This window comes from Zalophus californianus, chromosome 12, assembly GCF_009762305.2.
Source record: "Zalophus californianus isolate mZalCal1 chromosome 12, mZalCal1.pri.v2, whole genome shotgun sequence".
NCBI classification, from domain to species: domain Eukaryota; kingdom Metazoa; phylum Chordata; class Mammalia; order Carnivora; family Otariidae; genus Zalophus; species Zalophus californianus.
In genome coordinates this window covers 8,460,689-8,532,777 of record NC_045606.1, presented here as the reverse complement: position 1 = coordinate 8,532,777, position 72,089 = coordinate 8,460,689, and the positions used below count along the sequence as shown (strand labels likewise).

The following is a 72,089-nucleotide window of genomic DNA, read 5'->3' as shown; positions in this document are numbered from 1 at the left end:
CAGAGAAAAACGTACCATGATAATAATGGGCCTTACATTAAACATGACCAGTACACTTAAAAGAGACTTTGGTGCTTCCTGCCATCAGATCACATTTCCCTTATCTTTTCATTCTTCTACTCACTCAGAAGTCTCCTAAAATTTCCAAAACGCCCTTTCCTCTATCCATTCTCCAGTGATGACTTTCTGTCTTATTTCTGTTTCTATGAGGGAATACAAACTTTAAATGAGAACTTTCACAATCCCCACCCTGATCTACCTGCATTTGTATGTAAATGTTCTGTCTTGCCTTTTATTACATTGAATGAATGTGCTCCTAAAACTAGTTCCTCCATTTCCATAGTTACTTCGGTTCCCTCTTTCCAATCCAAGGGTGCACTTGAATCATCTCTGTTCTGTATCACTAAATTTCCCTTCTACTGGACCATTTCCATCATCATACATGTATGCCTAAAGAACTCTTAAAATAAATAACGCCTTTGACCCCAGCAATGTCCCACTTATCTGTCATCAATTTAAAAGAAAAATTGGAAAACATTTCCTGTACTTCCTTTTTCCATTTCATATTTTCTCACTCTCTCTTAAACCCACACTGATAAATTTCCACTTCGACTATTCCAGAAGAACCTCACTTGACAAAGTCATCCATGATCCAAGTTGCCCATTCCAATGATAGTGTCTCATTGCTCAACTTTCTACATGACAGCAATATGTAACACAACTTGCTGTTCTGTGCTGGTTTAAATGGCATAAACTTCTGGTTATAAAAGGAACAAGTTCCAGGGATCTAATATACAGCATAGTAATTATAGTTAATAATACTCTATTGTGTACTTGAAAGTGGTTAAGAGAGTAGATCTTAAATGTTCTCAACACACACACACACACACACACACACACACACACGGTAACTATGTAAGGTGACAGATGTGTTACCTTATTACGGTAATCATTTTGAAACATTTGTGTATATCAAATCATCACATTGTATGCCTTAAAATTAACACAATTTTACATGCCAATTATATCTCAATAAAGCTTGAGGAGAAAAAGTTTCTTCACTTGGCTTCTGGAAATGATTTAAATTTATCCCCCATCTCAAAGTGTTTTTAATGCAAAATCTCTTGAAAAAAAATTCCCTAGTAGTCATGTACCTCTAGGGAATTATTAAAGAGAGGCCATTTTTCATAAATAGAAATTATTTTATTCATTTAAATGGAGGAGGTAAATACACATCGGTCATTTTTCTCTCTTTACACCTCTTTCTCTCATTTGCCCATTTTTAGCTCAGGAATAAAGCATTTTGTGGCCAGCAAAGTTTCCTCTTGTTTGGTCAACCCAGTGTCTTTTTTCTTGTTTTAATAATAGTTTAAAGCACACAGTCCATGGTAGATAGTGGTTGCTAATTTGTTTATTGAGAAGAAGGTGTCGTAAAGTGTCAATAGCTTCAGGTGGCCAGAGTGGTCTTCCTGAGGGCAGTCATTTGTCCTTATTATTCAGACACATGCTGCATCTTCTCCCATTAAAGATTTATGTCACCTTCAAAGAATACAAGAATCCTAGAAAATGATAAATATTAAAAGTGAAGTTGACAAACAGAAAATAAACTAAAATGGGAACATAAAGTGGTGCCAAGAGTGAGGCAAAATTGAATGAACTGGATCAACCATAGCATGTTTTCAACATGTCATGCTTTCAACAGACAAAGCAAAAAAAAAAAAATGCATTAATTATATGATGCAGTTTCCTGAAGATAAACTAAATTTTCAGAAGATGTACAACTAGTCTGCCCTAAGCACCAACCAGGACTTCCTTTGTATATAAAATGATTTTGACAGCCATCATTTACATAAGCTCTATTAATGTGTTTATAGCTTCTTTATTTTTATACCGATGCTTGTTAGATATATATGCTATTGTGCTAAAGTGAACTAGAATAACAGCAAGAATTCTCATGGCCAGTGTGGTCCAGGAATCCAGCTCTCAGATTTCCTTTGACTTAGAGATGAAGAGCAAATATCTTCAGAGGAAGATGGCAATCCTTCCTCTGAAGGGTGGATTATTTTAGTGAGGCTTTTGATACCTACTGGGCAGTGACAACCTCAAGGTTGTGTGCCCTCGACAAGAAGCATGGGTATACCTATCTATGTTTCCTAATGAGGACCAATCTTCATGACTTCACAGACAATAACTTGTGGATATAGTTGATATTCTCTTTTGAAAGCTTGAGGTTAACAAGGCTTCTGCCTAAATAGAAATATGCTTTCATCCATTTCAATGAGATTGTCTCTTACCAGTGAGCAAAGTAATCAAGGAACACAGAATGACACCAAAGAGGCTGGCTCATTGAATAAGAGCAGAAAATCACAGTTGTGTTAGGACACAGGACATCAGTCAAGGAGTTTAACACCTGCTCATGTCCACACAGAATAATCAATCCTTAGGTAAATTAAATATTTGCTAGAAAAGGGCAAGATTTTACTATTATTTTGGAAATTGAAGATGTTTTGAGGAGTTCTAGATGGCTCCAGATTAAAATTGGGTGCCTTTTTTGCTCATGAGTTTAAAAGTGCCCCAATGTTTCCATTGTCTCAGGTCCCATTTCTGTTTTCAGATATGTGTTCAGCAGTTGTTGCTGATGTATATTTGTAATACTGGAGTCTTCTAGATTGTGTTCAATTAAACAAATCACCAGCGCATAACAAATAGCCTCCAATCACATAAAATCACTCCTGCCTTGTTAAAGTCTCATTTGTTATAGGAAGTCTTAAAAACATAAGATGCCTCCAAGGAAAAATTATTACTACTCATATTGCAAGAGGAAATAACGCTCCCTATAAATCAATACCAGCAGGAATGTTCTTATTAGAAAGGGACCCACAGGTCAATTGCTAATTTCCAGTTGACAGCATAATTTAGTAAGGTATACTGTGCCCTTATGGTGGCCAGTGATCATTTTCAGAAAGAGCAGGGGTTATTTCAGTCAGGTTCTGATAGAAGCAATTTGCAACAGAAATAAAATAGAATTAAAGTTTCATATATCATCCTGTTTTGGATATTTCCTTTTTTTAAAAACAGCTTTAGTGAGGTATAATTGATATACAAAGAACAACACATATGTAATATGTATAATTTGTTGTTTGGACATAGGCAAACACCCATGATACCATCATTACAATCAAGGTAATAAACATATCCAATACTTTCTACAGTTTTCTTGTGTCCCTTTGTGTTTTTGTTTTTGTGTGTGTGTGTGTTTTTTGTTTGTTTGTTTGTTTTATGTGTGTGCTAAGAATGCTTAACATGAAATCTACTTTGTTAACAAACTTTGAAGTTAACAATACTATGTTAACTATAGACCTTGTGCTGTACAGGAGATCTCCAGAACTTATTCATCTTAGATAACTGTAACTTTATACCCATTAAACAACAACTCCCAATTTCCCCCACTTCCCAACCTCTGGCAACCACCACTGTTTCCTCTGCTTCTATGAATTTGATGATTTTAGCTTCCTCACATTAGTGGCATCATGTAGTATTTGTCCTTCTGCACCTGGTTTATTTCACTTAGCATAATGTCCTCCAGGTTCATCCATGTTGTTGCCAATGGCAGGAATTCCTTCCATTTTAATGCTAAGTAATATTCCATCCTATGTGTGTGTGTGTGTGTGTGTGAGAGAGAGATTTTCTTTATCCAGTCATCTGCTGATGGAAATTTAAGGTATTGTGAATGAGGCTGCAATGAACATGGGAGGACAGATATCTCCTTAAGGTCCTGATTTCATTTTTTGTTTTTGGATATATACCAAGAAGTGGGATTGCTGAATTATGTGGTAGTTCTATTTTTAACTTTTTGAGGAATCTACATACTGTTTCCCATACCTGCCACACCATTTCACATTTCCACTAATAGTGAGTTCCCATTTCTCCACAACCTTGTGTGTATGTATGGATGTATGGATGGATGTATCATCTAATAGCCATCCTAACAGCTGTGAGATCATATTTCCCTGTAGTTTTGATTTATAGTTTCCTGATGATTAGTTAGGTATGTTGAGCATCCTTTCATATACCTACTGGCCATTTGTATGTCTTCCTTTGAGAAATGTTCATTCAAGTCCTTTGCCCATTGTTTAATTGGGTTATTTATGTACTTCTGAAATGTATGAGTTTCATATATATTTTGGATATTAACCTCTTACCAGATAATGGTTTGCAGATATTTTCTCCCATTTTGTAGGTTGTCTTTTCACTCTGTTGATTGTTTTTTTGTTGTTGTTTTGGTTTGGTTTTTGTTTTTCTTTCTGTGCAGAAGCTTTTAGTTTGATGTATCACTTGCCTATCTTTGCTTTTATTGCATGTGCTTTTGATGTCATATCCAAGAAATCATTGCCAAGACCAGTGTCAAAAAGACTTTTCCATATGTTTCCTTGTAAGAGTTTTACAGTTTTAGGTCTTACATCCATTTTAAGTGAACAGTGTGTATAGATTAACATGGGAGTCCAATTTCATTTCTTTTGCATGTGGATATTTAGTTTGCCAACACCATTTGTTGAAAACACTATTTTCCCCCATGGTGTGTTCTTGGCATTTTTGTCCAAGATCAGTTGACCATATGTGTGTGGGTTTATTTCTGGGCTCTCTATTCTGTTACATTGGTCTATATGTCTCTCTGGCAGATATTTTCTTCAGCATTTGAATCGAAATTTAACTATGAAAGAAGTTGTGAGAGGTGATTGTCTTAGGCAGGCATGCTTCACCAAATTAAGCTGGGATTCCTGAAGTCAGAGAGGTCTAGGGAAGAATACAGGGAAGGAAGAGAGGCATGTGGTCTGAGTCTCTGACCTCAGGTATTTAGAACAAGGTACATACTAAGCAAGACACCTCTTCTGTACAGTGCTACTCATATTCATTCAAATCTCCTGAGAGGTCTTGTTAAAATGCAGATTTTGATTCAAATGGGAGGGAAGAGAACATACTCAGATTCTGCATTTCTAAGAGATTCTTAAGTGATGAAGATGCTGCTTATCTAAAGGAAAACAGTTTGAGTAGCAAGGCTCTAGTCTTTTAATTTTCATCTATGACAGTCTTATCCTCTCCACAAGAGTTAGTGTTTTGTAGGAGAATATTGTTAAGAAAATATGATGCTGCCTGTTTTAATTGTCTGTTACTTTATTTTCTAAATAGGAACAATAGCTAACAGATCTTGAACATTTACTGAACACAAGTGCTGTTCTAATTAAGAACTTTACATGAACATCACATTTATTAAGTCTCAACAACTCTATGAGGTAAGTGCTATCATTATCCCTAGTTTGTGTGTGAGGAAATTGAGACACTGGGGTTAAGAAACATCACTAAGCCAAGTGACTTTGGACTGACACCAAAATGTGGATGCCTGAACCTATGCTCGTAAAATTTATTCTTTGTTAAAACTACCTAAGAGAGAAAATCCAGAAATAAACCTACAACTATGTGGTCAGTTAATCTTTGACAAAGCAGGAAATAATATCTGATGCAAAAGAGACAGTCTCTTCAAAAAATGGTTTTGGGAAAACTGGATAGCAACATGCAGAAGAATTAAACTGGACCACTTTCTTACACCATACATAAAAATAAATTCAAAATGGATGAAAAACCTAAATGTGAGACAGGAAACCATCAAAATCCTAGAGGAGAACACAGGCAGTATCCTCTTTGACCTTGGCCACAGCAACTTCTTACTAGGTATGTATTCTGAGGCAAGGGAAACAAAAGCAAAAAATAAATGAAACAATCAACAAAACTAAAAGACAACCTATGGAATGGGAGAAGATATTTACAAATGACATATCTGATCAAGGGTTAGTATCCAAAATCTATAAAGAACTTAGCAAATTCAACACCCCAAAAATGAATAATCCAATTACAAGATGGGCAGAAGACTCGAATACACACTTTTCCAAGGAAGACATCCAGATGGACAACAGACACATGAAAAGATGCTCAACATCACTCATCATCAGGGAAATACACTTCAAAACCACAGTGAGATATCACCTCACACCAATCAGAATGGCTGAAATTAACAACACAGGAAATAACAGGTATTGGCGAGGGTGCAGAGAAAGGGGAACCCTCCCACACCACTGGTGGGACTGCAAACTGGAGCAGTCACTCTGGAAAACAGTATGGAGGTTCCTCGAAGTGTTAAAAATAGAACTACCCTATGATTCAGCAATTGCACTACCAGGTATTTAACCAAAGGATACAAAAATATTAATTCAAAGGGATACATTCAACCTGATGTTTATAGCAGCATTATCTACAACAGCCAAATTATGGAACCAGCCTGTGTCCGTCAACTGACGAATGGATAAAGAAGTTGTGGTATATACATATACAGTGAAATATTACTCAGCCATTAAAGAATGAAATCTTCCCATTTGCAATGATGGGGACAGAGTTAGAGAATATTATGCTAAGCAAAATAAGTCAGTCAGAGAAAGACAAATACCATATGATTTCACTCTTAGGTGGAATTTGAGAAACAAAACAAACAAACATGGAGCAGGGGGAAAGAGAGACAAACCAAGAAACAGACTCTTAACTATACAGAACAAACTGAGGATTACCAGAGGGGAGATCGTTGTGGGGGATGGGTTAAATAGGTGATAGGAATTAAGGAGTGCATTTGTTGTGATGAGCACCGGGTGTTGTATGTAAATATTGAATCACTAAATTGTACACCTGAAATTAATATTACATTGTATGTTAACTGGAATTTAAATAGAAACTTTAAAAAAATACCTAAGGGATGAGAAGTTCAAACTCACATTAATTGTATACTCATGAGTAAATTTTGCATAGTTCACGTGTAGGTTTTACCGGTTTCATTTTTTCTGAATATTATTACCTTTTCACCCTATCTGGTTTAAAAGCATTGTTTACTGTTATTTCCTTGATACTTAAGACTATATAAATATGTATTTATTTTAGATCATTTTAAAAATACAAGTAAAGGAATGAAGAAGCCCTAAATAAAAAGAATAGGAAGGTGAGTCCCCTAAGTTGAGACACCTTGGTGACAGCTCAATGCTGAACCAACACAGTCCTTTAACATACATAAAATCCATTTTGATCTGACCACACAACTGTACAGATGGTGTCTTTTACATTGTATATGTTAATTCTTCCACCTACATTGGTGTAGGAGTATGGTAACATTTTTTTTTTTTTAACAAAATGACTTCACTTTCACATTTTAGAAGTAGTAGGTTGTTTCTTTTTATAAGTAAAAATTACTAAGTTGAAAAGAAGGTCTATAAATATCCTTGATTATTATAGTTCAAAACAATGACCAATAATATTTTGCTTTACATCATGTCAGCATTAATTATGCAATATATGTATATTCATATATATGTTATTGATGTTAATATAGCATAGTCATTATAAGAATTTGAAACCAGAATAACTTGCTTTAAATCCTGATTCTGCCATATCATCTTTCTGTGACATTATAAGTTATTTAACCTCTTTGAAACTAAGTTTCCTCATCCAAGAAAGGGGAAGGAAAAAGTGCCTGCACCATATGTTTATGAGAATGAAAGAAGTTAATAATATGTAAATATCTTACAAATGTGTCTGCCACATTGTGATTACCTGGTAATATTAGTCATCAACATCGTCATATTTTTCATAAAATTTCAGGTTTTTATGTTTTTCAATAATTTTCTATGATGTTACAAACTCTTAAATGTCTTTTACACATTAAAATACTAGTTCAATTATAGAGATGCCTGGGCAGCTTAGTCAGTTGAGTGTCTGCCTTCGGCCCAGGTCATGATCCCAGAGTTCTGGGATCGAGTCCCGCATTGGGCTCCCTGCTCAGTGGGGAGCCTGCTTCTCCCTCCCCCTCTGCCCCTCTCCCTTGCCCGTGGCCCTGCTCGTGCTCTCTCTCTCTCTGACAAGTAAATAAATAAAATCTTTATAAAAAATAAAAAATAATGAAATAATAGTTCAATTATAAAACAATTGAACTGATACATAGATTATTTTTCCCATGTTCGAGGCCATTTTTTGAGAGCATACTTTTAGAATTGGTTACCAATAGTTGGACTTCATATGTTACAACTTTTATTTTTAAAAGACTGGTAACATATGTGTCTAATTGATTTTTGTAACCAACATGAACCCTCTTTAATAAATGTCACTATTGTTGGTTCATTTGTTTTATTAATTTATTTGTACTTGAGTTTTCTATTTGTAAAATTTGAACTAATAAAGCTCTGTCAAGGGCTTCTTTTGCTCTCAGGGTACTTGGAATAGTCTCAGCCCTTCTGACTCTCACCCTGGTCCTTTATGAATTCTCATCTCCATTTTGCAGATGCTGGACAGGCAAAGCCCCTACCTAAATGTCCAGGGATTGATTTAGTGGGTTCTGCTGGGTGGAAGTGAGATCATCCTTCACTGACACCAGGCTTATTGATTAACACTGAAGAGAAGGTGGCAGAGATGAAAACCCACAGTTCCCAGGTTGCTGGGACATCAGGACCCTGCCTATCTTCTCCAGGTCAAGTCCTCCGTGAGTATGGCAGACCTCTGAGGGCAGTTCTAGATCCAGAGTCGTTGTTGTTATGGTTAATATGAAATGCTTGCAAATTCTGGCAATGCACTAACTGTCAATCTTAGCCTCTAGAAATAGAATTTGTTTTCATCAGTGTTCATAGATGTTATTTTGGAACTTTCTAATAAGACTTCAGTTTAATCTAGGCACAACTGGTTTTCTGACTCAAACTGTAAGCTATTATAGTCTTAGGAGAAATGTTTCTAAGAATTTTTAAACATTCTTGATCTTTTGCAAGTTTGATACTTCTTTTGATACCTTAAAGGCCATTTTATTTTAATTGGGAGGTGGGAAATCACAAATCAGACATCAGTTTAATGCAAACCTTGATTCAGTCTCTAGTAAGGACCTGTATAGTAAGAGATTAAATCTGGTAGTTTTGATTCCAGTGCTCTTCAGCTGTCTTCCATGTCAAGATAATAAAGTGACACTTTTAATTTTTTATTAGCACTTCAGAAACTCCTTCACATGCATTGTCTTATTTGCTCCTTGCAGCCACCGTGTAGGAGATGCAGGGCAGGACACATAATTCCCACTGACAGATGAGGAAATTGGGGATCAGGGAGGTCAAGTAGCTCATCACCAGCATGTTACTTCTCTGGTGAAAGGCATCATTTTTATAGAAAGGAACATGGTGTGGGAGAAAAGACACCAGCTTAGGAAACACAGTGTCTTAGAGTCCTGTCTTTTCCCATCTTCTGTACTGTCTTGGTCTTGTCATTTAAATTCCCTGAAGTCTGTGTCTTGAAATGAGACACCTAAAATGAAACACACCCAAAAACAATAACACCTTACATACAAACCCAGAGGAATAATTTGAAGTGTAAGATAATGAGTATGATTAGCGGAGAGTGGGGAAGACAGGCAAAGGTTGGAGTAGGCCAACAAACAGGGAAAAGTGACAAGTAGGGGAGAAAGAGGCTGAAGATTGAGTGGAAAGTCAATTTTCAGTATTATTATTTGTATTTATTTTAATAGTGAGGAATGTGCAGACATTACTGTCCTGGACATTACAGTATAATTCTCATAGCACCTGCTGCTTCTTCAAAATAACAGGATGGGCAGGTGTCATTTAGAGAGAAGATATTCTTTAGAAATAGCCTGAGATGTGTAGCCCCAGGCTTGAGAGATGTGTTTATGGAGTGTTGTGTAGGAGGGTGTGATGAATAAGGCTTTGGCTGGACCAGAGGGTATCTGGGAAGAATCCCTGTGGAATGATAGTGAGATGGGTGGCTGAATCCAGACCTCAGAGACCTCTGACTGCCAGTTTATGTAATTTCTGCTGTACTGGCAAATGAGAGACATTGACAGGTTTTAATGAAAATCGTTCTGTCCATTCATTGGATGCATTTACTGGTTTCCAACTGGATTAAAGAAATTAAGTGACTTTTTGAAATTCCAAATCATTTATAATATATGGTTTGTATATAATTATAATTGTGTACACATTTCTTAATTTATTAGATGTTGTCTATACATTTTATAATGTCTACATGTATAGACATGCTAATGCCTTATAGCGATAGATCATGAAGCTATGCACTCTTTACATCCTCTACTGTATATTATGGAGAAAACAGCACTGGACCTGGAATGAATAGTAGTGCATCAGTATGTATTTCAGAGCCTAATTTTGCTGATAATTCGTTCTGGCATCAGTAATGTTATCTCTCCTAATTCTCATACTATCAATGTAATTAGTATTTAGTTTGTAGAGATTTTTTATTGAATTTCTTCCTATAATGCTTTAAGATAGGTCTCCCAGGGCTATCTTCATTGTTGTCCAATGCCAAGAGCATCGTGGAAACTTATTTCCCAGTGCTCAGACACATTCTTTTCAAATTTATGAACTCCCTTTTTCCATTCCTTACTCCCCGAAAGAGTAAGGAAAGAAAGGATGGTCAAATTAATATATAACGGAAAGATGTGTGTCACTCTCAGCTGAGAGCACATTAATGTCTTTACAGTTGTAATTTTAGAAGCTTATGTAAATCACTTTCATTCACTACTCTCCAATCACAGATAATAAAATGCAAGGATGCATCACAACAAACAATTAAATGCTGTGCCAATGCTGACCATTCCAACCATGCTAGAAATAGGTATGTGTTTGTGCTGAGGAATATGAGAAAATATATTTTTGCTGCCAATTTAAAAATGAAGCGAAGCTGTCATGGGAAAAAAAAAGGCATTCCTGTCTTAGTATACAAACTATTTTTTTTATTATGTTATGTTAATCACCATACATTACATCATTAGTTTTTGAGGTAGTGTTCCATGATTCATTGTTTGCGTATAACACTCAGTGCTCCATGCAGAATGTGCCCCATCACCAGGCTAACCCATGCCTCCACCGCCCTCCCCTCTAGAACCCTCAGTTTGTTTCTGAGCATCCACAGTCCCTCATGGTTCGTCTCACCCTCCAATATTCCCCCCTTCATTCTTCCCTTCCTGCTATCTTCTTCTTCTTCTTTTTTTCCCCTAACATATATTGTATTATTTGTTTCAGAGGTACAGGTCTGTGATTCAACAGTCTTACACAATTCACAGCGCTCACCATAGCACATACGCTCCCCAATGTCTATCACCCAGCCACCCGTCCCTCCCACCCCCCCCACTCCAGCAACCCTCAGTTTGTTTCCTGAGATTAAGAATTCCTCATATCAGTGAGGTCATATGATACCTGTCTTTCTCTGATTGACTTATTTCCCTCAGCATAATACCCTCCAGTTCCAGCCATGTCATTGCAAATGGCAAGATTTCATTCCCTTTGATGGCTGCATAATATTCCATTGTATGTATACACCACATCTACTTTATCCATTCATCTGCTGATGGACATCTTGGCTCTTTCCACAGTTTGGCTATTGTGGACATTGCTGCTATAAACATTGGGGTGCACGTACCCCTTCAGATCCCTACCTTTGTATCTTTGGGGTAAATACCCAGTACTGCAATTGCTGGATCATATGGTAGCTCTATTTTTAACTTTTTGAGGAACCGCCATACTGTTTTCCAGAGTGGCTGCACCAGCTTGAATTCCCACCAACAGTGTAGGAGGGTTCCCCTTTCTCCGCATCCCCGCCAACATCTGTCGTTTCCTGACTTGTTAATTTTCGCCATTCTGACTGGTGTGAGGTGGTATCTCATTGAGGTTTTGATTTGGATTTCCCTGTTGCCTAGTGATGTTGAGCACTTTTTCATGTGTTTGCTGGCCGTTTGGATGTCTTCTTTGGAAAAATGTCTGTTCATGTCTTCTCACCATTTCTTGATTGGGTCATTTGTTCTTTGGGTGTTGAGTTTAAGAAGTTCTTTATGAATTTTGGATACTAGCCCTTTATCTGATATGTCACTTGCAAATATCTTCTCCCATTCTGTAGGTTGTCTTTTGGTTTTGTGGACTGTTTCTTTTGCTGTGCAACAGCTTTTTATCTTGATGAAATCCCAATAGTACATTTTTGCCCTTGCTTCCCTTGCCTTTGGTGATATTTCTAGGAAGAAGTTGCTGCGGCTGAGGTCGAAGAGGTTGCTGCCTGTGTTCTCCTTTAGGATTTGGATGGACTCCTGTCTCACGTTTAGGTCTTTCAATCATTTGGAGTCTATTTTTGTGTGTGGTGTAAGGAAATGGTCCAGTTTCATTCTTCTGCATGGGGCTGTCCAATTTTCCCAACACCATTTGTTGAAGAGACTGTCTTTTTGCCATTGGACAGTCTTTCCTGCTTTGTCGAAGATGGGTTGACTGTAGAGTTGAAGGTCCATTTCTGGGCTCTCAATTCTGTTACATTGATCGATGTGTCTGTTGTTGTGCCAGTACCATACTGTCTTGATGATGACAGCTTTGTAATAGAGCTGGAAGTCCGGAATTGTGATGCCGCCAGCTTTGCTTTTCTTTTTCAACATTCCTCTGGCTATTTGGGTCTTTTCTGGTTCCATACAAATTTTAGGATTATTTGTTCCATTTCTTTGAAAAAAGTGGATGGTATTTTGATGGGGATTGCATTGAATGTGTAGATTGCTCTAGGTAGCATTGACATCTTCACAATATTTGTTCTTCCAGTCCACGAGCATGGAACGTTTTTCTGTTTCTTTGTGTCTTCCTCAATTTCTTTCATGAGTATTTTATAGTTTTCTGAGTACAGATCCTTTGCCTCTTTAGTTAATTTATTCCTAGTATCTTATGGTTTTGGGTGCAATTGTAAATGGGATCGACTCCTTGATTTGTCTCTTCTGTCTTGGTGTTGGTGTATAGGAATGCCACTGATTTCTGTGCATTGATTTTATATCCTGCCACTTGACTGAATTCCTGTATGACTTCTAGCAGTTTTGGGGTGGAGTCTTTTGGGTTTTCCACATAAAGTATCATATCATCTGCAAACAGTGAGAGTTTGACTTCTTCTTTGCCAATTCGGGTGCCTTTTATTTTTTTTTGTTGTCTGATTGCTGTGGCTAGGACTTCTAATACTATGTTGAATAGCAGTGGTGAGAGTGGACATCCCTGCCACATTCCTGACCTTAGGGGGAAAGCTCTGTTTTTCCCCATTGAGAATGATCTTTGCTGTAGGTTTTTCATAGATGGCTTTTATGATATTGAGGTATGTACCCTCTATCCCTATACTCTGAAGAGTTTTGATCAAGAAAGGATGCTGTACTTTGTCAAATGCTTTTTTCTGCATCTATTGAGAGGATCACATGGTTCTTGTTCTTTCCTTTATTAATGTATTGTATCACGTTGATTGGTTTGCGGATGTTGAACCATCCTTGCAGCCCAGGGATAAATCCCACTTGGTCGTGGTGAATAATCCTTTTAATGTACTGTTGTATTTTGGTGAGAATTTTTGCATCCATGCTCATCAAGGATATTGGTCTATCATTTTCCTTTTTGACGGGGTCTTTGTCTGGTTTTGGGATCAAGGTAATGGTGGCCTCCTAAAAGGAGTTTGGAAGTTTTCCTTCCATTTCTATTTTTTGGAATACTTTCAGAAGAATAGGTATTAATTCTTCTTTAAATGTTTAGTAGAATTCCCCTGGGAAGCCATCTGGCCCTGGGGTTTTGTTCGTTGGGACATTTTTGATGACTGCTTCAATTTCATGAGTGGTCATAGGTCTGGTCAGGTTTTCTATTTCTTCCTGGTTCAGTTTTGGTAGTTGATACATCTCTAGGAATGCGTCCATTTCTTCCAGGTTATCTAATTTGCTGGCATATAGTTGCTCATAATATGTTCTTAGAATTGTTTTTTTTTTTTAAGATTTTATTTTTTTATTTGAGAGAGAGAGAGACACAGTGAGAGAGGGAACACAACCAGCGGGAGTGGGAGAGGGAAAAGAAGGCTCCCCGCTGAGCAGGGAGCCCGATGTGGGACTCGATCCCAGGACTCTGGGATCATGACCTGAGCCAAAGGGAGACACTTAACGACTGAGCCACCCAGACGCCCTGTTCTTATAATTGTATTTCTTTGGTGTTGGTTGTGATCTCTCCTCTTTCATTCATGATTTTGTTGATTTGGGTCATTTCTCTTTTCTTTTTGATAAGTCTGTCCAGAGGTTTATCAATCTTGTTCATTCTTTCAAAGAACCACCTCCTAATTTCGTTGATCTGTTCTACTGTTCTTTTGGTTTCTATTTCATTGATTTCTGCTCTGATCTTTATTATTTCCCTTCTTCTACTGGGTTTAGGCTTTATTTGCTGTTTTTTCTCCAGCTCCTTTAGGTGTTGGGTTAGGTTGTGTATTTGAGACCTTTCTTGTTTCTTGAGAAAGGCTTGTATTGCTACATACTTTCCTCTCAGGACTGCCTTTGCTGCATCCCAAAGATTTTGAACAGTTGTGTTTTCATTTTCATTGGTTTCCATGAGTTTTTTTAATTCTTCTTTAATTTCCTGGTTCACCCATTCATTCTTCAGTAGGATGCTCTTTAGCTTCCATGTATTTGAGTTCTTTCCAAATTTCCTTTTGTCATTCAGTTCTAGTTTCAAAGCATTGTGGTCTGAAAATATGCAGGGAATGATCCCAATCTTTTGGTACCGGTTGAGACCTGATTTGTGTCCTAGGATGTGATCAATTCTGGTGAATGTTCCATGGGCACTAGAGAAGAATGTGTATTCTGTTGCTTTGGGATGGAATGTTCTGAATATGTCTGTGAAGTCCATTTGGTCCAGTGTGTCATTTAAAGTCTTTATTTCCTTGTTGATCTTTTGCTCAGATGATCTGTCCATTTCAGTGAGGGGGGTGTTAAAGTCCCTCACTATTATTGTATTGTTTCAATGTGTTTCTTTGCTTTTGTTATTAATTGCCTTATATAATTGGCTGCTCCCATGTTAGGGGCATAGATATTTATAATTGTTAGATCTTCTTGTTGGATAGATCCTTTATGTAGGATAGAGTTTCCTTCCTCATCTCTTATTACAGTCTTTGCTTAAGATCTAATTTGTCTAATATAAGGATTGCCACCCTAGCTTTCTTTTGGTGTCCATTAGCATGGTAAATGGTTTTCCACCCCCTCACTTTCAATCTGGTGATGTCTTTGGATCTAAAATGAGTCTCTTGCAGAGAGCATATCCGTGGGTCTTGTTTTTTTATCCAATATGGTACCCTATATCTTTTGATTGGGGCATTTAACCCATACACATTCAGGGTAACTATTGAAAGATAAGAATTTAGTGCCAATGTATTGCCTGTAAGGTGACTGTTACTGTATATTGTCTGTCTTCCTTTTTGGTCTATGTTGTTTTTAGGCTCTCTCTTTGCTTAGAGGACTCCTTTCAATATTTCTTGGAGGGCTGGTTTTGTGTTTACAAATTCCTTTATTTTTTGTTTGTCCTGGAAGCTTTTTCTCTCTCCTTCTATTTTCAATGACAGCCTAGTTGGATATAGTATTCTTGGCTGCATATTTTCTCATTTAGCGCTCTGAATATATCATGGCAGTCCTTTCTGGCCTGCCAGGTCTCTGTGGATAGGTCTGTTGCTAATCTAATGTTTCTACCATTGTAGGTTACAGATCTCTTCTCCCGAGCTGCTTTCAGGATTTTCTCTTTGTCTCTGAGCCTCGTAAGTTTTACTATTAAATGTTGGGGTGTTGACCTATTTTTATTGATTTTGAGAGGAGTTCTCTGTGCGTCCTGGATTTTGATGCCTCTTTTCCTCCCGACATTAGGAAAGTTCTCTGCTATATTTTGCTCCGATATACCTTCGGCCCCTCTTTCTTCTTCTTCTGGGATCCCAATTATTCTAATGTTGTTTCATCTTATGGTATTGTTTTTCTCTCTAATTCTACCCTTGTGATCCAGTAGTTGTTTATATCTCTTTTCCTCAGCTTCTTTATTTTCAATCATTTGGTCTTCTATATCGCTGATTCTCTCTTTTGCCTCATTTATCCTAGCAGTTAGTGCCCCCACTTTTGACTGTACCTCATTAATAGCCTTTTTGATTTCGACTTGGTTAGATTTTAGTTCTTTTATTTCTCCAGAAAGGTTCCTCTAATAACTTCCATGCTTTTTTCAAGCCCAGCTAGTATCTTTAAAATCATGATTCTGTACTCTAGGTGTGACATCGTACTAATGTCCATATTGAGTCGTTCCCTGGCAGTTTGTACTATCTCTTGTTCTTTTTGTTGATGTGTTTTTTTCTGTCTTGTCATTTTGTCCAGAGGAGTAGAGATGCATGAGAGAACTAAATGCTAACAGGGTACCAACATCCCCAGAGAATATATGCTAAACAAATCAGAAAAGACCTGAAACCGGGGGAATAGAAAGGGAAAGAATGAAAAAAGAAGAAGAAAAAGAAAAGATAAAAACAAACAAAAACAGAACAAAACAAACAAAAAAAAAACAGAATATGATCAGGCTGGTGCATAGATCAGTGCCACACACTAGATTTGGGGTGTATTTTGGTCTGTTAGAAGAAAGTGCCTCCCAAAATTTTAAAGAAAGAAAAATTATATATGTACAAAATTAAGGGTTGATATAATGAAGGGATGGAATATGACTATAAAGATGAAAATTATAAAAAAAAATATAAAAGGAATTGATAAGATAAAATGTTGTTTGAAAAAAGAAAGAAGAGGATTTTAAAAAAAAGAGGGAGAGAATGTGATCAGGCAGGAGACTAGAACAAAGCCACACACTAGAGATTTAGGGTATATTTTGATCTGTTAGAAGAAAATTTATCTCAAAATTTTAAGGAAAGAACTATATATATGTATATGCCAAAAATAAGGGTAACTACTATGAAGGGATAGAATATGACTCTAAAAATGAAAAATAAAAATGGTTTTTAAAAAAGGGATTGATAAGATATTGGTTGAAATAGGAAAAAAGAAAAATTCAAAAAAACAATTAGCTTTGAAAGACTAACGAATCATGGTAAAAAAGCCATGGATTCTATGTGCAGTATTCCCCTTTCTCTGGAGTCCTGCCCTTCTCATTGTTCGGTAAACTTGGTCTTGGCTGGCTGTTCTTGCTGATCTTCTGGGGCAGGGGCCTGTTGCCATGGTTCCCAAATGTCTTTGCTGTAGGTGGAATTGTCCCGCCCTTGCTGGGTCCGGGCTAAGACATCTGCTCAGATTTGCTCTCGGGAGCTTTCGTTCCCTGCAAGCTCTCAGTATAGCTTTGGAGGACGAGAGTGGAAATGGCGGCCTCCCAAAATCCACCCCGGAGGAGCCGAGAACTTGGGGCCCCGTTCCTCAGTGTGCCCCCAGAGAAAAGAAGTCAATTACTCCCATCTCTCCGGTCTCTGGCTGCACTCTGTCCTCACCAGGCCTGTGACCAAGCGTTTGTATCTCTGGCTCCTGACCCCATGTGGAGTCTCCAAACCCAGCAGATCCCTGCGGTGCTCCTGTGCCACTCCTCCCAGGGGAGGACATAGAGTCTCCCCGGATCTGCCACTTGTTTGGTCCCTGCTGGAAGAGCAGTGGCCCGACTGGCCCCGGATCACAGTTTATGGCCACCCCGAGCTGAGAGCCCGCGCCTCGGCTCCGTCTCTGCAGCCGGTTTCCCCACTCCAATACCTGGGAGCTCTGCTGCACTCAGGCACCCCCGGTCTTTCTGTGACCCCGAGGATCCTGAGACCACACTGTCCCGCGAGGGTTCCACTCCCCGCTTAGCCACTGGAGTGACAACCCTCAGCAGAGCCAACTTCTTAAAATTTCCGATTTTGTGCTCCGTGGCTCTATCACTTGCCAGAATTGGCCTAGGCCCCCTCCCCCACCATCTATCCTCCTGAATATCGCCTCGGATTCACTTCTCTGCACGTCCTACCTTCCAGAAACTGGTTGCTTTTCTGTTCAGAGACTTGTTGCTATTCTTTTCTTTGATCTCCTGTTGAGTTCGTAGGTGTTCAGAATGGTTTGATCCCTATCTAGCTGATTTCCTGGGGCCAGACGAAATCCAGGTCTCCTACTCCTCTGCCATCTTGCTCTGCCCCGAATTCATTACTCTTAAAAATTTTTTTCCTTGGCTATTTTCCCTCACTTCTTTTCCAAGACCAAGTTTAAAGTGATTTGGCAAAATTCCAAAAAAAAAAAAAAATTCCTAGCTAGAATGTTTGGAAATATGTGACTTTGGGAAGGATTGTCATTTTTTAAAATACTTTTTCTGGAATATGGTATGGTTTCCAATGGTTAATTTTCTTTTGTGTCCTCAATATTTTTGTTTATTTTCTTCATTTAGGTCTGACATCTTTCTTCATATTGTTATTCTTATTTAATCTGGTGTGTGTGTTGTCAGCGTGAATGCATTTCTTTTTTCATTATGCTTTTCTAACTGGCATGAAGAAAATGTTTTTATGTATTAATATTTATATTTTGTCATATTATAGTCAATTACTAGCCTTAATATATGCCAGTTTCCCTTCTTGTGCTTTTCAGGAGATAATCATTTAACTTCAAATTATGATGATTACTTTCTTTTAAGTTTTTATTTCTTATTTTTACATTTTACACTGGCTCAGCTAGATTATCAAATCACTGTTATCAAACAACAAATATCAAAAACAATAACAGGGATCCTGGTTATGTTTCTTAGCTTGATGAAAGTGTTTACAATGTTTAAATTCTAATAGTATGTTTGTTGTTGGTTTAAGATAGATTTTATTCATTTTATTGAACAAATTTCAAAATTCAAATTCAAGTTTACAAAGTTTTTTTTTTAAGATTTTATTTATTTGAGAGAGAGGAAGGGAGAGAAAGAAAGAGAGAGAGCAAGCAAGAGCAGGGGGGAGGGGTAGAGGGAGGGGTAGAGGGAGAAGCAGACTCCCCAATGATTAGAGAGCCCAATGTGGGGCTCGAAACCAGGACTCTGGGTTCATGACCTGGGTGAAGGCTGATGCTTAACCAACTGAGCCACCCAGGCACCCCTACAAAGAGTTTTTAAAACAATTTTGAACTTCATCAAGTATCATTTATCAGCTATAGAAGTGATCATTACTTTCTTAGCCATATTACAATCTTGTATTATCCTATGTCATCTTACTTAATACATTTGCCTGGGCTCCATGACTGGGGCTTCCTCATACAAAGGCTGCTTGGTGCTGCCACAGTGTTGAGTATCCACCTTGCTTATAGTAAAAACCAGTGCTGAGCTCCTGACAAGGCATCATTCCTGGGAAGACCTGGTAGGTAGTAGGTTGATTACACTAGATTCTTTCCATCATAAAAGGGATGACCATTTGTTATGTCAGGAACATACAAGAATTCTGTATATGAATTTCCTTCCCTTAGGTAATAGTTTTGCCACCACTATCATCCCAACATTACCTCTGATCAAGGAATCATTCCGCAGCAGAAGTGCTAAAGGATGCATGTCCATAGAATACACTGGTGTTACCACATACCCCATCACCCAGAAGCAGCTGGCCTGATAAAACAAAGACATGGCCCACTGAGAGTCAGTTACACCCTAGCTGGTATCAACACGCAGAAAGATAATATATGATTTGAATCAGCATCTGATATGTGGTGCTGATTTTTCCAAAGTCAGCATATAGGTGTCAAGAAAACAAGACTGGAAGTGGGAGTGGTTCCTCATACTCTACATAATTACCCACTCACATAAGGTTTGATTTCTGTCCCTTTCAAATTTTGCTCTTTTGGAGATTTTGGTTCTCAAGGGACGTATGCCTCCATCAGCATACCTGTGGCTCCACTGAATTGGAAGTTGAGATCGTCACTTGCCATTCAGAGCTTTTCATGCCACTGAACTTACTATAGATTATCAAACATGTACTTTATATTCTTTTGTTGGTTTTTTTAAGGATTTTATTTAATTTTTGTGTGTGAGAGAGAGAAGGAGCATGAGCAGGGGAAGGGGCAGAAGGAGAAGCAGACTGCCTGCTGAACAGGGACCCCTCCCCCCAATGCAGGCCTCAATCCCAGGACTCTGAGATCATGACCTGAGCCGAAGGCAGATGCTTAACTGACTGAGCCACCCAGGCACCCTTTTATATTCTTTTGTAACTTTTAGTGTCTTGTCTTTTGTTTTGTCTTACCATTTTATTTTCTTCCATTGTTTTCTGAGTCTATCACCCAGAATTTTGCTTATTTTATCATTTGTTCAAACAACTTTCCCTTCTATCTGCTCTTTAAGGTTTTCTGTTATATCATTCATTATTTTTATGTTCATCTTTATTATTTCTGCTTATCCTGTGGTTTATTTACTTATTTTTAAAGATTTTATTTATTTATTTGAGAGATAGCACAAGCAGGGAGAGGGATAGCGGGAGAGGGAGAAGCAGGCTTCCTGCTGAGCAAGGAGCCCAATGTGAGACTCAATCCTAGGACCCTGTGATCATGACCTGAGCCGAAGGCAGACGCTTAACCACTTAACTGACTGAGCCACCTAGGAGCCCTCCTGTGCTTCATTTCAATGATAATTTTCACATTCTTGGGTTGAGAATACAATTTATACAGTTTTTTTCTTGTTTTATAATAAAACATTTAAGAACATCCACTTTTCTCAAATTCAGATTTATGTTTACAAAACATTGATCTTGTTATTGCTTTCTTTTATTTATTTTTTTCTTTAAATTTTTTTATTATTATGTTAATCACCATACATTACATCATTAGTTTTTGATGCAGTGTTCCATGATTCATTGTTTGCATATAACACCCAGTGCTCCACGCAGAACGTGCCCTCTTTAATACCCATCACCAGGCTAACCCATCCCCCCACCCCCCTCCCCTCTAGAACCCTCAGTTTGTTTTTCAGAGTCCATCATCTCTCATGGTTCGTCTCCCCCTCCGATTTACCCCCCTTCATTCTTCCCCTCCTGCTATCTTCTTCTTTTTTTTTCCTTAACATATATTGCATTATGTGTTTCAGAAGTACAGATCTGTGATTCAGCAGTCTTGCAAAATTCACAGCGCTCACCATAGCACATACCCTCCTCAATGTGGTACTTTCTTTTATTTTTAGTAAGATTGAATATTTTCATATCTATTTGGCTATTTATATTTCTGTCCTTGAAAAATGTTGGTTATTTGTCCCCCAGTTTTAGAAACTGAGATGCTTTTCTTTTGCTTACTGATTTATTTAAGTTTTTAAAAATATGGAAGGATATTGATTTAGGTATATCATATATGTTGAAGTGCTCTTCCCCTTAGTTCTTCTTTTGATTTGAATTTTTGCTTAAATAAAGTTTAAGTTTTATATTGTCATTTAATTTACTCGTTCCCAACCTTATTTTGCTTGAATTTTTTTCCCAAATAGTTAATAAATTATTCCACAATTGCTGATAGAATCATTCTTTTACCAGTGATTTGGAATGCTGTCTTTATCACATGCCTTCTAATATACATATTAAATATGTACAAATATGTGTATATATATATAATTTTGATTGTCAGGAATCTGCTGTTAAAATATTTCAAGTCAAGTTTTGTATGGCCTCTAGATATCTTTTAAAAAGGGAATTTCTGGTTGCAAAACCATCCATCCATACGTTGAATTTAAACTTTTCCCTTTATGGAGAACTAATTCCTCAGGACACTATAATGTGGGTTGATTGAGGACTGATGTTTATGGCAGGGATATGGAAACTGAGAGTGTGACATTTTTATGTAATTATTGTACCTTTGGGGTGTTCTCAGACATTTTCTTATTGCTACATGATGGTGGACTGTTGCAGAATGCTGAACTTTATAGGTAACACTGAGTCCTGACAGGTGGCCTAATTGCCTGGTATCCCATCTTTATTTAATCTCTACCAGGGGACAGTGGTAAATGGTTTCTTAAAAGTAGATGAATAAACTGCCACAGTAGTCGTGGCTTTCCTACAAAAATCAAGAGACAAAGTTCATAGTGATTCTCCTAGCAAGATTTTTAGCAGATCCCCTATATATTAACAGGATATTGATATATATTGGAACCCAGTTGGACCTGTAGAGCTATAAGGGTGAATGGGCAGAATTATTTCCATCATGGCCTGGACCAGATAACAAGCCTTCTTTTCCTCTGTGGGCGTTCAAACCTGGCAAACTTTCAGGTGACTCAACAAATCAGAGCTACACAATGGACTGTAGTGTGTGTGTTTCCAAAACCTAAACAGGCCCATGAAACATGGGACATTTTTTAGTATTAGGAAGGATAAGATGTGACGTATTTCTCCATTTTAGAAGAAATTTTCTGGCATGCATCAGACACTGATTCAATTTTACTTATTCTTGAATTTTGTATAAACAGAATCCTACCATAAATATCCCTTGGTTTTAATCAATCAAGTATCAATTATAGCTTTAAAATCCATCCATCATATTATAAATAATCCTAGCTGAATTATTTTCTTTGCTATCCAGTATATTATTTATGAACATAGTATATGTTTATATATTTTTATTGGTGTTCTTCCAAATTATGGATCATTGAAACACTTCTAAGAACATACTTATATAATACATAAATGTGGGATAATGGGCTTCATTGTCTAGCTCCTCATTCCTGAATATAAAGGGAAAATATTCAATGTGTCACAGTTGAGTATGGTATTTGCTACAACAGTTTTGAAAATACCCATTACCAGGGTGAGGAAAGACTTTTCAAGTTTTCATGAGTTTTTAATCATGAATGGATGTTGAATTTCATCAAATGCCATTCTTTCATCTACTGAGATCTGTGCATACTTTTTTGTTCTGTTAATGTTGTAGCAGGAACTGTTGTGATCCACATCCAATGTGCCTCAGCCCTTCCATACGCTCCAGCAAATTTCCCATTGCCGACATTTGCAGTTCTTTTCCTAAAGATTGTCTTGGAAGCTGCAAAAGTCTGTTCTGCTCATGCACAAGGTGGGCTTGAAGTGCCTGGAAATGAACTCTCTTACCTTCCTCCCCACAAGGCCAGCCATCTTCAGCCAATGACTGACATGAGTTGGTATGTAAATACTCTAGCTTCTCCCTTGGATGGAGATAACTCTGAGGTATGTGTTTTATACCAGGTGCTTAGTTTCCCCATGGGATTAAACTCCCGTTGCCTGCAATGGTAGCTGGCTTGACAACGCATTCATCTTCTGTCTTCTTTCCTTCTCTTTGATTCATGGTTCTTGAACCTCACAAATAAATCAATTATACTGCTCCAGTAAGTACCCATATTTGAACAAGCAGCTACAACTGCACTCAGCACCTAATCATGCCTGTGCTAACCTGGACTCAAGACTCAGCTGTGTTTGGACTACCAAAGAAAGAGGTAAATGCTTTATCCATGACTTTAATAGTGTCACTTATTTCTGCCATTGAAGTTTCTTACTGACTGTTTTGGTAAAGAGGAGAAATTCCAGGTCCTTCAGAAATATGGTCATTAGCTAATTGGACAGAGAAACAATGTAGAGTCTGTCTCCTATTGCTTCAACTGTGTGTTTAGGAGCTGGGGAAATAACTACAGGTGGGTATAGTGGTCTCCATGGCCAACAAGAGATTAGGGTAAATATTCTGTGAATTGCCTGCCCTTTACATCTTTCATTGGATATGCCAGGGACCCCAGGATATAGTATTAATTCTGAGTCATGACCCAGTAACACACCAGTTCTGAATATATCTCTTTCTTTGATACACATTTACTCTCTAAACGTCTCAGTTCTTTTGGGAAATGCTGAGAGTAATAGTGCCAGGATTCACATGAAGTATTATTATTGGGACCAGTGATCCATTTAATGAATCTGACTCTGGCAATGGGTTTGGATGAGGAGTGCAACTTTAGTGTGGTGGTTCAAAACTCTGTTTCTGAGAAAAGGTAGATCACACAAATCAAGTGTGTCTTCAAGAAGGTTGCTCTTCTCTTTCCTCTGATTTCACAAACAACTATTCAAAACTTGGGTCAGACAATCTGATTACCTTTCTGAGGTTGTTTTCTTTTCCTTTCTTTCTTTCTTTCTTTCTTTCTTTTTTCTTTCTTTCTTTCTTTTTCTTCTTTCTTTCTCTTTCTTTCTTTCTCTCTTCTCTCTTTCTTCTTTCTTTCTTTTCTTTCTTTCTTTCTTTCTTTCTTTCTTTCTTCTTTCTTTCTTTCTTTCTTTCTTTTTCTTTCTCTTTCTCTTTCTTTCTTTCTCTTCTTTCTCTTCTTTCTTCTTTCTTTTTCTTTCTTTTCTTTCTTTCTTTCTTTCTTTTTCTCTTTCTTTTCTTTTCTTTCTTTTCTTTCTTTTTTCTTTCTTTCTTTCTTTCTCTCCTTTCTTCTTCCTTCCTTCCTTTCTCTTCCTCTCTTCCTTCCTTTCTTCCTTTCTTTTCCTTCCTTCCTTCCTTCTTCTTTCTTTTTGAGAAAGAGCAAGGGAGGGGCAGAGGGAGAGAAAATCTTAAGCAGGTTCCACATCCAGTGCAGAGCCAGGTCAGGGCTCAATCCCATGACCCTGAGATCATGACTGGAGTCAAAATCAAGAATTGGACACAACTTACTGTGCCACCCAGGCGTTCCCTGGGGGTTGCTTCTTACTACTGTCACCCTACATGCCTTTCCTCTAGTGATTAAATACCACTACCCTAATGTCTTCTACCACTTCTCTGGTATCTGGGGATGGCCATGGTAGTAGACTTCAAATATGCTGGCATGCTATCTCTCCAATGTAGTTCTCAAGCTTTAAAGAAGGAAAGTCTTCTGGAGCACCTCATCAGTTTTAACTAGGGGTTAAAGATATCTCAAACACAGGAAGGGGCTCAGATGATAATAAGCCAGAAGAAGAAAATGATACAAACTTAAAATAGAACACAAAGACCACAGACATGAACAATAACCCTATTACTCCTTTACCCCCAATAAGAGTCATGTCACTTTAACACAGGAGAAAGCATGCATTTTTTTTTTTCCCCCTTGGGTCATCTATGACCTCCTGGGTTTTAAAAATATAATAAGAGTTTAGAACTCAATTAAATTACTATTTTATATTATATACTGCCATTTAATTATGCTTGTCATTTATACTAAATTTTGGAATAAAATGCACCTGGGATTTTTTTTTCAGATTCTGGTTATAAAATTAATTTAGTGTTCTGTGACATGTGTTAACAAAAAGAAAGAAACAGAACAAAATAGAAAATATTAGAGTGCACTTCACTGCATGCACACAATAAGGGTAAATACTATTTTGTGAAACATGTTTCTTTTCATATATATATACTAAAATACAATAAAATATTCAACGACTCTTTAGATTTAACACAATTTCAGAGCTCATATGGTAGACAGTTTATATTATGCCTATTTATTTTTAAAATTATATTTGATTATTAGTTGGAACATATAGGAGGTAAGCATAGCCTTAAGAATTGTAGATACATACAATTTTTCTATGAGCCTTGCCTACCTCAGAAGGATTTTGTTTATTTCCCTAACAATGAAAATATAACTTAACTAAGTATAAAATTATTTTGTCACAATATTTTTCCCATGGTACTCTTTAATCCATTGTCTTCCGGGGTTTATATTGGGGAAGACTCCATGATCCTTTTTTTTTTTTTTGATCACTTTTTTTTCTCTGTACATGTAGAGATTTTCCCCTCCCTTTATCTTTTTAATGACAACGTTTTACCAAGTGTCTAGGAGTCTCTTTTATTTCAACCTGTCTGCACTTTCAATTCATATACACGTTTTTATGTCAAATTACATTTCTAATTATAACTACCTCAGTACTATACTAAAAGCAGTCCCGATTATCTCTCAATTTTTTTTCTTCCTCAAAATTATCAATTGTAAATTAGCATTAAAATATTGTTAAATTCCTTCATGCCTAAGGTATCCTTGAGCTCCGATACAAAAGTATTACTTGACTATTTGAGAGATTCAATTTTGTTCCCAAAGGAATGTTGCTTACAGCAAAACTATACACAATAAGAAGTCAGGTCCGGAGATAGCGGGTGTCTGGATCTCAGAATAACAGTTCACCTTGGAGTTTTCACAAACTGTTCTGTTCCTCTGTCCTTGCTTCATCTCTCAGGCTCTCCCTTGCCTGATCTCATCTCCTGCCACTCTCCCCTCACTGTACCCTGGCCTCTTTCTAGTGCATGAGCCAGCCTAGATGCACTTCCCTTTGGGAGTTCTGTATGAGATGTTTCCTCTCCCTGGAAGTTTCTCCTAGATCTTCCCCTGACAAGGTTCTTGTTCTTCAAGCTTAAATGTTGCCTCCTCTGAGCAGCCTCCCCTGATCACTTCCAGTCATGCTCCTTTATGTTGTCCTACTGGGTTTTCTTCTTAGAATTTATCACTATCTTATATTCCCTTGTTTTTGGATGTTTCCTGTCTGTCTTTCCCTAGGTACAGGAAAGGACTTTATCTATTCCATCACTGGAACGATGAAGTTTATAACATTTTCTGAATGATAGACTGCTCCCTTATTAATGAGCAGTTCTAAAATTAAAATTATTTGGGGGCACCTGGCTGACTCAGTCAGAAGAGCATGTGACTCTTGATCTCAGGGTCATGAGTTTGAGTCTCACATGGGGTGTAAAGATTACTTAAATAAAAAAAAACTTTAAAATTAAAATTATTTGGGTTTCCTATTTGAAATTATGTGCACATGTATTTTTGTAGCTCCCTAGTTTTCACTCTAAGACACAATCATCACAGTTTATTTATTATCTCAGATTACATTTACCTTTTGCAATTATTTTTTCTTTATAAGAACTACTGCTAAGTTATATTTAATATTTTGTATTTTATATAAGATCAAAACCAAGACTGCTTATTTGAATGCTATCTGTGTATATCTCGTAAAATTATATTTTAAGTTCTTAGCTTTGACTCTAAGAATTCAACAAACATCATACCATAGATGTTATTCCATATTGTATATGACAATTTTAAAGGGACTTTTTTTCTGGACTTAAAAATATGTTTTATTTTATGTGTATATGTATATATGTATACAAATACATACACACACACACACACACGTGTGCAAACATGCACACTATTTCCCTAAACATGTTTTCCTTCTAAGAACTTTAAGGTAAATTAATTCAAAATAATAATCAGATCCTTTTAGGTGCTCAAAAACATCTAAGCATTCCTCTCCTGGGTCAGTAAATCACAATCAAATTGCTTTCAGAATAATGAATGGAGGGGACCATCTCCATAAAACAAATATGCATATATCACCTCACACCTGTCAGAATGACCAAAATCAACAAGACAATAAACAGGTGTTGGCCAGGATGTGGAGAAAAAGGAACTCTCATGCACTGCTGGTGGGAATGCAAGCTGGTGCAGCCAATCTGAAGAACAGTATGGAGGTTCCTCCAAAAGTTAAAAATAGAACTACCTTACTTTCTAGAGAGAGAGGCAAACCAAGAAACAGTGCATTTGCACTACCAGGTATTTACCCAAAGAATACAAAAACACTAATTCAAGGGGACACATACACCTCTGTTTATAGCAGCCTTATCTACAATAGCCAAATTAGGAAAACAGCCCAGTGTTCCTCAACTGATGAATGGATAAAGAAGACACACACACACACACACACACACACACACACACACACACACAATGGAATATTATTCAGTCATAAACAAAGAAGGAAATTCTGCCATTTGCAATGACATGGATGGAATTAGAGAGCATCATGCTAAGCAAAATAAGTCAGTCACAGAAAGACAAATACCATATGATTTTACTCATATGTGGAATTTAAGCAACAAAACAAATGAGCATCAGGAAAAAAAGAGAGAGAGAGGCAAACCAAGAAACAAAATCTTAACTATAGAGAACAAACTGATGGTGACCAGAGGGGAGGTGGGATTAAGGAAGGCACTTGTGATGAGCACTGGGTGATGTATGGAAGTGTTGAATCACTAAGTTCTATACCTGAAACTAATATTATCCTGTATGTTAACTAACTGGAATTTAAATAAAAACTTTAAAAAATACACATATGCAAAAATATTCACATAATTTTAATTGGTTCATAGACTCCACCAAGCTTGTTTACTAACTCAGATTAAGAGCTCCTGCTTTAGATGATTTTTGTTATTTTACCCTCAAGTGTTTTCATTTGTAAGCAATTTGTAAGTCTTTAAGAAAGAACTAAAGAATTTGTTTGAATTCAGGTAAGCAATTTCAACTTTTTATGACTTCCTCTTCTGAAAAACATTTCATAATCTTAGAAATCAAGGTTGAGAAAATCATATAACTTATTTTATAATCTTTGTTTCTAGAGTCATTGTTACCTATAAGTAGTAGTCCCAGAGGTACAGATACAAGGTCAAAACCACTAGACAGATTTGTTAATTTTTTAAAGCTTCTGACCAATATTTAAGTTTACACATTAACTTTTCAAGTTTGGAGATATAGTGTGCCATGTTCTTTCTCACAGAGGCCAGTGAGTCAGACTCTCGGTATCCCACTGACAAAGAAGACTTCATTATTTTGGACATTGACACAATGAATCTAGCGAGAATTCTTCCCAAGCCAGCATATATCCTTTATTACGAGCGAGCATGGTAAACATCATTAATACAGATACACGTCTGTCTTGCTTTAGAGATGACTAATCTCATGACCTGAAACTTTGGGTAAAAGTAAATTACATGGTGGATTTTCCCAGCCTGACTGAATTTGAATCAGTACGCTAATTTACGCTTGAATGTATGTGATCTTTAGAGGCCAGATAGACTTAATAAATATTTATCTTACCATTAATTTATGCATTTTAAGTATTAAATTTTGAAAGAAAATAAATTTCTAGGTTAATAAAATAGTGCAATTAAATCCTTTATTTATTTTTCTCATTAGACTGAAATAATAAACCAAATGGACAAAAAGAAGTCAATAAAAGTTTTAGCCTGAAACATTATTTCTCAAAGATAATGTTAAGATATTATGAAAATATGCACATTGCTTGTAATTGAATAGCAGAAAATCAATGCATTTACCTTTGAAAAGCAGAGGTATTCATTGCCTTCAAGCTTCAGTTTAGGACCTTAGCCTATGAGCTGCTGGTCCTACAAAGATGATCTTCTGGTTTTGTTATGAAAGAAAATGGAAGAATCTCTACATAAGGAAAACTTAGGTCATTTCTATCTCAAGCTGTATCTATTCCATAGTGTACATGGAACACATGAATAGTTCTGCCTGTCATTCTTTGCCAGAGTAGAAAACAGTTTCCAAATAAAATAATCTGAATTATCATAAAGCCAAAAATAAGAATGAAATATTTGAAATTATAATTCACTTAACCAGTGAAACCTTGAACACATTATCTTCTTTAGTTGGCGATTTGCAGTCATCTTTTGCATATTATATTTAGCCAACAACCAAATTTTAATTTTTAATTAGGAGACATTAAAATATAATTAGCAGCAAATAACAGAGTGACAAAGCTACAAAATCCATAAAGGTCAAAGGAAGCAGCATCTTTAGCCACAGCAAGAAGTGTTCTTCCATGAATTTAGGTAATCATGGTGACCACTTCACCTTCTCCACATTCACCTCCAAGGCAAATTTTCTAGAAGCAACATTGCTTTTTGAAAATAATAATGATGATAGTAATATAGGGATAGCTGTCAAAACCAGAGAGTGTACATTCTTCAGAGTCAAGAGACCCTCAAACCTCAATAAACACCATATATAAAGGAACATAGCAAATTTCAACACAGCATACACACAACAAAATTAATTCATTTATCAGAGACCAATACAATTTTGAATATGCATTTTCCAGAAGGAAGCAGAGGGCAACAGTGACCATCTGCAGCTGTCAAACCTGTGGAAGTGAAACAAGGCATTACAAAATTCACACAATATATGAATTATAAGTGAAAAACAAATGCTTTATCTAAAAAAAGTTGGTTGGTGGCCCAACATATAGATCTCTATATGTATATATTTATATATTTAATGATAAAAATCAGCTTGCATGAGGGTCATAGTCTATCTACTTTGAAGTTATATCACACATACTATAAGCAATTTACAGAATTTGTCAGGTTTGCATATACAGGAATTGCAAAATGAATTAAAATACATTGAAATATAGAACACTCAAAATGTATTTATATAAACCTCCCAGGATTGACAGGGATTGGCCGTAATCAGCACTTGCCACCATTGAACAAGAACTATAATCAAGAAAAAGGCAAAAAAAAAAAAAAAAAAATCCGAGAAAAAAGAGAAAATTAAAAAAAAATCTTTCCTTTATTATGTCTTATTTAAAATAACGTTCTCCTCGTTGACTCGCGATGTTGATGATTTTGTTGTTGCCCCCAAAGCGGGGTTTTGTTTGATGATAGTTTATGTTCTGTCGCTTTTTGATTTCTGTTTGTTTCCTGCAGGTAATGTGTCTTTTACTCGGAAATCAGTGGTATCCGTAGTAAATATTTACTATACAGATGACGTTCAGGCCAATCCCTGAGCAGTCAGGTGATGCTTTAAGTAGCCGAAAAAAAAGGGGAAAAAAAGAAAAAAAAAAAATAGATCTGGCTATTAGAAAATGTCCTATCACTTCACACTAATTTTCTTGAAATAAAAGACCAGTGATTTGCCCAAGAAAATGTTATGAACAAAGCGTGTGATAGCCTCTTCATTTATGCTTCCGGAAGCAGGCGCTCCTTGGGTAGGTAATTAGAGAACAGTGGGTGCAGAGTGGTGCTTGGAGTTTAGGGTCAACTTTGCTGTCCGCTCCGTAGATTTTACAGGCGATTTGCTCTTTGCTTTAAGAAGAGAAAGTGATATTGGAAAAAAGTCAGCACTTTAGATTAAAGCAAAGCACCCTTCACAAAGCCACAAACAAGAAGCAGGACAGAAAGTCCATGGCTTGTAGCTATCCTCGCACCTGCGGAAGAAGTTATAAGATATTCGCTCATCTTGAAGATTTCCAATGCTCCTTATTAGGCTGTTTTAAACACATACATATATATATTTAATTAGCTCGCCAGCTTGGCTCTGGTGCTCATGAATGTCTTGGCATGCACTGCAAATAACAACACATACAAAGTATTTCAGTCCCAGGAAGTTGGTCTTGTTTTGTTTTGTCTGTTTTCAAACAATGCCATCCCATGATTGGGGAACCCTGAGAGGAACGAATCCACATACTCTTCCCTCAAGTAATTCTTTAAGGATCATTCACTATAGTCATTTGGTTATTCCTCTATTGGTACCGAAAAAACGCATCCCCTGTTTTACTACTGCGTAAGCATAAAACCACAGGAGTAGAACCAAAACACAGCAGCAGGATTCTCAAGGGCGGGGAGAATGTGTTCTGGGATGGGTGCATGAGGGGTTTTGTTTTAGAGAAAGATCTTTCTCAATTGTTTACTCTTGAAATCTTAGAAAAGTAAGTGCTATCAAGAGTTGGAAATTTTTGAAAGAGCTTGAGGACACTGTAAGGGAGAGAACTAAATGGAATTCTTGCATTTACTTCTTCATGCATTTAATTCAGTAAACTTCTAGCTACTAATTATGTATTAAATACCTTTATTTGTAAGAAAGCAAAAATGTGATGAGGCTCTAAGAATTTCTTTCTTTTTTGGGGGGTCTTTCTTTTCTCTTTCTTTCTTTTTAATTGGAGATAGATTGAAACAGTTTGAAGGGGTAAGGGCATGGAAATTCAATCTTTTGAATATTTCTGCTAAATTATGTTCAGGTCCATATTGCCAAATGATAAAAATTGAGGCAAAAACACATGCTCTCAAAAACGTCACTGTAGAATAAACATTTGGGGGTTCTAAGATGGCCATTTAGTAGACTAAATCAAATCATTACTGTTTTGATGTTGTTGTTGTTGTTGTTGTTGTTTTTGGTTAGTGCTGCCATTGATTGTCTTTGTTTGGTAGTTAGCCATATATTTAACACAGTATCTCCTCATAGAAACCTAATGGCTGAAGACCCTGCAGTTAATGGTGAGTCTCTGCAGGGTGCCTTCATTCAAGCCGGGTAAGGAGGTTCAACAATGCAAAAGTGATAGGTCATGTGAAGCTTTCAGCACAAAGTTCATGCAAAGGAAATATATACAATCCATGTAGAACCACTAGCATCAGAGCTTTCCAAAACTAAATATGTATTCTTGTTACCTTTTGAAGAGAAATTCTTTGACAAGGATTCATTTAATCAAAAAAAAAAAAGGAAAGGAAAAAAGAAAGAAGGAAGGAAGGAAGGAAAGAAAGAAGGAAGGAAAGCAAAGAAAGAAATGATTACATGGCTCTTTGAATAGCCAACTGCACTTGACTTGACACAAAGTATGTCTGATATTGAGTAAAGGTTCAAGAAATGCTAAGAGCAATAAAAGCAAGCAAAATGATTCACTCTTCAAGAAAGATATTTTGTGAAATAATGGTTTCCTTTTCAGTGTAGGCATTGCAGATTGGCTCACACTTGCTCAGGTCATGTATTTTGCTGCCCCTTCCTCAAATAATCAACCCTTCATAGGGAATGCCTGAGCCCATCATTCCCAAAAAGATGAAGGGAACCGTTACTTCATTTTGACCCAACATTTCCAACCATACTATGTCCAGCATGTGCAAGTTAAAACAAAATTTACATAAGCAGGATAATCAGAAATAAATCCAATTGCATACTGTAAAGAGTATTTTAAGGCTACTAAAATTTTGAATGGCCATGAGATATGCAATATGCTATTGTAACATAGTATTTTTTTTTCTAGTAATCATTCATCTGCTCTAGATACATGTATTTCCTAGCATATTTCCATTAAATGAAATGTATTCCTGTCAGGACAATTATAAAGCTTTTTTATCACCCTCTACATTAGATTCTAAAGCAATTTTATCATCAAATCACTGATTGTTTTTCTCTTCTGTTTTAGGTCTTGAATGAAGAAATATGGACTCCTTTATCTTTGTAAACCGAAGGGCTTAGTGAAAACTAAGACTCTGAAATGCTGTCATTTGTCCTGTGTTCTTTTAACAAATAATCATCATAGTCCTTTCCATTCAGATGTACACTATTCTGAATATTACATTATTATCAAACATGTTATTATACTCTATTCTATAGAAAGTTATTATTTTTTTTTAAGTCAAACTTTGGCCACTCATCATGCTTTAGTCTTACTTTCACTGATAGAAACATTTTACTTTTGTGAAATAATGACAGCTAGGACTCAGTTAGGACCCCTGAGCTCCAATTTCTTCTGCTGCCTCTCATTTCTAAGATCCCAAATAAGAAACATATTTGTTCTACATTTTCTAAATTGAGCATAATAACTGTGTGTATATTATTTTTTTTCATATTGGTATGACAGACATTGTGTTGGATCACCTATTTTGCTTTATTTGGTTTCTCTTGCCTTATGCCCAGGCCGGGCAGGGTGATCTGTTATTCCCTAATACGCCCATGAATTTAAGCAACTCTTCCCTTCAAATAACCTGCATCCATTTTGTGTGTTCCCACCAGCCAGTTGTAATTTCACTCTCCTCTGAACGTCACAGTAGATGGGCGTTGCCTCTCCAATGGCCTCATCATGGCCTACATTGACTTGTAATTCATTACATTCATAGCTTATCTCACTGATTACACTGTAAGCTCAGTAAAGGCAAGGGACAAAACTTAAGCAATTTTTTTTTTATGACTCTCAATGTCTAAAACAATGCCTTGAAAGTTTTAAAACTTTTTCCCTTACACAAAGTTCCCTGTGAAGAAGAGAGATATTATCTAAATTATGCAAAGAAAATGTACAGATAGCAGGCCCAGAGAGAGGGCAGCCTAATAGAACTTAGAGATTTCTCTCTGACTCAGAATGCCATTTCATGATGTCCTTTGACTTCTATTTAATAACGATGACTTTCATTTGTTTTTATGCTTAAAGATTTTCATAGTGCTCTCTCAGGTGTAATTCCCCAAGCCTTTGTAACACAGGAAAGGTATTTTCTCCATTTTGCAAATGGAAAAGTCTACTAAGTCTTCTTAGAAGTCTAAGGAGTGCGGAAACTTAGCTTCCAGTTTTCAGCTCTTCTAATACCTCATGCAATAGCCAGTGTCACATCACCTTCACTGAGATGTGGAAAAGCAAGCCTTTCTCAAGAGGCTGACTGTGACAAAAGAGAGTTTGGCTAAGGAGAAATACGAAAAAAGAAAAAGAAAAGAAAAGCCTCAAATATTTTATCTCAATTATTATTTCAAAGAACAAAAAAAGTCCATCTGTTGCTTTAAAAAAAAAAAAAACCCAAACAAAAAAACCCCAAAAAACCAACCAAACAAAAAATCACAGCACAGGAGTGAGACCTTGGCATTCTGTGTAATCCGGTGGAGATGGGCTGCAGTTACACCACATCGTAAGAACCATTTCCATCAAGAGCTCAGTCCTGCATCTCCCTGCCTCATTTCACTTAGCACAACTTCCCAGACTGCAAAGTCGGCCTTGCCCCTCTCATCTGTCTGCCAGATGGAAGAAGTTAGCTCCTTTTAGCACCTTCCTTTATAAACTATTCCATCTTGTAGTGCCATTTCTTCCCTGCATGCACGGTCATGAGGCTGGAAGACACTGGGCATGTTTAATAATGTAGCATCCCCCTTGTTCACATCAATTTCCAAAATGACTAAAACACATTGGGCATCTACTATGTGTCAGGGAATATGCACTAGGTAATTTGCATACATTGTCTTAGTTCATCCCCTCAACAGTTCTGTATAGTAAATGTATAGATCAGGAGAAAATATAACTCAGTGACATGGAATAACTCACCCTAACTCACATGGATAGTAGGTGGTAAAGTAAAGAAATGAAGAAACAGCAATGCGAGTCAGATCAATTTAGAATAAGGACGTGCTTTTTTTATGAGACTCCCTGAGGCAAATGATCTTCCTCCATTGTCTCCACATCTGTTCAATCAAGATGTGAAGCTATTATTTGAATGTACATTAATCTTTTCAGAGAAAAATGCACTGGCCATAACTGCTTCAGAGAAAAAAAGAAAAAAAATTGATCTAACATTTCTTCTCCCCAACTCAGAATTGATAAAGACGGGATACAAAAACATCATCAGACTTTTACTTTTCCTAAACATTAATAAGACGTAAAGCTTGCTTTGTTCCATACAGTGCACCAAATGTCGTATGACATAATAATATTTTGAACTTTTCATATGATAGAATTTTAGAGCTTAAAGGTTCGTCCAAATTCATTTAAATATTTGAATAAGAGTTGGCTCCACCATCGTTCCTACAAGTCTTCTTTTTTTTTAAATTTTTTTATTGTTATGTTAATCACCATATATTACATAATTTGTTTTGGTGTACTGTTCCATGATTCATTGTTTGTTCATAACACCCAGTGCTCCATGCAGAATGTGCCCTCCTCAATACCCATCACCAGGCTAACCCATCCCCCCAGCCCCTCCCCTCTAGAACCCTCAGTTTGTTTTTCAGAGTCCATCATCTCTCCTGGTTCCTACAAGTCTTCTTCTAAGCACTTCTTTTTCTCCAAGCTTTTTATTCACTTTGATAGCCTAGGACTAAGAAAGTTAAGCTGATTGTTTTAAGGTGCCACCACTAGTTAGTGATGGAGTGAGAAAGACCACCTGAGCTCTTGTCTACCAGGAAAAAGCATCAGAAGAGGATACGGGTATTGAATTCAAAGAACTAAGTGGAGTGTTTACACAACTATCTAGACAATTTATCCCATCTAAATTATACCAGCTCTTCAAGTACTCACTTTCTCTTGGCTGTGAATATTTTCTGATAGGTAAATTTCCCTGTGAGTACAACTTTTCATTGGTTTAGATATGAGGTACAGTCAATGCAGGGCATCTGTCTATAAATTGGGGTATGATTCTCTTCTTTTTCCTATTTGAGTATCGAGTGGAGTCAAAGGAACAAGAAAAGAAAAAGAAAACAATTTCTCTTCTGCTATGTGGCTCCACAGTCTGACTCTGGAGTCTTTATTTTATAAAAGTGAATATTAGTGAGGCTTATCATCTGAGCAAACCTAAAACTGAAAATGCTCCAATAATAAAAGAAGCATCAGTCAAATAATTTTGTCTGTAAGGAGCTAAGTTTATAAAGAATGGAGTGTCCATTACAGCTCTAGGAACAGACAGAGCCTTTGACATACTTCTCTTTTATTACAGATGTCAGCTTCAAGAAATGAAAATAGCTGTGTGAGAAAATTTGAGCTAGCTTTTAATGCCATTTTATTCAGGTTTGCACATACTAAATCACTACTTAAGGGCAAAGGTCAAATAATAGGATGATTTTATCCTATAATTTTTTGAAAAGAATATCTTTTTATTAGAATTCTTATGGATCCATTGCCAATTTCTTCCAGAAAAAAATTTTTTTTTAAAAGAAATGTGCTTCATTTTGACCTAATACATAAATTGCCTATTTTATTGTGCCCTGGCATGTTGGCAGTAGCTGTGTAAATTTCCCTTTCTCTTTCCTTTTTGTCAGCAAATTTATACCTCTGTTCTAGTCATGAGGACTTTTCTTGTAGCTGAGGGAAGGAAAAAAAAGTGCAGATGCTCATGTACACAAACGCTGATTGCCAAGGTGCATGGCTGATACGCCATTCACCACAGAATTTTCCAGACTCTATCCGTGGCAGGATATCAGGGTTCCTACCTTCTACAGTGACTCAAGAAGGAAGTAAAGTGATGGTTCCTCCCACCTGCTAAGGCCATAGTGTGTCTCCAAACAGCACACTAATTGTAACTCATTCATCTAAGTAAGACTGATCTTGGTGCACACAGGATGAGCAAGTATTTCTTGAACACTTGGTATTTCTTTACCTCTGATTGTGGTCTCAGGAGGTCATTATAATCATTTTCCAAATTAAGGAGCTGAAGCTGTTGAACCTGCAATGTGTTCGAGTTTACCCAGCTAGTAGGTGGTGCTGCTGCAATTCAAAACCAGTTCGGTCTCAATCTACAAGCTAAGGTGCATCACAATTTCCTCTAGAGATTCTTCATTACTGCAAAAAAACTCTCGACTCTCAATTCTGCCTGTTGGAAATATTTGGAAATATGAGCTGCTTTGACAAAATGGAATGGAGAACAATATAAATTAGGGGAAAACAAAATGTTTCCAGAGAGTGAAGTTTTTAGTACCATGTACATTTAATAACTCTTTTAATGCATGGATAAGAATGATTTATTATTAGCACTACATTTACCAGTACATAAATAAACGCTGCTCCGGGGCTTGCAACTATTTACTCATGGAGTTTAAATATACCTTTTGCATGTGTGTTTTCATTATTAATTAGCATACTCCTTATTCATAATGCAAAGGTAGATATTAATCCACATCTTGTTGGAAGGATCACAAACTCCCTGTTAGGGACTACACACGCACTTACAGTATTGTAGAGCAATGCCACATTTCTCAAAGGGCTTAAATAAGCACATTCAATGTGGGGAGTGGAGGAAATAATGAGGACAACTGGGGTCAAAGCGGGATGGCTCTGCATCAGAGCGGGCTGGACTAGTGTGCCCTGAGTGAGGACTCTCATATACAGTGCACCACAGCGAGAACTATTGACTGCTGAGCGGAGAGAGAAACAAGCTGTATTTTCATATTTGAGCCATCACTCACTAGTTGGTGAAATAAAGGATCTCTCTTTCCGCCTACACTCTTGCTGCACTGTGACAGAGATGCCCCTCTCCAACATCAACAGAGAAGTATCCCTCATCAAAGAAAGAAACACATCTCACATTTTTAGAGAAATGGCAACTGAGACACTCAGAATAAAGACACAGAAGTAAAGGAAAGAGAAGGAAAAAAAGTTGCAAATGGAAGATTTCAATTTTCGCTCATCTTCTTATATAAATTGGAAAGTTAAGATAGCAACATACTTCATACAGTAATTTGCCTACATTTAAAAATTAATTTTAATTGTTCAGCAATGTTTGCTCTTGAGGAAAAAATTACTTGAGGACCTAAGGCCAACGGGTTATAGAAAAACACCAATTATATAGCTTCAGAAAACACACTTATTTTAACATAAGAAAAATGTTTTAAGACTTTACCCATATATTTTCCAAATTTGAGCCAAGGGTTGTAGTTTTACCTTAATCCAGCTATTTCAAAATTATCTAAATTAGAATGTTTTATAAATGAACTTCATAACAGAAATGACCTTAGCCATCAGAATTAAATAATTAACAGAGATGAAGCAATATACATTTTTAATCCTTGTCATTTTTATCAAGGCAGGCAGGTATAATAAAAGTACATAGTTGCCAGGGACTGCTCATCGAACTTCCTAAACATAATTTGATACTAAATATAATTTTCAATAAATGAATATTGTTGTTATAGTATGCAACGAAGGATGACCCAAGTGTATTCTCCATTAAAACGTAGGTGTCTGGGTTTGTTTTGTTAGAAATTGACCAGATTACATAAGAATTCATGTATCTTCTCAGCAGTGGTATTATCCTAAGTGGTTTGTCCTATACATAAACCAAAACATCATACCCAATCCTTAAATATCTATTTAACTCTAATTACATGCTAAACACAATGCGAGACACTGAAATAACATAAAAAAATTCAAGACACAGTTCATATCTTCAAAATACTTATATTTTCAGACTGTTGGAAATTGAGTTTTTATATTCTAAAGGGTTTTTTTTTCTATTGAGTAGTTGTGTTTCTACTGCTTGCTCCATAAGTGTACTATTTTTCAAATTAACCATTTACAGTGCTAAGAGAAATCAGAAAATTAATAAATTTATTTAATCAGAAAAATTAAAACTCAAATATGTTCCAAATGGCTGAAGAAGATGCTGCTAAGAATGTGTCTCTAAAATAAAACATATAAATAACACAAGAAAGAAATCAGTCCCATAATAGACCCCCTCATTTCACACTGCTTAAGACCCCCCCTTCTTTACAATGCAGAGTGGCTGCGTTACTTAATCTTTATTAAAATGCTCGTGTCTGTGAAGATAATGAAACTGCTTAATGTAGTTTCTTACTTTTTATTTTTTCAATGGCTCCACAGTCATCAGCTTTGTGGGATGAGGAATCCTAACTCCTAGTTTTGCAATTTGCTTTAATTCTAGCATTAAGAGTTTAACCTAGCTTGGTTTTTTTTTTTTTTAATGCACATAGGGTTTCGAAATTCATGCAAAAATGCTCTCTCAGACTTTTTAAAAGACATATTAAATAAAACATAATTATCATTTATAAATCTTCCAGGGTACTAATTTTCCTTGACAGTACCAATGACTGCACCATTGCTCTCCGCTCTGAACTCCCTCTGAATTGGGGGTTGAATGAGTCATACTAGTGAGAAGAAAAATGATTGCATGATATTTAATTTATAGACTTTACATGTGCTTGATTAGTTTAATCAAGATAAATTTATCAAGGTCACACTCATTATATTCAGAAAAACAAAAAGAATAATTCGATGGTCAGATTCTTCATCCAGCTCCCAGGAAATAACATACAGTGTTCTTAATTTCAAGGCTACTAGCAATTTCCAAGTATGCCACTTTCATAGTAGTACTTTTACTACATATATATGCACACACGTATACAGGTATGTATAAATGTGTGCATGGGTACATACACGTGTGTGTATGTATATTTTTAAATTGTCACTACCTCCACAATCACACCCATTATTTTACTTTGTTGAACATATTTTGTTTGTTAGTTTTCTCTCTCATGAGCTGTCACTGGTCTATCTTTTTTTTTAAGATTTATTTATTTTAGAGAAAGAGAGAGAGAACACGTGGGGGGAGGGCAGGGGGAGACGGAGAGACAGAGAGCATCCCAAGCAGACTCCCCACTGAGCATGAAGCCCGACGGGATGCAAGGCTTGGTCTGACAACCCCGAGATCATGACCTGAGCCGAAATCAAGAGTCAGATGCTCAACTGACGGAGCCACCCAGGCGCCCCATCATTAGCCTATCTTTAAATCTGGGAAATTTTAAATAATGTGTTTTTTTCCCCATATAACAAAAGCAATGGATTATCATTGTATAAATGTTAATTATACTCACAAAATAATCAAATAATTAAAAATCATAACATCTTGAATTTTGATGTACATTTTCATATATTTATCATCTTTCTATGCAAGTATCTCAGATTGACTTAAAGTTTTGTATTCTTTATTTCTTACTTTAATATTTTGTGGCCTGTATTTTTCACATTGTATCCTGTACTGAATCTTATCTAATTTCATTAAAACTTGATTTTAGAACCTGCGTAATACTCACTGCATGGTTTTAACATTTTAACACATTCAAGTAACTTCCTTACTTTTGGTCATTTGGGTATTTGCTGTTTTGGGAAGGCCTCTGTGAGAAGCATCTCCGCTCATGCCTCTGGGCTTGCTTCACTACTATTCTTTTTGGAATTTCCTTCCAGGAGCATCACCTCAGGTATGAGTGGGTCACAGGGTCTAAAGCCCTGTGACTGTCCTTCCAGATAAATGTTCCTCCAGAAAGAAAGTACCAATTCACCGTGTAAGTAATCATATAGCAAAATGCTTGAGCCACTGTAACGTTGATGATACATGTTAATTCTAAAAATCTTTGCCAAGATTATATGTTTCAAGTTTTAAAAAAAGACTAGGGTTTTGACTGAGACTGCATCAAGTCTACAGATACTTTTGAAAAACCTGACACATTTACAATTGAGATTGTCCATCCAAAAACATGCATATTCATTCATTTATTCAAACCTAAACTCTCTGAACAAAGTGTTCTAATGGTCTTCATATTTAGATTACTTGCAATTGTTTTTTAAAAAACTAGATATTTTATACTTTTCGTTGTTGTTACCATTGAAGATTATGTATTAAGCCCCAAATATTTTCTATTTCCAGTTTTGCTGTCAAATAGAGAATTAAGTTTATTTTGATATTTCTCCTAAATCATTTGGAATGGATTACATAATCATAGCATATGTAAAATTGAGATTATTTTCTTCTTTTCCTAAGTATTAGACACACATATTTCCTTGTCTGCTGTATCACTTTTTACTTAAATTTGATTTAATTAAACAAATGTTTTGAATTACTTATAGTAAAATGTTATTTTCACTCGTATATTTTGTAACTTTAAATCTTCAAAGCCTCGGACCTCTGATTTTATGCTAATCTTTCTCTGATTTTTCTTTTCTGCTTAGCTCTTTAATTAATTTGAGTTCATTTGGATACATATCATAAATTATAATAATGTTTCCTTTTGTCACTTATTAATTAAATAAATCCTTCCTTAATTCTTATATTTTTAGCTCATCAGATATTAAAATATTTTATATAATTTGAGGGATTTCCAGGCTTCTTATTTTCTTTCATCTCTATTTGTATTTATGTTCCTTTATTACCCTTTTAAATCATAGTTATTTAATAATATGCTTTAAGATCCTATAGGTAAAAAGGAAGGAACCAACCATTGCTGAACTCTTAGCCAGGTTTACTCTGATAGATATTTAAAATACATCACGTCTCTTAATGCTGAAAATGGCCCCTTAGGGCATATGTGTTAATATCTGTTTTATAAATTATGGCTCTTGAAGTTCAGAGATATTTTGTACAACAGCTCACTCAACAAACAAGCTGGGGTTTACTGGGTTCTAAACCCATTTTATTATTTTCTTTTTAAAGCTTTTACCTGTTCTTATGTTTTTAGATGTATCTATGATCATTTTATGACTTTAAACATTCTGAGGGTCTTTTTTGAAAGCTTGAATTTAATTAAGTTAGCAGCCAGTGAGCATAATTGTGGTTTCCAAGTACATGCTGTTTTTTCAGGCCACACAGTTCAAATTCTTAACAATCCTTTGGAATTTTATTACGCTTTACAGTAAGGATCTAGTTACAACCTTGGGCAAGACAGCTGGTCACTAATATATTTAGTACGGTTATATAGGGGAAAATTTATCATCAATTAATGGCATTGTGACCGAAGTAAAAAAGAGAGTTCTGAAATTATACATGATAAAACATTAGCCAGGAATGAATCCTTCTTTAACTCCTCACCTACACTCACCCAATAAGGAAAATATGCACCACAGCGGAGCCAGGTGGTGTAGACCATTTACTCTCAGCACCTCATGGCTCCTAATAATAATCAGAATAATAAAAAAGCATATGCAACAAGATTAATACAGCAACTAATTATCATTTCTTGAGGCTTGATCAATGCCAAGCTCTCTCTGCATATGATTTCATTTAATTCTCAAAACTTGGTGAGGTTTACACCATAGTTCCCATTTAACAAATGAGGAAAGGGAGACATGGCCAGCTGTGAGTGATGGAGGTGACTTGGGAAGGGCCTTCCTCCTTAGTTGCTGGGCCCATGGCCCCTTGAGAATGAAATGAATGCACCTGTGTGCCTAAGGTGTTAGGCTTTAGGCGACAACAGTGTTCCTTGGGAGAAGGGACGCTTGTCTTTTCTAGGACACGTGTTACTTTGACCAACAGAATTAAGTCTTCCAGCAACTTCTCAAACCTTTGGTTATCTATCCAGATAGCTGCTCACCTGGCAGCTGTCTGATATCTCAAATCATGCAATCATTAGAGACGAGCTTACAACACGGGCAATTCTGCTTTATGTCTCCTCAACTACAGAGCTCCCGGCAATCACAAGTGAACCCTAATGTGGCCAGTGGTGCATTGAAAAGCCCTTCCAACATAGAGCTGGGCCTTGGTTTTATGGACTCAGCTAGTTACTGAATTTCAATGAGTTAAATATGGTTTGCGAGCGAATTTAGCCAGTATAGACTTTTAATCTACTTAATTCCGGTTCAAACACAGCTCTAGCAGATCCAGTGGCCTGTATTATCTAAAGCACTGCCTCAAATCTATTTTTCACCTTATTCATAGACACTTGATTTACATAGCAGCCATTTAACCGATGGAATTACAGTGATCAAATTAATTTAACCTGTGTAAGCAGCCAAGTTGGATCATTTAAACCAAAATCAACATTGAGGTCTAAATTATATTATTGGCTCGCTACCGAAAGGCAACACACCCTTTCCTCATATTTTAAATGAGGAAAACAGCCTCTTGCAAGACCCTCAGCCCCTCCTCTGCCTCTCCGCACCACCTTTGAATTCTGTCTCAAGATCATGCTTGCTAAATCTGGCCATTTTTGGAGAGGAGCCATGTTTATCAGCCACAGAGGAACTTCGGGGAGCTCTTGGTTTCTGGCAGCTGTAGCAGCAGCTGCCTCTCAATGCTCAGGTTCAGCTCACGGTGAAAACACAATAATCATATTTTGGAGTTCAGAGAATCAGCATCCCTGCTGAGTGACTAGAGACTCCACATGTAGAAACATAACTACCCCTTAACCACGGCCAGTTTTTCTTGTTAAGTGCCGGCTGTTGATCACCGGAGCGAAGAGAAGAGCTTCACAAAAGTCCATCTCAATTGCAGAAAATAATGGCAAAAGACCAGTTTCTGTACAAGTATTTTGTAGCATCACACTCATGCATGCATATCTCATGGTAAGTGATACAAATGTTTTCCTCATCCATAAGAACTTTTTAGAGCTAACGATTTTCGTAATTTGCTGCACATAAAAATGCCTATTTCCGGTTCTAGATTCAGAGACTTTCATTCAAAAGGTGCTAGGTGGAGTCTTAGAATATGAATTTTTAACAAGCTCCCTGGTGAGTCTGGCTTGAGTCGTCTGCAGGGCACTTGGAGAAACACTGTTTCGAGTCTCGGTCAGTTTTGGAATAGTGGTAGTATTATCTATTTATGCAAATATAATTATAAGGAAGAAAATAAACACAAAGATTTACTGTCCCTGTCTGTTTTCCTTTTCTCCTGCAAACACGAACTCCATCTGTTCTAGGCACCTGGAGGAATACAAATGCAAATTGTAATGTCTGCAGCCTAGAAGTTATCTTGGGTGACCAGCTACCCCGAAGTGCCTGAGACCGAGGCTTCCCAGAATGTAGGGTGGAATCCAGCCGGGAAAGGAGGAAAGCCCTGGGGAAGACTTCCTACACTACAAGCACAACAATGGATTCAAAGGAAGCATAAACAAGTTGCTGCCAAGCCTTGAAGGAGGAAACAATCAATTCTAAGAGGATCCAAGGAAGCTTTACAAAAGAATTTGCATTTGAGTAGGAACTCGGCTAAGAGGGAAAGACCCACGCAGAGACAACACATTTGCACAGTCACAGAGGTAAGACAGTATCTGAAAACATTGAGGAAATACTAATTAAGAAGATTATGGGCGTGAGGATTGCGAACTCAGGAGAAACAAGGCTGGAAATTAGACCATGAGAAAGTTTGTGATGGTGCTTTGGAAATAGTAATTCATACTTGCTCTGTTGTGATCTGTTCGGTGCATTAGAATTTAAACAGGCAAGGTATTAGGAGCTGTTGCAAGAGACGGGGAAAGTGAAGAGGACCTATGTTGAGAACTAAGTCCCTGTTGGGAGGAACAGAAAAGATGCAGTTGTTCAAGGATATTTTAAAGAGACAGTGGGACTGAATATTGAATTCCCTGTGGCAACCAAAGGAAGAGAAAATAAGAACGTTTTCAAGGTTTCCACAAGACCTGTGTTTGTGATGATGTGAATAAAAGAATTTGGGAACACCAGAGGAAGAACATTTCTTTTTGGTGAGGAAGCTAAGATAAACTCGGTTGTTTTGAGTATTTGTGTTTAGGGGCCTCACCACCCTAAAACCTAAAACGTTGTACCCTCAAACAACATTTTTTCTTTTTTTAAATCTCTCAGGAGTCGATGTCAGTTGGGCTCAGCTGAGCAGTGCTGGTTGACAAGGCAGCAGGGACTGAAGTTAAAGGCTGGGCCGCTTAGGCTTCACTCAGTAAAGTGGTCTCAAGGTAGTTGGACTTAACTGGTGCCTGGCTTCCGAGAGGCCACAGCTGATGCTGCCTGCCCTCAGAAAGGCAAAATCTAGACTTGGCATTGCATGACCCGCCTAACTGCTTCATACCCTACTGTCAGAGTGGCCACAGGGCAGCCCAGGTTGGGGGGGCGGGGGGACAGGTGCCACATCCCAGTGCGCGCAGCGTCAACAAACGTGCAGCCATCACTACCCTGCCACCGTGCTTGTGGAAGGCATATGTGGAGACGTACTGGGGGACCAGAGTGAACCCTACCTAGTCTGGCTCTCCGGAGAGAATCAGAATTGGAAACGTGAGTGCAGGAATTTTGTGGGGGAAAGTTAGCAGTCAAAATCTTAAAAATGGGTGATTGGATCAGGAAGTTGAGACTAGAACAGGACTGCATTTACGAGAGGCGTTTGGCGGGGAGAAACCAACAGAGAGCTCGAACTCTAACAGCCAGTCGGAGGACAGATGCTCCTAGCAACGACGCAGGACAAGAGAGGAGAGGTGAGGGGACAGGTTTGGAGACTGCAGGGCTGGCAGTGGAGGAGGCGCTAGGAGGGGGAGTGGGCGGCGGCGCCCCCTGCCGGATGGTGGCTGGCGGCTGGGGGAGGCAAGTGGGGGCTGGATTCAGTCTGGTTTGCCAGTTTTCCAGGGCTTGGGGAGGGGTCAGTAGCAGGGAAAGAAGACAGGAACACAGGGAGGACTGGAGGGGTGGCCTATGGAGGGCATCTTTGGCTTCTGGAAGGAGGGTGAGACAGGAAGACTCAAGTAGAGGATGGGTAATATAGTGTGAGGTCTTTGGGGAGGGGAGAGGCTCAAGGAAGTCTCGGTGTTCTCTGTGAAGGTGGAATGAAACCCCGGCCAGAATCAGGAATTCTTCCTCCTCAGAACATCTATAGGACATTTCTTCTAATGTTAGTTATGAGTGCACAAAACTGGAGAGAGTTCAAAAGAACTGGAGGTGAGAAAACAAGGGGTTGCAAAAGCCAAGTTTTGTTTATCTGTTTGCTTTACCATTTTTCCTCATTGTTTTGTTTTTAATCATGGATTATCAAATGAATTTAAAAGAAGATGTCATAAAGGTAAACAGTTTAAAGCAGGAGGGTACAGTCACATGCTCACTAACTTTTGGAAAAATACTGGAAAAATATGGGACTAGCTATATTAAATGACAGTTAAATCTTTTCTTTATCTTGCGGTGTATAGAGGGAAATAGGCTCTTTTTCCATCTTTTTTTGTGTAGATTTCTGCTTTACAAAAACTGGTTAATTGTATGACAGTTTGAACATTATATATATATATATATATATATGTATATATACCAAATTACTTTCAGCCAATACTTTTCCTGAATAGAGACAGAAATTCTTTGACAGAAAAATACTATGAATTAAGAATTGAGTAATTCAGCCCAAATAATTTAATCAACCAAATCTAAGACTATCATGAAGAGAAAAGGCCAGATAAACCAGCCTTTTGTAACACATGTACCATGGATAAGCATGCCTCCTTGTATCAAGTGAAAACAGACAAAAGTCTACTATTGCTCTTGGCCTGTAAAAGCAAGATTTTAATTTTTGTGTCTTCATCATGTCTTGCCTTTACTAGAGTAAGAAAAAAAAAGATGCATGATCAATGGAATTTACAAATATATTGTTTGCTCACAAATAAAAATATACACTCCTTGAAGAGAGGAAGTATGTCTCCCATTTTTGTGTCATTGTGCCTGGCACAGAAGCTCTCAAAAGGATGGAGAGTGAATAAAGGAAGCATGAGTATTGAAATCAGCTTTATTTGGATATAACCTGAAAAATTATAAAGCAAAATTATAAACCAGGATGTAGGTATTACAGTGAACCTACTCTATACATATCCCTCCCAGAGACTGTATTTTATACAACAACTGTGCAAGCACAGAAACTTCCACATGGACGGGATGGGTGGCTAGGTTACCCCAGCTTCTGACCTAGAAGCTAAAAAGTATTATTAAATGTATCAAAAATATTTTCCAGTATTCACTGGTAGAAAAAAATAGAAATTAAAGATTTTGATATATTTCATATTAATCTTTGCTATAAGCAGAGGGCTTTGGATGCATATAGGCTTTCATGAAGTCAGTTTCCCTTCTGTCTTGCTTTAGAGAAAGCAACAAGCAAGGCTTGGTGTGGTGGAAAATAAGCAGTGATTTCTGTTTGAAAACTGTTAGAAGACATTGAGAGTTTTACCATTTAGCTCCAATCACCACACCAAGAAAAATATATTAAAATAGATAGTTTTAGAGTATATTATGTCATCTAAAAGTAAATAATTTAGAAATAGGACATTTCATTCCATGCTTAGAACCCTCCACTGGAATAGGTAATACATTTGATTTTATTCAACGAAACAGATTTATGATATCTAGTTTGGAATATTCTATGTAGGCTAATACTTTGACTTTCATGATTTGGAGTTCTCACGAATAAGGTCCTAAACTGTCTGCTGAAGCTACTCTGTAATTTTGCATATAGCGTCTGGCTTCTTTTTTTGTTTTTTGCATGGAGAGGGGGACAATGTCTCCAAAAACACTGACTCTTTGTCAAACAATGGCTACAAAAATTCTAACCATTAGGCGCATATATAAATGTATTTCTGTGTGCTATATATGTATATGTGGTTATACATGCATATAGGTATTTATGTACATATACATTCTAGCTATGGTTTTATTCTTTAACTTGGAAAACGAAAACGATGAGAAAGAGGAAAATGAAACAAAGCCACACAAATTGAGCCTTAGCGGGGGCTAAGAGACTAGGCTATTTATTTATCAGATTGGCAGAAACTGCCATGACCAAGGGATGCTGGGATACTTGCTCACCTACATTTAAAGGCAAGGCAAGCAAACTTCCAGGGACCCTTAGTCAAGCTGCCTACAAAGCATATCCATTAGCACGTGATGCACGAGTAGGAAACCTAGGTTGACACACATTATTTTAAAAGGGCATATATATATATATATATATGTATTTGAAATCCTCCTAATGAAATGACCAGGTTTTTGTATTTAATGGCTAAAGTGACACTGAATGTTAGCAATGTAATTTTCTATTACCAACAGTAGTATCAATAATTCTTCAGTGATAAAGTGTAAAGGAAAAACTTAAAGAATGATAAATTAAATATTTTTCTGCTCCCTTCATCCTGTAATATTACGTCAAGTGTTTGAACAAAATACAGAACAGTCACGGGGTTGTGCAGGGTACTGCTCATTCCAAGAAGTCTTTATCCCACATCAAGGTTAAAACTTCAATGAGTTTCCATTGGCTGAGTGATTGCATAAATTAATGTCATTCAGACCAGCTTTAACTTGCACAGCTGACTTTGGAAATGTGTGACTAAGCTCCTAAATTGGCATCGGAGGCACATTTACCGGAGTTGCCTTATCTCTGCACCACTTACTGCCTTTCATCCCCCCCTCACTTCCTCCCATTATCATCATCACTTTCATCACAGGCAGCTGAAGTTTCTCCTTCAAAATCAAAAGCCCTTGGAGAACAATCCTGCTTAAAGCTATGGGCCGCTGAAAATGTGTTGTCTCTTTCATTTACATTTTGATTAAGTGAAAGTCTCTTAATTTGGCCATTATCAATACATAAATCTGTAGAGAAAATGAACATGCATTTATAATGCAACCAACATTACATGATTTACTGTTCTTATAATGTGTAAATACAGAAGGGGGGAAAAAAATAGTCCAGCTCTGAGGTCCCCTGGACATGAAGCACTGTCAGCGACTAACAGGGCAACTCACATCCTCTGTGAAGGCAAGCCTCAAGCTCCCCGTGTCTCATCCCATCATTATTTCAACTGAACTAGGTCTCCAATTTTAAAACCATCACACATAAATCTGTCTACTCGACCAATCTTCCCGTGGGAAGGTTTGTGAGTGGTAAAGTGAAAGGCTCAAAATGGGTTTCCATACCTGATTGTGGACTTTGTTTGGGGATTTTGGCTACCCCTTGAGGGCTGGAGGTGGAGTGCATTCGCTGGTTGGCAGAGCTGTGGATGCTGCTGGGAATAGCCACTGAGACATTCTTGCGAGGCTTCATATCTTGCAGCCACATGGGCGAGGCTTCGAAGGCCTGCATCCTCCTGGCATGGCTGTTGGCATTGACTTTCAGGTAGGCCTGGGCTTTGTGTTCCTGTAGCTCTCCGTAATTGGCATCGGTCACCCTGCATTCATATAAGCCTTCATCCTTTTTCCTCACTTTGGAAATCTGAAGCTTGTGAGAGATGTCATTGCCTTGGACTTTCACTGTCTGAAAAATTGCAGGTAAAAAGAATAAAGTGCTACATCATACATCAAACGGTTTTGTTCCCACATTTGCTCCTGAGCTTGCTAATGCTGGAAAATTAAAGGGTCTTAATAGCCTCACAGCCACAGTCAGAGAACTATTTATTTTCTCAACAGTCAAATATGGAGGTCATATTTATCCCATTGCACTAACAACTGGCTTCACAAAATCATGGAATAATTAATTCAATCCAGACAGTACCAGATTCTATTAGCCATGTGGTCCTCATTTCCCAGGTTCCAGGAACAGTCCTGCCATTTTCCAACCATGAGATTGACCTCTGCCTGGATAGCTCAGTCAAATGAAGCACAAACAGAATTTGGTAAATGATTTAGTTTTATAGCCTCTTTTCTACAGGCTACAACTCTGAGAGATCACAAAATTATTTTGTTGGTCACAACAGAGTTTGAGAATGTGTTTTTATCCCTGCACTGGGATGCTTTACTAAAGGTACTGACAAAAATAGATGTGAATATTTAATATTCTACTCAAATGTTTGGTGCAGTCTTACCAAGAGTCTTGGGGTGGTATGGCTCAGGGTACAGATTAAGGTCACCTGGAGTCTTATGGTCAGAATGCATACCCCCTGCCATGGTAGGGTCTTTATGCTACTGGACCTGGAGATGCCATCAATCAGACACTGGTTTGATTTTCAAAATTAAAACTGGCTCTCTTATTTCTTCTACTAATGTTTATGCCAGATTAATAGCAAAATTAAATATAAATATTAAAAGATTATAAGTTTGTATTATGTGTAATATACATGAACACATGTATATCCATAAACATCCTTATCAGAACAGTTAGGTTTTACATACATCATATATTATCCATGATTGACAGGATGATGGATTTCATAAGACACTCAGGATTTAAGGATTTGCATGATTTTGGAAGACAGAGAAATGAAGTAAAGAAGGCATACATTTTCAAATGGCCATAAGTAATTAAGAAAACTAGGGAAATGTTCATTGTGTTTTACATACAGAGTTATATATATGAATAGTTATCAATATGTGAACCATAACCATAGTATGTATTTATTTGTATGCAAAATTACATATTAAGATACTCATACTATGAAAATAATGGGGAATAATAGTTTCAAATATAGTCTCAGTTGAGTCTCCTAATAAAGTTTGAGATAGTTGGAGTACTTATATGATTATTATTTTACAGTAGAGTAAACTGAGGTTTGGGGGTTTGGGTCCTTGATTCTCAGCATTGACTGTACATTAGAATCATCTAGGGAGCTTTAGTAAATGGTCTCATCCGGGACACCTGGGTGGCTCAGTCAGTTAAGCTCCGACTCTTGATTTCAGCTCAGGTCATGATCTCAGGGTCGTGAGATCAAGTTCCACACAGGGCTCTGCCCTGGGCATGGAGCCTGCTGAAGAGTCCCTCTCTCCCTCTGCCCCCCCTCCCCTCGCTCTCCCCCTCTCTAAACTAATAATAATAATAATAATGATAATAAAGAAAATGGCCTCATTTGGATTAATGTGGAAACATTAAGCTTGCATCTCAAGGAGGCACAGCTCCTATCAGTGTTTGATAAAAGCATTCCTGAGAATTCTAAGTTAACAACTGCTGGTTTAAGACACATGACCAAGGTCACCTTGTTAAACAGGGAATAAACTTCTTTCTGTGTCAGTCTGTAACCAGAACTTTTGCTGATGCACTAGATATTATGAACTTTTAGCATAGATAATACTGTTAGTGGTTATGTGCATGATCATGTATCTTAACTGTATGGCTCCCTAGTTCAGGATGTGTGAGGCTATTCCTTACTGGTCTTTGGAGGATATAGTCATGGCCGAAGGGTGAAGCATGAATAGTCAGTGAACAATCTAGCCACTACATATATGTATAAAAATGAAATAGTTAAGGTTAAGTACTGTCAACAATTGATTTTACCAGTAAAACCTTTCTAGCACTGTATGAAAACAATAATTTCTGTAATATCATAATATTTGAATTGAAATATTCTAAAAAGTGAGTTTATGAATATAAATTGTAGTTTTTGGTTTATGTCTTATTTTTGTTTGATATTTGCTTCCATGTTGAGATTATACACTTACATCACAGAATTTGGTTCTATTAAGTACAATATATTTTCATACTTTTAGGTATGATATAACTGCAATCTTATACCACTTTTTTACTATTGTAACAGCTTCAGAATAAATTTTCTTTTTTAATATAGGTCATTGGATTTTTAAATTCTTAAAATGAATAAAGAATAAGAATATATACTTATATATATTCCTATGTATAGCATATATGCTAAGCAGGCCTTGTACTTTCTGACTTTATATAACTATTTCATTTCTAGTAATGAAAACTCGCTTACTATTTATGAATGAGTTAAGCAGTTCTATCAACATAAAGTGATTCTAGGAGGCTTCATTGGTGGTGTAGTAAAAAAAATACAATTTTCTTTTTATTTCTAATTTCACATAGCATTATTTTTTTTAAGATTTTTATTTATTTAATTGACAGAGAGAGAGAGAGAGAGAGAGACAGAGAGGGAACACAAGCAGGGGGAGTGGGAGAGGGAGAAGCAGGCTTCCCGCTGGGAGCCTGATGCGGGGCTCGATCCCAGAACCTTGGGATCATGACCTGAGCCGAAGGCAGTTGCTTAACCAACTGAGCCACCCAGGCGCCCTTCACATAGCATTATTAAAAGTCAAAATACATCTCTATTTTCAATAGGTCGAACTCCTCCAATTATGTTTTATATTTACATTGCCTTATGGTTTTATATTTATATGATTTTGAGCATTGTCATTAGAAATACATTGCATGCATTATGAATCACAATGAAAATTGTGTTGTTTTCAATACAATTTCAACATCCTGTTGAATTTTTTCCTGCCTAGGAAGATTTTCATAAGTTAGTGTTTTACTTCCTATCAAAGGATAAGTTTTTCTGTGATTTTGAATGAATATTAGTATTGCAGTCCTATATCCTACAGTTATGTAAGTGCCAAAAAGAGAAGAAGAAAGTGTCACACTCCTTGGCTGGCAAATGATTCTCTAGTAATTGTTTAAATATTTACGATATTGAAATAAATAATTTTATTGTATCAACTCTAAATCTGCTTCAATTTTTATGTACCCAGTAAATAAGAAAGAGAAAACTGGATCTCGTCTTGCGTTCGTGAAATTGCCTTTTTCCGGGACAATAAGTTAAAAGGCTTTTAAAATCCTAAAATTCCCCTAATTTTCATCTGGGGCCTGCCTGGCAGCTGACAAAGGCAGGCGCCCCCTGTCGCCTGTCGCTGTGATACTCACACTGATCTTGGTCCCGTCGTTGTCCGGGTCTCGGTCGGGCACCAGCTCCACCTGCGGGAGAAGGAGACGATGCTCAGACTCGGGACCCTGACGGTCCCCGTCCTGATCCGGAACGCAGCCGCGCCGAGCCAGCTCGGCGAGGCTCGGCGAGACCCAGTCGGTGGTAGCAGGAACGTCTCGGTTGGGGTGATTTAGAAAAGAGACCGGCGAGGGCCAGCGCAGCCGCAGCCGGCGGGTCTGCCGCGGAGGCCAACTGGGCGCGGGGCGGCGGGACCGCGCGGGGGCGCTGCCGAGTCGCGCGCGCTGGGATGTGGATCCCGGACACCGCGGGCTGGTGAGGGCTGGACTCCCCGAGCGGGCGCGGGCGCGAATGGAAGTTTGCGGGGACAGGAGTCTGCGTCTTTGCCCGGCCTGCCTCCCCTCCCTGGGGTCTCTTCCAGATTTTCTTTTTTCTCTTGGGCAAGTCCGCCGCCTCTTTTGCTGAACCGTTCAATCTCGGCGCTGACCCTCTCTCTCCCGCCTCGCCCCGCTGCTTCCCTTTCCCAGTCCGTACTCCTTCTCCACCCCTCCCCTTCCCCTCCCACCCCCCCCTCCGCTCTCCTCTCTAGTGTGTTCAAGAGTAGCCTCCGCTCCCCTCCTTCACTCACTCCCTATTCCCTCTACCTTCGCACCTCGCCCCCTCTTTCCGCCGCCCCTCCTCTCTCTCTCTCCCTCCCCCGCTTTCTTCCCCCTTTCCCTCCCTCCCACGCCCACCTCCCCTTACCCCTCCCTTTCCCTCTCTCTCTCCCCCCTCCTCCCAATCTCTTTTTCCTAGCCTCAGTCGTGAGAAGAACTGACAGGTGTGTGTGTGTGTGTGTGTGTGTGTGTGTGTGTGTGTGTGTGTGATGCAGACACAGACAAATGCCTCCCGACCCCACCGTCCTGGAAGGGGGACAGAGAGTGTCCTGAGCTGTAACAATACAGTAGTCCCCCCGCTATTGACAGCTTGACAATAGCCGGTACTAAAAGGAGGAGGTTATTCCCAGTTTTAATCGGGAAACACTCCACACAACACGACTTCCTCCTTGGTTTTAACGTAATGTCACCAGGACACATTCGGGCTCACTCCCTGGCATCACTCACGCTAAGAGAGCCAGGCGGGCCCCAGGGGCGTCCAGTATCCCTGGGTGCACCTAGAGGACTAAGGGGGTGAGCGGGACAGACGCACGCGGCGTTGCGGGCGACGCGACTCGGCTACCTGCGCACCAGCCACCTCGGCCCCGGGCTCCAAATCCTCGGGCCCTCGCAGGAACCACCACTGGATCTCCAGATACACCGAGGCAGAGCCACTTTGGAAAGCGCAAGACATCTCCACGTTCTGTCCCTCGGTCGCCGTCACGTTCCGCGGAAACTCGGTAAATTTTGCTGCAAAACAGAAACGCATCCTTTTGGAACACCCACACCACTCTTGTCAGCGTCTCGTTCCTTGAGAGCTCTCTACATTTTTCCTGGACTTAAAAAAAAAAAAAAAGGCAACAAAACCCCTCTGTGATTTCTGGGACGTTGCCTGGTTCCCCAACCCCCTTTCCTTTGCCCCATTCATGTCCATTTTTGGTATCATGCCTAAATAACTTTGTTGTTGATGAAGTCCAGGTAATGGAAAGGTTAACAAGCTTGCCAAATAACTCACCTCTCTTAGCCAAGTTGCCCATAGTTAGATCCATATGCCTTTTGTCAGATTGCAGCATTACCCAAAACTTACAGAGGGATTCAATGAGCTACATTTTTGACAAATCTGTCAAGTTGATATATGAGGAGAGCCTCTTGCTCTAAGTTTCTAAATAACCTATGACTAACTGGTTGTTTCAAGTAATAGAGAGTGGATCATGATTACCTGTCAAAATGCACATGCCTGATATATCAAAACAATTACTAGCAACTGTGATTTTAAGCCACAGCGTGAAACGAGTTGCACACTTTCTAAGCTGTGAACATTTTTTTCTTTCTAGATTAACCTTCATATTTGTTCTCATCAAGCTGTATTGTAAATTGCCATATATCATGGCATATAAGAATCACACACTGGTTTTAGTTCAGAGCGAAGACTGTTTTGAAGTCACCAGAGATTTTTTTTTTCAGTCTTTTCACTATCAGTCTTGACACTGCCTGTCTGCAAATTCAGAGTTAAGGTGAAACTCACAAAAATGAAATGTTCCCTTTCTCCCAAAGGCATTTCTTTAACATGGAATGCTCTGGGTGGTTGTTCTTATCTGGTCTGAGGGATACTTTGTGAAGAACTGATGTTTCCCTAAAAGTAATCCTGGAGAGATTTGTGGCTGACGGAAGTGCACAGTTAAAACGCACACTCGTGGACAGGAGGACAGAGGGCCTGCAGGACTGATTTAGGGTGGATGCTCTTTCCCCCCACTTTTTAAAGAGAAGCACCATCAATGTGTCTTTTCAGAATTTTAGGAAATAACAAAACGATCTCAACTGAAGGGGAACTGTATTTATACTTAAAGGAAGTAGCAGATGTTAAAGAAGACATTCTGATGTGAAAATGACTTTTCTGTTTAAGCTGGAAGGAGGAACATGGCATTTCTGGCTTGCCTAAGTGATGCAGTCTTTTGGCAGCAGAGATGTGATCTGTTCATGGTTGCATGAAATGATCACCTGCAGCCTGCGAAGTCCTGAACAAACTGGATTCAGCAGGCTGCTGCGGCTTGTAATGCAAGTCGTGCCTTTTTATGGGTCCTCAGAGGAGTCTGTCCTTTGATAAACACACATGCAAACGAAGTAGCAAGGACCCAGAAAAAGGAAACTAAACCAATTCTGCCTACACTGAGGAGGACTGGTAATGGAGAGCCCCCCATCCTCAGCTCTATTTGTTTGCCATGATTATGTATGCATGAGTGGTTACCCAGTGCATGAACACAGATACAAGGCGCGCGCGCGCCCGCGCACACACACACACACACACACACACACACACACAACCCTGTGTTTGCGCTTGCCCAGGAACCCCACTTCATTGTCAGGCACAAAGTAGATTTGCTCTCAAATCTAGCTTGCCTACTATTTAATAAACTTTAAATAAAAACGCCAAACAGAACACTATTCCACTGTTACTTGCTAAGAATCTCACTACATCTGCTTGGCCGTTCTTGGAATATAGAGAACACACACACACACACACACACGCACTCCGCAAGCAAATGTATATTTGCCAATGAGCACAGACTTACCTTGAGAAGACAGCCCTTGTTGAACATATAAAACGGAAAAGAAAACAAATCCAACATATGCCGAAAAGACCCCCATCATTCCAAAAAAGGGGGGGGTCACATCAGTGTAGCCAACAGCCAAAAAGCCCAAAAAGATAGGAATGCAAACGTATCAGAGGCTCAGTCTCAGAGCCCTGCGCGCGACCCTGCAAACATCCTGGAGCTCACTCCGCGAGGACTGGCTTTGGGGAGAGGGGAGTGCAATTCGCGAAAGGTTAAAACCAGCTGGCTCGGATTCGGAGAGGCTTCGAGTCCACACTCGGGCTTGCAACGCGGGGAAGTGCCTCCGCTGCTTCGCTGCCTGCTTTCAGCTACCTGGCAGCTCGTCCAACGTCAGCCCGCTGCTCCGGCTTGCGTGATCACTGCCCTCCCTAAACGCCGAGCCAGCTCGGGAAGTGGGGAGTGGGCAAGGGGGGCGGGCTGGAGGACTTCACCGGGCTCGCCGCGCCGCAACTTTTCCCTCTAATGGCTGCGATGATGCCTTTAACTCTCTGCGCGCCGGACGGCTCCCCACCAGCCAGGAACGCTGGCCGGGCAGCCCGCGGCAGGCTCGGGGCTTGGCGGCTCCGTCTACGTTTTCTTTCTGGAGAGCAGGAGCATTTATTTTTTCCAATTTGCCCTTTTTTCCCCATCGATTGAATCTTTCTTGCCTCGGCAGACTGGATCGCTCGGCGCTTAAGAGGACAATACAGTTGTAGGATTGCGGTGTAGGATTGTTGGGGGCTGGGAGCTGGAGATTTGGGGAGGAAGTTGGGGCATTGTTGAAGGGGGAAATGGGATGGGGTGAAGGAGACTGCTTTGGGGCGATGAAAACAGTCATTTGAGGGAAATGTCGCTTAGCCAGTTTATTAACTGCTTTAACTAGAATGATCACATGCTATTATTCCTCACGAATTTATTGCTGAACAGCCTCCAGGCGAGGAGAAACAGCTCATGCAGGCACCCATACCACTCAGCTGGCAATTGAAAAGACCAAAAAGTATAAAAAGTCACGTACTGAGAGAATTCTCCAGAAAGAAAAGCCCATCATACTATGATTACTTTTATTTTATTTTATTATGATTTTTTAAATTCATATACCCCTCTGCCTTTCCTGCTCTCATCTGTGTTGTGGAATGGGGGAGGGGTTTTAAATACAGTAAGGTCTTCATTGCATGATTTTTCTTTTTGTTTATATGCTTTTCTTTTGCATAACAATAACTAATGTTCCTTACGATATATGAATAAAGAATATTATATTGGGGGAAAAAAGCAGTAAGTTTTAGAATTTGGAACAAATCTACTTATTTGCCCTGGAGAGGGTTTGAGATAGAGATATTCTGTTTCTTATTAAGAATCTACAAACAGTATGTTAAAGACTCCATTTGTCCTTATGAAGTCCAACCATTAGCCAATGAATTTAAATGTTTTTAACAAAATTAAAATCATTTGCTATCTAAGCAGAATACCAGATATTTTATTCCCATTATTATTTCTATGCAACTATACCACAAATCTTCAAAATTATTTCAAAATATGACTCAGCCTTAACAATGCTGTCAGGAAACCAATGCAGTATATGTATTTTCATTTTACTGGTAAAGAATTTGTAGTTGGCTAATTCCTTCACTGACCAGAAAGAAATTAACCTTATCAGAGCTGTTGGATTTTTAAACCACTTATCCTTCTACTGCTGAATGCAGCAATAACTTAAATGATCAGAACATATTATAAAATACAATATTATTTATTTTCTGAAGATATATTTACCTTTCACTATGGGTAGAGACAGAGTATAAGATTTGTAAGTTTTGGAGAAAGTCATGGGGAATATTTTACATCTGTTCATGTTTAGGCCAACAAGACTCCATATCCTTCTTGTATTGAGCAAAGGATTCTGAAGTATGTCATTTCAAGAAAATAAGTCTCTTTACCTCCAAATACTCTCTTGTGGAGAATGTGTTCAGAATATAGAAACAATCCAAGTTAATATACTTACCCCATACTTAAAATTATTGGAAAATAAACAAACTTTGCAGGTATTAGTTGCAGAGGTTAGTTGTCTCCAGCTTTAAATTTTATCCCTAACAAGATATGCTTAATGTTTATTTCACGGTTTTAGATTTAGTTGAAACATTTAACATAAACATGAGATTAATATGTCATGAAAATGTCCCGACTTCAAGGTTATCTGCTGTTAGAACAGTTTCCAATATAAAGAAAAGGGCCATCCATTTTAAACCAAGGGAATTTCTGAATTAATTTAGCAAAGCACCTCAAATTCTCTCAAAGGGAGCTTGATCTCTGTAACTATAAAAATACAATAAAAATAAGTTGAAAAAGTGTTAAAAGTGTGAGAAAAGCTTTTATAAGACAGATAAACTGTCAAACTACTTTATAAGCATTTAAGCAACAAAAGAAAGAAAAAGAAAGAAAAAAGAAGAAAAGAAGAAGAAATAAAGTAACAAGGAAGACAAAATTGGAAAAGGATTTATGTTCTTTTCCTTCTGAAAAATGCCTGATATGTATTTTATTTTCAATTTTGCCAAGATAAACCAATAATTTTATCTTAAATATCATTTATATTGTATGTATTATATTATATTGTATGAATTGATACTATTGTATAATTTCAAGGACTATAAATAGTGTTGGTAAACACATTTGCATTATTTACTTTAGAACATTTCCCTTATTAAGGCCAAAAATGTTTCTATATTAACAGTTTGAAATGATAAAAAAGTTTAATTAAAATGTAAATATATCTCATATATCAAAATGTCACTGTTCCGAGACAAAGTCCCACTATTTTTATAAGTCCTTATAAAACACCACATTCTCCTACAAAATTGGTGGTAACTTACCAGGACAGATTACTTATTTGCATCCAGAAATGGGAGAGACATTTCCTTCCCATTTCTCCTTTCCCAAAATGGTCATTGCTGGTGTCTTACCCTATAAAAATGACTGCAAATCTCTTCTTCAAACAAACAAACAAACAAACAAACAAACAAACAAACACCTTTCTGTGAACTAATGCTCCAAAAATAAAATCTTAAATCTCCTTTTTTAATTTGTTTTTTTTTGCCTTCTAAACTAACTTTTGTTTTTGTTTTTGTTTTTGTTTTCTATTTTAAAATTTAAATATTTGTATCACCACGCTATTTTCCCCCTAAAATATGTAATAGAAATTCTTATTTGAATATGCTCCTTCCTCAGGTATAAGTCAATCTTTGAGTTCATTTCATTGCCTTTCTTTTGGTATCTTATTTAGATTGCATTGCACTCTTTTCTTGTATATAAAAACTTGTTTAACTTTATCTTTCAAACACTGCTGACTTATGATGTCCACAGTCTTTCCTAAACACTTTCAGAGGTTTGATCCACCCAAGAGCTAAGCAGGAGAGGGGTTCTTCAAGATCTGTGATTATCAACTGCATTACCCTCTTCTCCTAAGACAGCTTTGGGGCATTTGTTCACTTTGAATCACCATATTTCACTCCCAAAGTCTCATGATAAAATTACTTTCCCTATTCTACTTGCATAATCTGTCCTAAACTGGGGCTAAAGTGCCCAATGTAAACTTTTAAAAATTGTCTCAATCATTGGAAAACCCCAAATTAAGTATTTTATTTAGAAATAACCTTTAAAATAGAACCATCTAAGAAATTAGAAGATCATCCTTGTGGATCCAGAAGTATAAGCTTAATTTCTTCACATCTCTGGCAAGCGGTTTAGTTGAACTGCTCATAATTTCCATCCAAGCACCAAGAGATTCATTCTACTGTGTTCTTAAACATGGTCTTTGGAGAAGCTCAAACTGCATAGGAGAGAATATTTCAGGGCCTTGAGAAATATTTTCACCTGTAATCTCATGCCTAGAGTATTTTTTTTTCTCATTTGGGAAAATTAAAGGAAATAGACCTCTTTAGATATGGAAGCAATATAAAAAATCCACAGAGAAACTCTTTCAACGGAAGAAAACCAGAGTCAGGAGAAAGTCACTAACTCGCATTAACTGAAGATGAGCTTTTAAAATTTGTTTTCCATTGAATCATAGAAGCCTATGCCCTGGTAGGGCTGGGTTTACTGGTCTCCTCCACATGTCACGTTTTCAAAGATATGAGAGAGTCAAGGGCAAGATAATAACAACAGAAACAACTTATAAATGACATCTCTTTCTGTACATGTATATAGCATGTATTCCTAAAATGAATGAATTTCAGAAATGGCATAGATCTTAGTAAGCAATCAATCCAAACTGCTCATTCTACATATGACAGGACAGGGACTACAAGTAATGACTGCTCACTTGCATCACAAAACCAAATCAAGACTTTCTTTCATCAAGATCCTAAGATCTAAAATGCTTACAACAAAGAATTGAGGATTAACTATCATAGGGCAAGCAAACAAAACTTGTTCATGCTCTTGGCTTTAGAGGGTATATTGAAAAAGTGACCACTAAAAAGAAAATCAATTGCACCCAAACTCTCTCCTAGATTCTACAAAACAAGTCACTTGAAATTCCAGCTGCTGAGAATAGTCTGTGAATCTCCTCCACACAATTTCCAGTTGTCTCATATTTTGCGTCTTATAAAATCAACAATTCAGAGAGGAAGAATAACCAGTGGTCATTGGAAGTGATCAGCATGGTAAACAGCCAGGTGGCCTAGATCGACTAACTGCCCATTTTATGGCTACTGGTCATTTTAGTCTTCCACACAGCATTTCTCCCTTTATCTTTTCCTTTAATGCCATGACCAAAATATAAATTACCTAGATCTAGCTTATATTCTGTGAATCTCGATGTAACTTTGTAGTTGCAGTTCAGGAAGTCAGAACTCAAATTATTCATGAGGTCATGTTATGTCATTTTCAAACTGTAATATCTGGTCTAGATGTGACCTCCAGAAACAGCAAAAGGAAGTGTCATATTTTCTGTAAAAGTTAATATCACGATCTGCTTAGATGTCCTCCACAAAACTCATGGACCCTTACCTTTATCTTTTTTTTCTCTTTTGAAAGATTAAAATGGGCTCATAATCAAACATAAGTTGTGTCTGCTAATTTCTTCATTAGCAAAAGAAGTTAACGTGGAACTAGGTGCCTACCCTTGATAAAAAATCTAAAAAATCTATAGCTGGAAGCCATGAAGTTAGAGAAGTTGAGGCTGCTGTAGCTGCACCTACCATCTCTGGAATGTTTCTTCTTGCTTCAAAATTATGCTGCAGTCAGTTGAAACTTGGGGTTTGTGATATTTCTTAATTTCAATATATGTTTTCTTTCATTAAAAATCCCAGGGGTTTGATTAGACATGAATAACTAAATTCTACATCTATTTTTGTGCAACAGATAATTATTTGGGGGAAAGAAAACCAAAATACAAGAAAAGCAGCAATTTTTGGTAGAGTCTATAATTCTAAGCTTGTCCATGATTCTTTGCCTATATTTACAGTATTCATGAAAGTAAATAATAACTTATAATAATGCTAATGAACATCTTTCAAGAAACAAAGCAATTTACAAACATTTAACTATCCTTACATTTTTAAGTATACATATTTCCTCATTCAAAACATTTTTAAGTATACATGTTTTCCAATTATTGAATATTACAGACTGGGTTCGAGCTTCCCTGTAGCATTTATTATCTCTATGACCTTAAGCAAGTTTCTTATCCTCCCCGAATGTCACCCAGTTGCCCTGTGAATAACAGTTCCTGTTTCATACTTTGTGAGGACAATGCCAGGTACATGGTAAGTGTTCAATAAAAGCTAACTATTATTTTTATTTTCATTTATTCCTATTTTTCACTCATGAGCCTGAGATCTTATGCTATTTATTTATGAATAAAAAGGAAAGCCTTGTTACCCTTATAGTGATCTTTTAGGAGAAATGTATGGGCTTCCCCACAGGCAAATGGTGGCGAATTATAATCATTTGTACTGGTGGAATAAAGAACTGATATTTGAGAGAAAAACTGGAGCTAGTTCAAAATAATAAATTAAAAAATATACAATAGGACCTTGAAACTTTATTCATGAGATGCTATAAGAAAGCGGCCAAGGCAACAGAGTTCTATAACTGATTTAGCTGTGTTCTAGCACAGAGTTAGTTATATTGAGGAAAGGGCTTTGGTCTGACTCCACAATGTATGCAAGTCCCACTCATTTCTAAGTAAACTAAGCGAGGTATGTTAATAAATGGGTATAAGTGATTTTATATGGTAATAAATTTAACTGGAGTTAGTCTAACTGTAGTAGGAAGGGCTGAATGACTTAAATAATCGATCCCTGTCATCATAAGAACTTGGTACATTTCCCAGCTCAGAATCCTGAGCCTTTTAAAGGAACATCACACAAGTCCTAGGTTGGTTAAAAATATAGAATGGTCTTGGTTCATGTCAACTATCTCTCCATAATTGTTCATAGCACATACTTTTGCTTTCAAAAACAGCCCTTTCTGGATGACAAATGATATGACCACCCTAGTATAAGAGGAATATAGAGCCCTTAGTTCAGTATCAAGTTGAGAATCATGACTGTGTAACTTGCAAGGTATAAGACGAAAGACTATTTAAGACTCCTATAAATGGCCAGGATTTAGTTGTGAAGGTATTTGAGGTTGAATGAAAGAAAATTTTGATCCCAAGTCAGAATGTTCTAAATACAGAGGGTAAGAGTCAGCTCACATTCTCTTTGGAGAGACCCAGAGGCCCTGTGGGAGTAACCCCTGATGGCTGGGCTGAATCATCAATTAGTCCTGGTGATTGCTAAGAGGAAGCAAAAAGGCTTTACAACTAAAGAAACGTAAGTACAGGAAACTATACTTTGGGAAAATGCTTTGCAGTTCAAAAAAGAGGGAATAAAAAGATAAAGGAGGTCTTTAGAATTTCCTGGGATTTGTTTTATATTTGGAAGGCTTGATTACTAATTACAAAAGGTGTGTTCACTATCCCATTTTCAAAGGAGAAGGGCATGTGTGTGTGTGTGCGCAGCACTTCAGAAAGTCCTGCAGCAGTGAAGTTCAGGGGTGGGATGGGACAGGCAAAAGGGGAATAAATACATATAGGATTAAAGGGAAAACTGTAGCTGGCCTTCATTCTCTTGCAATGTTTCAGCAGGTGACACCTTTACCCGACAACACGTGTATCTAGCATGCTGTAACCACTTTGTTCCCCATGGAAGATATATGACAGCCTTCTCTACTCTATGAGCCCCTTCGCCCATGCTCTAGCCAACATTCTCCTTTGGATCTCTCTCCTGCGCCTTAGAGTTCTGTCTTCTAAGATTAGGAAACTTCTCTACATCTTCACCCTCTTCACTCTTCTTGTGTTTTGTACACATTCAGTGGCTTACCAAAAGCATGGTTTTGTTTAGCTGATACCATACCACAAGAAACGTCTTCACCTGTGTAGACCACTTTTGCTCTAATACTTCAAATAATTGAAGATCAGAACTTCCCACCCTAATTCCTCCTAGTTGAATTTAACTGTGTCCCTTTGGAGCTCATTCTATCCAACTTAGAGCATGTTTCCCTCAACACCTTATCTCTTAATCCCTAACCTGTCCCCTGCCTTTACCCCTTAGTTACTTCAACATTCAGTTAGAAGATGCTTTCAAAATACTGGTTTCTCAATCTTTAATTTCTTACCAAATAAAAATATTGTTCACTCTACTTCAATCACATACCTCCTTTGTCTCATTGTGGACTTGGCTATTTCCTAGATCTGTTGTATCTTAGAAATAGTAAATATATTCAAAATCTAATGACGTAATGTATGGTGATTAACATAACATAATAAAATTAAAAAAAAGAAAAAAAAAGAAACTTCTGGAATAAAAGAAAAAGAAAGAAATAGTAAATATACACCCCCCCATCACTTACCAAAACCTTGTATCCATTCAGTTATTTTGCTCCATAACTCCCACATTAGTTGGTCAACTATTTCACAAAATTCATCCCAGTTTCTCTTCAGGCATTTTCCCATATTATCATTTCACTCCTGTCTTCACTTCTTTCTCTCAAACGTAGTTCAGTGTGCTATCATTTTAACGTTCAGCCTCACCTGTTTTTGCCAAGGAGTCATATAAGGATCCTGCAAACTCCTTAGTATATCTTCCCTAACACCATTCAGAAACAAGGGAGATAACTATGAGGTTGGTCCATAGGCTCATCAGATCCAAGATTCTGTGTATGGCCTGATTTCCATAAGCCTCCAAAATGGTAAAGTATGGCAGCATTTTAGGGCCCCAGGCACTGGTGTGTAAGGAGACTTCTCCAAGAGAATCCAGAGACTCCTACATTCAGGGTTTTGTTTTTCTTTAATGGTGACTTACGATCCAGAAGAATAAGGAACTGATATTTGAGAGAAAAACTAGTATTAGTTCAAAACAAAAAGACTAAATAAAAAAAATACACTTGGGCCCTGAGACTGTATTCATGAAATATATATATGGGAAGGGGACCAACATAACAGTCTAGAGTTCTATATTTGATTGAGCCATGTTCTATGTAGCATGGAGTTATAGAAAAAGGTTTGGTATGACTCCCCGTTTTCTATTTAAATTGTGTCTGGGGACTTGGTGAGGAGACCTTTTTTTTTTTTTTTAGTATTAACTTGTTTCTGTTCAGACATAAGTTTCTCCCCCCTTTCACTTGTATAGATTGAATAATACTTTGAAAGATAGTCATCTACTTAATTTTTAAGTCTATCATGATCAATTGACCAATCTCTGAAGGGCAAGACCCTCTGATTGCCATGGCAATCCTTTGGCTTATTATTGTAACTTTGTGGTTAGTTGCTGCCCCAAAGTAATCATTCCCATAAAGAGCTCATTACAATGATGCCCTACAGAAGACTGACCCAAAAGAGCCAGGTTCATGGAACGTGGTGATACTTGACAGAGGTATTTGTCAGTGTCTTAGTGAATGGGGTGTATTCTGAGCCCTCTCAGGGGATAGATAGCGAGTAGGTGAATGTGCTTCACATAATAAATACATACCACATTCCTATGTTTCTAAATCTTTGGATATCTTCCTCCATATTATGGAAGTTCATTATTTTTACCTCACTGAATGTAGGCCCTCTTTAAATTCAAGTTTTAATCACGTAGCCAAATAAACTCTTAAAGTCACTTTCAATTTTGGATGCTAGCTTCTTAAAGTATGAATCTCATTTAGTGAACCATGATAAATTGATAAAAATGTGATAAAATTTAATATCCATTAATGATTGTGGTAAAAAGTGTTCGTGTTATACAGGAAATAGAAGAGAACTTCCTTAACCTTATAAAAAACATTTATTAAATACTAATATTAAATATCATATTTAATAGCAAAATGTTAATGTGTGCCTCTGAGCTTGGGGCTTAGACAAAAATGCCCATAGTCTTCACTACCATCCAACTTTGCACTGGAGATACTAGCTAATATAATAAGGCAAGAAAAAGAAATAAAACATGTAAGTATAAGAAAAGATTAAAACAAAACTGTCAATATTTGCAATTGATATGATTATGTATGTAGAAAATACAAAATATAAATTGTTAGAATTTATAAGTAAACTTTGAAAAAAAATTGTTGGATATAAGGTCAATATATCAAATCAATTGTAGTTCCATATCTTAGCAACACAGGTTAGAATATTAAAATTATTTTTAAAAATATAGAATTTTCAATAGAATAAAATTATCAAATATCCAGGAATAAATCTAATGAAAAATTCACAGAATCTCTATGTGGATAGCTATAAACATATTGGGAGAAATAAAAGAAGATCTAAATAAAATGAGAGTATTCATATCTTTATGGATTAGAAGACAAATGAATGTATGTATCTATCTAATTTCAATCAAGATGTCAAGAGGATATCTGTGGTAATTGACAAGCTAATTTGAAATTTCTCTTGGAAATTTTTGAATGGAAAAATAAAGATTAAAAAAGAAAACAGAGAAATGAAGACCTGATCTGGTAGGTATATCAAAACAGTATAAAGAATTTGTAAGACATTATCACATTGGCATGATTACAAACGGAAAAAAAAATGAAATTAAAATAAAGACTCTAGAAATCTTCCTGTGTATACATGGACTTTTATATGTAACAAGGGTGAGATTTCAGATACATGGTCAAAGGAAAATCTTTTCTATTAATGATTCTTGGCCTATTAGCTATCTACATAAAAATAAAGGAAAATACAGTCTCTGATTTATGGCACATAGAAAAAAAAATCCAGATTGACTATGACCTAATTATGATTACTGAAATATTCAAGTTTCTAGAGGATAATAAAGGAGAAAATCTTCTCGACTTTGGCATAGAGATTTCTTAAACAGGTTACAAAAACCACCACCACCAAGATTGATTCGTAAGTTGGACTTCATTAAAATTTAGAAGTTCTGTTCACCAAATGGCATCATTAATTGAGTAAGAATGAAAAACATAGAGTGGAATAGAGAGTTGGAACACACATAACCAACAAAACACTCATATCAAGAATATATACAGATTTCCATAGATCAATAAAAAAGCATACTATTTTTAAAAATGGACAGAAGACTTTACACTCCTTTGCAAAAGAGAATAAAAGTCAATAAAAATATGAAGAGATGTTAAGTTTCCTTAATAGTAATGTAAATGCAAATGAATGGTGTAATGAGATATCCCAACAGAATACCTATTTTTTTTAAATGAAATTCTCAATTATTGGCCTGCATGTGAAGCAACATAGGGGAACCCATGAAATTTGGTGAGAGTAGTACTACCGGTTTGAAACACCATTTGACATATCTGTTAAGTCTAAGATGTACTTACAGTGTGAACTATAAGTCTACTCTTATGTACAAATGCAATAAGAAAATATGTATATGTACTCTAAGGAACTTGTGTAAGAATATTCACAGTAGCATTACCTTTAATAACTCAAAACTGGAACCAGATATGTATCTACAGTAGAATAGATAAATCGTGGTGTATTCATATATCAAACATTAAAGAAAACTAACAAACATGACCATAGACTACGAAATTGATACATCTCATAAGCACAAAAAGTCAGACACCAAAGATTATGTACTACAGCATACAATTCAATAAAATTAAAAAAAAACAAACAAACATGTATAGCCACACTACAGTGATTAAGTCAATATTGGGAAAGGAAAAAGTATTGTATGAAGAGATTCCAATGGGAGTTAGTCACATTCTACTCCTTGCCCCGGAAACTGGTTATATGGGTATTCTCTGGGTGATAATTTATTGATTTGGAAATTTATCTTTTCTGCAATTTTTTTAATAAAAATAAGCAACAAGAAATCCAAAACCGTTACCATTAAACTGACATCATTAAACATTTATTATCACCAGCTTCAAACGGGCTCTAGATGACACCTGTAACTATATTATTTTCATAGTAATAATAACTAATCTATTATTTTCCTAGTTGGCTCACTCCACATTCTCCTCAGTTACTATTTCAAACTTTTGCTAGTTTCCTAAAACCTTCAACCACAAGAGTCTCCTTTTATGATGTGCAAATACCCTCTGTTCTCACTCCAAATATTAAATAGCAGATATCAGAAGAAAAGATCATCTACCTTCCTGTCACCAAACACACAAACTTACCGGCAGAATTGAAGCTAATAATTTACCTTTTTTAAAAAGTTTATTTATTTATTTGAGGGGAGCGTAGACGTAGAGGGAGAGGGAGAATCCTGAAGCAGACACCCTGCTGAGTGCAGAGCCCGGAGCAAGGCTGGATTCCAGGACCCTGACCGAAATCATGACCTGAGCTGAAATCAAGACCGACAATTTTGGTAAAGTCAGTGTACACATAAGAAATCAACTGTTTTAGGTATCTCTTAGTAGGAAATACTTAAATTGTTTATTCTTTTGGTGTATAAAAATGAAATACTGATAATACTGTATCACTGAGGAATTTATATAATAAATTGGCATATAATTCACTTTGGCTCATCTTCAACTTTTAGATTTATTTTCCTTTCATTGGGTTTGAAGTAGGTCATATAAAATTGGGCTATTTTTTTGTGTGAAATAAAGTTGGTAATGTTTGTCTATTGTTTTTATGGTAGGGAAAGTGCTATAAAATTCAATATGGGGCAACATTAACAGTTGTAGGATGATTTAAATATGTAAATAAATTAGATACTTAAAAGAAATATTTCAATGGTCTTTATAGAGAAATAAAAACAAACTGGAGGACCCTACATAATTTTTGTTGTGTCCTGCCTTTGTTTAAATTGTGATCTTGCCAATGGTGATCTAAAAATTATTGGGGAGGGGAAATTTTTCTTTCTATCTTTCTAGTTTCTCTGGCTGACTTCATAATCAAATTGACATAAGACAGATTAACAGGAGAAAAACAAATTTAATTACATAAGTATGGGGCCCCATCAGAATATGAGACCCAAGGACAAGCCAAGCAATTGAGGCTTATATACCACCTTGAGCTAAAGAATGAGCTAGGGGCCTGGCACTTCAAAGGGGGTGAAGATGATTAACAAGATGATAAGAAAAGCAGATGCTTGGTATTTAAATGTTTGTCCTGCCATTCAGTAAAGGTCATTCAGATAAAAAGTTATCTCTTCGCAATAGTTTTCTTTTGGGGCCAGACTTCTTATCTAAATTCTTTCCGGTAGCTTAAAGGAGAGGTAAAAGCTATTCTTGAGTCAAATGGGTCTTGATTGTCTTCTGCTCGAAATAATTCATGTGCCAAAATGGCACATTTTGCAAAGGCTCATTCTGAACCCCTTCAGTTTGGTGGATTGCTCCATTTCATTGAACCAGGCTTGGACCTGAAAACAGGTCAGTTCAGTTAAATAGCTGTGTCTCATCTCAGGAGGTGTTAATGCAGGTGGTCTCCCCAAGTTAGGCCTGTGGCACACATTTCTATGGAAACAAAACAAAACAAAACAAAACAAAAGTTAATAATTGGAGCAGATTATAATCCCAGTTTCTAAATTTTGAAGACCACCAGTTGAGAAGATTTTTAGATATCTGGCTTGGAGGATATTTAGACAAAGTGAGGGCAAGCAGTAGCAGTCTGATATATTTTTCTGGTTTGTAGTTTGAATGTCTCTGGTAATCTTTCTAAGTGGCTCACACAGCAACATGCATGAAGATTGTCTATACATGAGCTGTTGTGGTGATTTATCTGAAGTTTATATCAGGTTGTCCAGCTTTGGCTTACATGGCTTTGGGAAAAGAGCAGTTTTAATTTATAATGATTCTAAGTTAGAAAGGTGGGAGAAATTTGGAAATGTTAGTTTGGAGAGTTAGCAGCCAAATATTGGAGGAAATTAGAAGAATGCAAACTCTAGTTCACTTTACAAGTAGAAAACAAAATCTGAAAGACAATTAACAATACATTACTAAAGCATATTTTTTCTCTCTACAATTACCCCCATTTTTATCAAAGATAATCACAAGACTAATTCACTTACAAACCACGTCTATTTTCAATAAATATGGCCTAATTTGGCCTATTTATTCATAAAAGTACAGCAAGGATCGTGATTGACTTATATAAGTTCTTTTAAATCTGCTTTGCTGGAACTTTTCATAAGGAATCTCAGATTGAACTTCTTTAGATTTTCAAAGCAAAGAAGCCGAAGCCAAGGCTTGCCATAAGACTTTGCCTGCAATACCTCTAAATTTGGGTGAATTCCTTTCTTTTCAGGATCTCCAAAATATCCCAAGTTTCCTGTGCTTTCCAGGAAATGACTTTCCTTATTCACCTAGTAAGGCTGACAAGAACTCTGTAAGCAAGACTGAGTTTTTCAAGGAGCTTTATTAGCTCCATCAAGTCAGCCTTAGGTTCTTAAGCATGTCTTGTTGTATCTGAGTCTATTTATATCTTTCTTAAATATGACATTCAGTCAAAGCCTTGGTATCATAACCAATGTTTCTAATTATGTCTTATTACAAGGAAAACAGATTCTTATTGAACTTATATAAATTACAATATTGCCATGAAAGTAAAAATACTCACTAAGAATTTCCAAATTCTGTAACAATCAGGTAGGGGGAGAAAGATAAATTTTCTATTTTCCTTACAAAACTATAATTTACCAAATTGCTGTAAGTCATGGTTAGTTTAAGAGGAAAGGTTTCCTTATATCCAGAAAACAAAAGATTAAAACACCAGTGATATTTTAGACAAAAAGTCATAAAGAATTATAATCATCTTTTTTAGTTTGTAGTCCCATGTAATTAATACTTGTTTTGCTTGAATCCATTTTCTTAATGAGTTCCGGAAATTGTTACCCTATTTAGTTTTATAATCTTAAAGTTATCAGAAACCCATTTTGTCAAAACTCCTTTCCATGAATCTCTTTGAAGATAAAACACATATGCAACATCAGAATAAAAAAAGTATTTATAGATGACAAAGACTTAAAAATTCTTGTGGTTAAAAATCTGATGAGAGTTCATTTTAATGCAATTGACCAAGGGAATTTGGTTATTTTAGTGACACACAACTTGTTGAGATAATAACTAGAATTATGACTGATAACATTATACCAGAACTTATCAGAATTTTAGGAATCTTATACAATTCCCAGAACACTTACATCAATACTATTCCATCCATACAATATAACGTAGGAATTTCATCATCACTTATTTGACAATGCTTCCCATGTAACTGAACATACCAGATAAGCCCAGATAGCTTAATATCATTTTTTTTTTTTTGTAAATTAGAAGAGTGAACAGATCTTTTGAGTTGTTCCAGTGACCCTCTGGAATATCTCATATCTTAAAGTTAGTTCTTTTTATCTACTTTTTTTTTAAGAGAGAGAGAGAGTGGGGGGAGCAGGGAGAGAGGGAAAGGGCAGAGGGAGGGAGGGAATCTTAAGCAGGATGCATGCCCAGTGCAGAGGCTAACGTGGGACTCGATCTCATGACCCTGAGATCATGACCTGAGCGGGAATCAAGAGCGGATGCTTAACCACTGAGCCACCCAAGCACCGTTATTAAAGTTAGTTCTAAGTCAAAACACTTCACTTAGAATTTGAATTTTGGGAAGTTTGTCAAAAATATAAAAAAAAATTCGAAGATTTGATTACATAGGATCAGAAATCATTATGAAATGATATTTATTTACTCAAAGTGACAATAAAAGGTTTTAAGGAAAATACAGAAGACTACATAGTTGTTAGCAAAGCTTAGCTCTTTCAATACTGAGATTTAGTTTTCTAAAGTAATCGAAGACCTGATTAAAACAACATTAAGTACAGGACATTATTTTGTTAAAACACAAATTAAAAAAAAATTCGAGGCAGATGACTTTAAGAGCAAAGGAAATACCTTTAAAATCTATTATTATTAAAAGCAGACCAATAGTCCAAGAAAACTTTGTCTTTTTAACATAGATAAAACCAAATTTTAATTTAGCACCCGTTTACTTTTGATATTAAAGCCCATTCACTTAATTAAATTCATTTCAATCTTAGCCAAAAACTAAGATCACATACATACACAAATTTCTCTCCAGATTCCTTTTCCACAAACATTTTATAATGTTCTTTTTCATCAACATAATATATTTTACTTTCCTTGCATACAGAGATATTTCCCTTATTATTTCCAGTAGCTTTAATTATATATATATTAATAAGAATTCTTAATCCTTAGAAACCTTAATTTCTAGCAAAAACTAAAAAGTAAGCAATTGTAAACTCTCTATTATACCAGTATTGTTTAGATTTAAATTTATAAACACATTTCATAATTTCTAGAAGCACATGCCTCCTTTTAATAGTATAATCTTTCAATGTGGCACAAGACATATTTACCAACAGACACAAACACGTTTAGTTTCTCTGTAATAAGAGAAACGTAGATAAACTTAGACACATTTAGAAATTAATGTTTCAGTATTTTATCTTACTGGAAGTAATCTAGACATTAAATGTAGTCCCAGCATTTAATTTAACTTAGCAAAATTCTAAGAGTGGAAGTTATCAAAGAGATTTAGAAAACTACACATATCGTAAAATTAATATTGCTGAAAAGTTCATTTATAAACTTTTATCTTACATTTATTTAATTCATTTGTTCTTAATTATGTTTAGATTAGTCATGAATATTTCATGAGTTATTAAACAGCTAACCATTATCTTAAGTTATTTTCTTGCTGACAAATCCTGTAACAGAGACAACATAAGCTTATTAGGTTTTAGTAAACCTAGGTAAGATAAAAGTATTATATTTGATGCTGATAACACTAAAGATATGTCTGTATTAATTAAACCAATGAACTTAAACTAGCTTTTATTTACCAAAAATTATCTTATAACATGTGAACTTGAAAAACACCTGGATTAGGGTCTACTATAGGTCTGAGATTAGGAATGCTTAATTTTAAGCTAGTTAAATAGAGC

At 37.0% G+C, this 72,089-nt stretch overlaps 1 protein-coding gene across 4 annotated transcripts; it reads right to left on the bottom strand.

The window, feature by feature from the left end:
- Positions 1–28,470: 28,470 nt before the first annotated feature.
- On the bottom strand, positions 28,471–56,500 carry VSTM2A (V-set and transmembrane domain containing 2A). 4 transcript variants are annotated; one of them, XM_027574329.2, is made up of 5 exons: positions 55,660–56,500; positions 53,673–53,839; positions 52,436–52,486; positions 48,769–49,105; positions 28,471–30,840 (listed from the first exon to the last, which is right to left on the bottom strand). In XM_027574329.2, exons 1-5 carry the CDS (start codon positions 55,736–55,738, stop codon positions 30,764–30,766), a joined length of 711 nt encoding a protein of 236 aa, XP_027430130.1. In that variant the 5' UTR covers positions 55,739–56,500; the 3' UTR covers positions 28,471–30,763. The 4 variants fall into 4 exon arrangements, with proteins under 4 accessions (XP_027430130.1, XP_027430129.1, XP_027430131.1 ...); XM_027574328.2 differs by having other exon boundaries at positions 28,471–30,718; positions 55,660–56,493; XM_027574330.2 differs by lacking the exon at positions 55,660–56,500 and adding an exon at positions 54,105–54,188 and having other exon boundaries at positions 28,471–30,718.
- Positions 56,501–72,089: the final 15,589 nt, after the last annotated feature.

Bases quoted from the DNA above. Each gene is read 5' to 3' on its own strand.
- VSTM2A (XM_027574328.2), bottom strand. From the start codon at position 55,738: ATGATGGGGGTCTTTTCGGCATATGTTGGATTTGTTTTCTTTTCCGTT. The intron at 53,840-55,659 runs GTAAGTCTGTGC...TCTGTTTTGCAG, and splicing joins ACAAGGGCTGTCTTCTCAAG to CAAAATTTACCGAGTTTCCG. The intron at 30,719-48,768 runs GTATGGAAACCC...CTCTTCTTAAAG, and splicing joins CAAACAAAGTCCACAATCAG to CAAAGAGCAAATCGCCTGTA.